We start from the raw sequence: 65,510 nt of genomic DNA on the forward strand, positions 1-65,510 counted from the left end.
ATTTTAAGCCAAACAGCTGCCAAATGGAAGACTAGGTAGTTAGGCTGAATGCTAGATGTTTATAGCATTCAGGCATTAGCCTTTTCTTTCTTGGCTCCAACCTGTTAGACTCAACCAATCACCTACACACCACTTCCTCACACCAACTTTTCATACAGTCTTTGGTCTGTTAGCATTTTACATTGCAGAAGTCTCTTTTCTGGGATACTTTTTACCTACAAATAAACCCTAACAAGAAAGTGTGGTTTCAGAAGATATTGTGGTTTCCTGTTCACAAGCTGCTTGTCTATCTTTCCCAGGAGCACTGAGTTTCTGTTGCTCAGAGCCATAATACTACTCAGTGCCCAAGCCAACATCCTGCCCGGGGTTAGCTAAAGACTCCTCAGGTCCACACTCTGTTCCGTAGTCTGCACTGACTGACATCTTCTGAGTTCTCTTTTATCTGAGAGTGACAGCTGTCCACTTCCTGATGAAGCTCTTTTCTTGAGCTTGCTGTCTCTTCTAGTCCTTCGTTAGTTGGATGAGTTAGATGAGTTAGCTGTCATCATATACTCAAATGTAAATGCGCCAACCTCGCAACACATTGGCCTGTTTCCAAGTCAACTCTTCTAGCTAACCTCCTGCCAGATCACGAGTCACCCAAGCATCTTAGCAGTCCTATTTCCTGACACTTACTAAGTATGCAGCTGCCCTGGTTTCCAGTCTCTTGCCACTCGCATCCTGGTATCAGAGTAGTGTGAGGGGCTGAGACCTTAACACACCTACTTTTTAAACTGCTACTTTTAAAGAGGGATTGTAAGAGTTTTCTGTCTTTATTGATGGTTTATTTTACTGCTGGTTCTACCTGTAAGGCCTGCACTAAAGCCAGCCTTCTGTTTTTCCCAGTATTTAGGCCATCCTCCTTAGCTATACCCTTATCTGTTCAGGCTTTAGGCCATCCACCCACCTAGGTGGTTCAGTAAGTCTAGTCAGTGTTTGGGATGGCTGCACCACCTGTCTGTTCTGCCACTGAGCTGACATATTGAATGATTACACATATCTGCCTTCCGTTTAGGCTACTTTTGCAAAGTTTCTTGTCCCCCAATTCTAAATCTGTGTAGTTATCTACCTGATTTTCATTAGTTCTCTTACTCCCGAGCCAATCAAGCCATTTGGCAGAGATGTCCTAGTTATGTTTTCTGTTCACTGACTGCAGTAATATAAATTGTAAGCCAACCAGGGACTTGGAAAGCCTTAAAATAATGTGTGCATTAGAAAAGAACATTAAGAAGGACAAGCAGGGCAGAGAAAGGAGGCAAGGGATGACTTTTCCATGGGTTCTCCAGTTCCACATTCCTGTAGTGCGAGGAGGGTAGTTCACATATTTTGCCTGCTCAGTCTAAATTTGTTTCTGTTTTAAATAGTTCTTAATTTTTCACAGTTTCCAATACAGTTAGCTGATCTATTCCAGATGGTTTAAGCATAAGGTGAGTGAGCAAGCAAGGCATATACATACTTATATGCGCACAAACAAAAATGTGCTTTTCTATACTCAAACTACATAAAAATATCTTTCTTCCACCCTGTCTCCTGATTTTCATTCAAAAAGATTTGCAGTGAATTCAAAGGGTCGCACACAAACAAGGGCAAAGATATGCGCTTCATGTCCAGTGTTTTTCTAAAATTCTGTGGGAATCATGGATTAACTTGTTAAGAAAAAAAAAAAACAATACAATAAAAATCACAAAATTGAAAAATGATCCCCTCTGAAAATGACTAAATTCTACTGCTGGCCCAATCACTGTCAAGACAAATGCAGACATGCCACATCTTGATCAATCACAGAAAACTTCTTGGCCTTGTTGCTGCATGGTTCAAAAACATTTTGTTTCAATATGACCTGGAACCACTGACTATTGGCGTGATCAACTCCAAAGTACATAGAAGAGAGGAGCTCATGAGTACTTAGTAACAAACACAAATCGTAATGTTCTGACACACATGCAAAAGTTTTTGATGATTTTCACTACTAATAAGGTCTACTATAATATTTTTCAAAATGAATACCACTTAATGGATTAGCGTGTTAAGTGTACACCATTATTCTTAAACTTGCCAGTCACATTTTGAAATTATGCCAAATATTTGAGACTGACTTCCCTGCTTCAAAGTTTTTGCAACTGCACAAATTAAAACCAGAGTTTGTTTAGAGGGTTGGAATGAATCAAATAATATTATTTATTGGCTAATTAGTTTAAACAAAAAATACAATGGAGTCTTGTTAATCTCCTTAGGGATATTTTCTAAATTCCAAGTTTGTACTCAGACATTTATTTAACCAGCAATCACTATGATAATCTCCCTCCTTTCAATAGAGCTCTCTCTCTCTCTGGCTTTCTCCCACAGTTCAAAAGGCATTCGTGTATGGGCAGAAATCTGTGCCATCAGAAACTGAATTTGAATAAGTTAAATTTGAATTTGAATTGCTCGGATTGAATCTGAATTGTAACTTGAATAAATGCTTTTAAAAACTGAATATGAATTAGCCTAGGGCTGTGCGATATGACCAAAATCTCATATCCCGATATAAGACATCTATCGTCCGATAACGATATAAATCACAAAAATTTTACATTTTCTGTAGTCGGGTGTTTTAACCGAAGCATGAAACTATACATTTTTAGATATAAGTTGTAACGGCCGCCGTTTTCCGCTATCTATTACACGGCGTGCTGCGGGGAAAAGCCTGTTCTAACGTTTGAGTCTAAGGTTTATTTTTTTAGCACCTGGCGGCTCTTTTTTGCTTCTCATCCGTAAGTACTCTGCATACTCTTTTACATGATTAAGTTTGTTTTGGAAAGTCTCAACAGGATCTTGAGCTTTATTGTGAAAGGTTTATGTGGAAGATAAACGAGGACACGCGATGGTTTTACCGTCATTGTTGCTAACGATAACGCATAAAAACTGTGGCTTGTCCGTCCATAGTGTGGTTAAATTAAATATAAGAGAAAGAGTGAACTTTAAGAAATTAATATAGCCACTACAGTGACCATCAAAACGATGAAAAAATATTGCCGTAAACAGTTTATTTTGCGACACCACGAAACAAACGATAGCGTAAAATGAAACGATAGACATTTTTATATCGTTATCCGATATATATCGTTATATCGAACAGCCCTAAATTAGCCTAATTTGAAATTCAATTTATTGGTTTGAAAATGATCATCACTAAATTGAAATTGAATTTCATAGTTTGAAAATGAATCCATTTGCTTTGAAACCGTATTTTATCCTTTAAAAATTTAGCTCTCGAATAATTGTAGATTCACTTCTCACCATTCAGTTTCAGTTCTACAATTCAATTTCAGTTCCAAAATTCAGTTTTTTGGGACTTACATCCGGTTCAAGAGTAATCGAGCGCAGATTAATAGAACTACGTTTTAGTAGTGGACCGAAAGTGTTACTGACGGGAATCTACAGCGTCTTGAGCTGATTTAAGCTACCACCACTTCCCCTGCCAGTGGCGGACTCCCTCAGACATCGGGGCGTTGGTGGTTCTTTGTGTCTGGGGGTGGGCGTCCAGGTACACACCGGCTCACTCCTTGGCGGCCGCTTATCGGGGCCTGGAGCCTGGGGCTTGCTCGGGCCACTTCGGAGGTAGGGTGCCCCCGGCCTCTCGGCCTGGGGCTCGGTCACTCAGGCACGGCTGGCTGCCGGCGGAGCTCACGGGCGCGTCACTGCAACTCCCCCTGGCTTCTGCTCCGCGGCTGCTGAGTGAGCCCTCATCTGGGACTCTCCTCAGCTCTTTCTGGGACAGTGGCGCGGCTGCCCCTCTGTTGGTCTTCCTTGGTCTCTTGTGTTCTGGGGGCCTCTGGATGTCTGGAGTTTTGATCTCCTCCATACCTGCTTCATGCCCTGGAGGACGGGGCTGTGGCCCCCCCACACCCTCTAGCAGATTATTACATGAAGGAACCTTTTAAAAAACAAACAAGTCCATGCTCACAGGTGTACACACGGGTGATCACACCCACAAACTACACCCTTTTTGGCTCCTACCTCAAAGGACACTGTGTTCTGTTGATCTTATGTGCTGCACAATAATGTTTAATATTTAGTATTTACTGTCATATTCCCATATATCATTGTGATGTTGTTTATTCTATTACTCTTGTTCTCTTCTGCTTGTTTTCTTTTTTCTTTCTCAGCAGGTGACCCAGGTGATTGATATATGCATTTTTTTTCTTTTTTTCTTCTTTTTTTTCTTTTTCTGCTCATTCTGTTGGTTTTTGCCCTTCTCCCCCGTCCCTCTTCTCAGCTGTTTCTCTTTCCCTCTTTCTTTCTCCCCTTCTTTCCCCCAGTCAAGTCTGTCCCGTATTCAGTAAGTGAAAATAAAATAAACAATAAAAGGTGAATCAAATGGACCATTATGGCAAGGCTGGGATGGTCAATTTGGTAAAGTAAATCCGTTGGGCATCTTTCTTTGCCTTTAGACAACAATTCTGATGGCAAAAGAGCCAAACGGGACAGGCAAAAGAAAAAAAAAAAAAAAAAAAAGACTTCAGAAGTCATTCGTCATGCCGAATGACCAGCAGATAAACTGTCAGGTTGGTAATAAATGTATTACATGTATAAGAACAAGCGTCATGTTAACAAATGATAGCCGTACAATAGCTTTTATGCTTATTGTAGCTGTTAGCTAAAAACGCTAATTTAGCGTAGTTTGTGTTGGAGTCAGCTTTGACAAACAAATATGATCGACTGTTTCTAGTAGAATTCCAAAGTTGTCATCTTGTACCCTCTCAGTGCCCTGTATGCTTGCAGAGACCCCTACAGTAGGGAAACATGCAAAACAGTGTCCAAAACTTTGTAGTTTAGCTTTATTTATGTCTTACACAGCATCCCAACTCTTTAGCTAACTTAATAACTTTAGCTAAAGTGAATACTTAGTGTAATTCATTAGTGCATTACTGGATCACCTCTGTTTGAAGTGATATGTGACTATCACTGTGTTTAACTACCATAATAATTCTTAGGGTACTGAGTGCATGCTTAATTAGTTTTTTGTTTTTTTTTAACATACTGCTCAATTGCTATGTTTGACAGGCTGAAGTTGTCGGGTCACCTCCTAAATCAACCATCTTTTACAGGTGTTTTGCGCCAGAAATGGAGTGTCCACTGAAGACTGAAGATACTGAATCTCTACGCCTTGCTATTGATCCTTCTTGAGCCTTCATCTAGACAAGAGACATTAACTTAACCACTCTCACATGCTACTGTAGGGGTCTGTGATAGACTGGTGGGCTGCGCACGGTATACCTTGTTTTTTTCCCCTCCTGTAACTGCTGGGCTAGACCTTGAATTGGATAAGCAGAAGAAAATGAATGGATAGAGAAGAATTTGTCTCATAAATGGCACATATAGGCCTGAGATATGCCAAGTGTCAAAATTGCATCCAAGATTAGAAGACCTGGAAGAGTCATCCAAGGAATCTCACATCCATTTACACCAGATTTAATGGTGCACAAATGAAGGAATGTTTTTGAAAGTAGCTGAGGCATGAAAGGGCCCATAAATAGGCTACCAGGCTCAGGACTTTGGAAGGGTTCAATGCAACACTATTCCAGTGCAAAACAACATAGCAGCAAGCAATGTCTTCATCTCCCCTCATCCTCCAGATGTACTGAGTGAGTGGAAAGGCAAATTGACCTGAGTTACACCAAAATACGCCACAATATTTATGGGACCCTGCACAGTGAGACAGTCTGGATGATGCTAAATCTTCTGTTTTTCTTTGCCAGGATAAAAACACCATTTGCATCCGTCAATTCATCAAAAAACGGGAGTCTGAGTCATGTAATAAATGGACATGAATCTTCAAACAGCAAAAACTAATTTTCCCAGTTCAGTGGACCCAGGGAGTAAAGTCAAATACAAAGACGAGTGTGGAGAAGGAAGAGGGTGGGCTACAGGGCATAAGGACTACATAGGAACAAATAATCCCTTTACAATGGTCTACGAGACTGGTTTCTGATCTGCACCAGAGAATCTCTCTGTGGTCTGGAACATTCCTACAGACTCAGGTTTAGTTCCTCCTGGAGACTTTTATTCTAACTCCCCTGTCAAAGCCAGTATTTCAGGTCTCATATAGTACATGGCAGGGGGCCGACTTATCATTTCAGAGCAATTTTTGACCGCTGTTATAAGGACTTCTGTATGAAAAGGTCAATTAAAATTCAAGAAAAGCTTTATCCCCATGTATGAGTTAAAATAAATCTACACACCAGGGTATAAAAAGTTGTGTTTGGCCTCGTGTCAGAGGGCATTGGCTGTATGTCATTGTTTTTGAATATTTATGGACAGCACTCTGAGCTCCAGCCATGAATGTCAAGATGTTGTTTATGATCTTTTAGATTGCATGTCAGCCATGGTTTATTCTCTTAAAAAACAGATGAGTTGTGGCATCTGACAATTATACCAAATAAAAAAGTTCAAAGAAGCCTGCAAATCTGATGCCACTTAACACTTATACACAAAATATCAAGGTTAGCAACATGTTACTAAAAACTTCCACCAATCTTTCTTTGGACTGTGTTCGTTCCTGGATATAGCCTTCAGTTTTCACACCCCTTTTCTATAGAACCAGCTCCCAGTTTGGATTTAGGAGACAGGCACCCTCTCTACTTTTAAGATTAGGCTTAAAACTTCCCTTTTTGATAAAGCTGTTAGGGCTGGATCAGGTGACCCTGAATCCTCCCTTAGTTATGCTGAAATAGGTCTAGGCTGCTGGGGCATTCCCACTGAGTGTTTCTTTTTCACAGACCTTATTCACTCACCATGTATTTATACTCAATTGCTGAGTATAAATGCATTTAATACCTACTACCTTGAGTACATGCACAATGTATACAGCTTAGAGAATGACACAGCATCTTTGTATCTTTTAGAATTTTTGTCTTGTTGAAATGTAGTCTTGGCTTGTAGTCAAGCTTGCCAGAAAGTGTATTTTATGAGAATACCTTTGCCAATGCTGGAGTGAAGATATATCCTTCTTAAATGAATCTTAATTATTTGATCAGCTGGAAGAAAAGAAGGGTCACTAGAGTGACATTTATGGAGAAAAGGAATTATGTTCCTTTTCTCCATAAATGGTATCCGGAGCCGACAGGTATCGACAGGCCAAGCAGAATGCAGCTCGGGCAGTGGCTGAAGCAAAAACTCGGGTGTGGGAGGAGTTTGGAGAGGCCATGGAAAAAGACTTTCGGACTGCCTCGAAGAGATTCTGGCAAACCGTCAGGCGTCTCAGGAGGGGAAAGCGGTGCTCTACCTGCAGTGTGTATAGTGCTGGCGGAGCGCTGCTGACGTTGACTGAGAAAATTGTCAGGCGGTGGAAGGAATACTTCGAGGACCTCCTTAATCCCACTGACACGTCTTCTGAGGAGGAAGCAGAGTCTGGGGATGAGGGGAATGACCCGCCAATTTCCGGGGGCGAGGTCACTGAGGCAGTTAAACAACTCCTTGGTGGCAGAGCCCCTGGTGTTGATGAGGTCCGCCCCAAGTTCCTGAAGGCTCTGGACGTTGTAGGGCTGTCCTGGTTGACACGCCTCTGCAATGTTGCATGGAGATCAGGAGCAGTACCTGTGGACTGGCAGACCGGGGTGGTGGTCCCCATCTTTAAGAAGGGGGACCGGAGGGTGTGTTCCAACTACAGGGGGATCACACTCCTCAGCCTCCCTGGGAAAGTCTATGCCAGGGTGCTGGAAAGGAGAGTTCGTCCGCTAGTCGAACCTCGGATACAGGAGGTTTTCGTCCTGGTCGCGGAACACTGGACCAGCTCTTTATCCTCTCGAGGATACTTGAGGGTGCATGGGAGTTTGCCCAACCAGTCTACATGTGTTTTGCGGACTTGGAGAAGGCATTCGACCGTGTCCCTCGGGGTGTCCTGTGGGAGGTGTTGCGGGAGTATGGGGTGTCTGGCCCATTGCTACGGGCCATTCGATCCCTATACAACCGTTGTAAGAGCTTAGTTCGCATTGCCGGCAATAAGTCGGACTCGTTCCCGGTGGGTGATGGGCTCCGCCAGGGCTGCCCTTTGTCTCCGGTTCTGTTCATAATTTTTATGGACAGGATTTCTAGGCGCAGCCAAGTGGCGGAGGGCTTTTGCTTTGGTGGCCTCAGAATCTCATCTCTGATTTTTGCGGATGATGTGGTTCTGTTGGCTTCATCGGGTGAGGGCCTCCAGCTCGCACTGGAACGGTTCGCAGCCGAGTGTGAAGCAGCGGGAATGAGGATCAGCACCTCCAAATCTGAGGCCATGGTTCTCAGCCGGAAAAGGGTGGAGTGCCCACTCCGGGTCGGGGATGAGTTCCTGCCCCAAGTGGAGGAGTTCAAGTATCTCGGGGTCTTGTTCGCGAGTGATGGGAGAAGGGAGCCGGAGATCGACAGACGGATTGGGGCTGCAGCTGCAGTAATGAAGACGCTGCACCAGTCCGTCGTGGTGAAGAGGGAGCTGAGTGTAAAAGCGAAGCTCTCAATTTACCGGTCGATCTACGTCCCTACCCTCACCTATGGCTACGAGCTGTGGGTAGTGACCGAAAGAACGAGATCGCGGATACAAGCGGCAGAAATGAGCTTCCTCCGAAGGGTGGCTGGCCTCTCCCTTAGAGATAGGGTGAGAAGTTCGGCCGTCCGGGAGGGGCTCAGAGTAGAGCCGCTGCTGCTCCACATCGAAAGGAGCCAGCTGAGGTGGTTCGGGCATCTGACAAGGATGCCCCCTGGGCGCCTCCTGGGTGAGGTGTTCCAGGCATGTCCCACCGGGAGGAGGCCCCGGGGCAGACCCAGGACACGCTGGAGAGATTATATCTCTCGGCTGGCCTGGGAACGCCTTGGTGTTCCCCCGGATAAGCTAGAGGAGGTGGCTGGGGAGAGGGAGGTCTGGGCCTCTTTGCTTAGGCTGCTGCCCCCGCGACCCGGCCTCGGATAAAGCGGATGAAGATGGATGGATGGATGGAAAAATTGTTCCAGGCCTGAAAAATGACCCTGTTTCAACAACAAAAAGCTACACAAGACCATGACACAGCTTTCCTAAACATGGTTTAGAGCTTTATAACATGATCGAAACCTTCCTGTTTTATTTGTTCTGTTTTGTTGATGCATTTGTGTTGGAGATGTAGAACGAAAACGTAACCTAGTTCCGTCTAGGCTGATTTCTTTTTTAAAGGTAGGATTTGAACCACAGAAACACTGCAAAGGTCATATTTTTTGTGAAACAATTCCATCTCACAAAAACAGACAACGCAGATTTTAAAAATGCACGGTATGGTAGAAACTTTCATTCACTTTATTTTTTCCAATGGTAACTCATGAGGATATTAAGCATTTACTTACCACTGCTGTTCCGCGATACAAACCTAGTTCAATATCTACTACAGCATAAATTGATGAACTTGCCACAAGTATTTTAGAGAATGTTTAGCACGAATGTCAAGCCACAATACAATGTAGCCCACATATTATTGTCAGTCATATGACCTTAATAGACAACACAAAATGTTGTGAACATGTAAAGACTCTGTATACCATTTTCATATGAACAAATACTGCTAGTATGAATGTAGTATTAGTATATTACGTGCTGAAGTTACATTTACTTGTGTGTGTTATAATTGCAATTTTTTTGAATGAATATGATTTTATATGCTCTTATTATGTTTTCCATTAATGTTAAATCTCATAAAATTCAAGTCATAAAATTCTTATTTTTTTAAACTTTTTATTTTAAATGTATATTCAGTTGCCATATGTTATGTAGTTATTTTATTTTATCTTAATAATTATATTATATATTTGCTAACCCACTGTTTGATATGCATTAGTTACCATGTACTTGTTTAACTAATACAATCTAATAGAATATCAATTCTAAGCCTGTTAAAACCAGTTAGGCCATAAACAAAAGCATACTTCTATCTGTAATTTGTCAATAGTTAGAAAACTGGACTTTAATTTAACACAAAAACCAGGTGAGACAAAGAACTTACTTCTTTGAAATGTTATATAACACAGCACTGAAGTACATACTGCTGGACTTCTAATGCCAACCAAAATCCTTGAGGTATCTTTATGTCAAAAATCAGCTTAGGATTTTGTGATTTTAATATCCATTGTGAAGATACTATGCTGTGGCAAAAGGATTTGAAATTAGTAAAATATCTCATAGTGAAGTAGTAAAGCATGACTTGGCCTGCTCAGTCTTTAATGTTTTCTTTGAAAATTTGTTGCACACATGGGTATTCACAGACGCGGACTAAAGCTTTCTTGGCTGCTGCCTCAAAGCACACTGTGCGCTGTCTATCTTGCGTGCTGCACAATATCGTTTATTATTTAGTAAATATTGATATCTATGACTAGCTAGTTTATTGTGATGGTGCTTTGTTTTCTCTATTATTATGTTGCTCTTTGTTGTTTGCTGTCTCCTCTGTTTGTTTTTTTTGTTTGTTTTTTTTTTTTCTCTCCATACAGGTGACCCAGGAGTTCTTTTTTTTCTCTCTCTCTTCCCCCCCCTTCTCACCGTCTCTTCTCCCCTTTGGTTTTCTTTCTTTCTCTCCCCCTCTTTCTCTCATTCATTCCCCCTGTCCTATTTATTAAAAAAAAAAAAAAAAAAAAAAAAAAATGACAAAGGATGAACTGAAGCTCTGCCATCACGTAATGTCGCATACTGCTGTTTCTGATGTCATTTAGAAAAAAAAAAAAGAAAATTTGTTGCCTTTGAAAGTTTGTTGCAGCTCAAAGACCAGCTGGACAACAGCTGTAGTCCCTCAAAGGTATCCTTGAACTTGGAAGAGTACTCTAAGGGACAAAGTAAGTGTGTAGCAGTCTAAATAACACAGCAGTAGCTTACACCCATAGTTATCTGACTCTTGTAAGACCAAAGGACAATCCTAATGTCCTCTGGTTTGTAACAGGCATTTGTTTGTGGGATGTACAATATTCTGTGAGTTCTTTGTGTGTGAAAGGATCTCACAGTGGATCCTTGAATGTGAAAAAAGTGGATCCTTGAATGTGAAGATAGTAAAATGTCATAACTATGTATTAGAGGTTTCAGCTGTGCACCAAATGAAAACTATGATGGCATCAAGACTCTAGCTAGAGTCAACTAGCAAGTGAATGGTAGAGTAAGGTGTTCTATAAACTATATATCAGGCTTAGAATATTATTCATAATTAAACCAATTTCTGTTAAAATAGCTTTTAACTCTCTAGAAATTCACAGAAAAATATAAAACATGTAATATACAAGAGCCCAGTATAGAACCACTACATAGAACCACTATATAGCACCTAAAGCAAACTAGAAGCCTTTCTAGATGGACTTCAAGACCTGTCACCAGGGTAAATATGAAATCTTATATAAGAAAGAAACACAAGAAATAACAAGTTATACTAAATACCAACGGTAAAACTGACTATAAGTAAAGTCACTGTATTTTTATTTTAATGAACTTGTTTTTGTTTTAAACTGTTACAGATCCGCCAGTGTTACTGTGTGTAACTTCTAGAAGATGTAGGTTCGGTCGTGTAATAAGTAAACAATTTCCTTTGGTGAGAATGTGAGAAATAATGTTACCAACACATAGCCTCTAATACTATTTACTATTCAACAAAATGAAAGGAAAGCCAGGTCTTTAAGATGTCTCACTAGCTCCATATCATGGCATTTTTGGCTAGCATGGCGCTAATGCAGCCCTTTTCTCTCCAAAACACCTTTCCAGAGGGCGGAGCTTCTGGAGAAAGCATAATGACTTTCTTTCAGTTCGACATGATTAACTCTAAAAGACTTAACATGCTTCAAGAATATGTGAAAAGCACAAGACTAAATTGTATTTAGATGAGTAATTTAAATGTTGCAACTGCCTGATTGCCTTTTTCTTTCTTTTAGTGTGGGATAAATATTTAATTTTTTCTTCTTTTCTTTTTAACTGGTTTGTAAAGAGTTTGTGCCATTTAGACCCACCCTACAACTCAGCACCAAATGTGTCTTGCAGGACACATGCATATGTTTGTCATGGGTAGAAAGAGGGGTAATGTGTTGGCCAAACCACATTACTGGCCCACAGATAGGAATTTAGGAGTTAATTGTTCCAGCATTTTACTTACTCTTGTTACATCCCTCTGTGATGTTCCATATTTCTTATTTTACAGAGAATTAAATGAACTTTAGGGAAACTGCAATATACAACAGTTAAGAAATGAAGACAGATTAAGAAACCACCATATATGTAATAGGTACAGAATTATTGCTGCATAACATATACTTTTTTTTTTAATTCAGTGAGTGCAGAGCATGGATATAACATATAACATTTAGCTATGCATTTTCTTTAAATTCCCAGTGGCCTTTCTATGCCTTTCTAACAGTTTCATTCAGCTTTCATGGTGAAGGAAGACTTACCACAATGCCAAGGCCAAAGAGATCAACTGCTTAATTGTGGTGGCCCACCTAATTTATTACTAGTCTACTTAGGTTGTGCAAGAGTAAGGCAGTGAATTAGTGAAGCAAGGATTTACATGCTGAGTTCTCCGATTTATCTTTGAACTGAGGCCTCTTTTCCCCAATCACTCATCTTCATAGATTTAAATGTGACACTGAAAGCTTAGAGAAAACACATTGGAAGTAAGGGAGGATCCTTACTCAAAGAGCCAGTGTTCTCACGAAGATCAGGATGGGAATGAGAGGCACAGTGCTTCTGCTCCTTTTCCCAGAGCGTCTCCTTCCCCTACAAACCAGGTCTACTGCCAAAAGAAGTTCAAGGTGGTCTGCAGCCTGCCTTTGATCTTCACCATCCAGGGTCCTTTGGACAGATCAGTCAGCGTAATCACTTGTGTTTCAAAGTGCTTAGGGGAAACAGTAGTGCTCCATTTTCCTTTCATAGCATGACCTCAGCAGTGGCAACCATATCCATGTGGTGACACAGACCTCAGTCCAAATAGCCTCCTCTGTTGTCCCTATCTAACTGAAAAGGCAGCAGATAAACGCAAGAGACAAGCTGCTGGGTAAACCACACACAAACAATCAGTGAAAAGAGAGAGGCTTGGTGGTGCCCACCTCCAGTGAACACTATTTCAATTCAAGTGGGGAAGACTGTTGGCAAGTAGCATTATGGCATAGGACCCATGCAAACCTTGCCAAGCAACATGTATTTTGAACTGACCCTTCAAGTTTATATCATAGAAAACCCCTGGTTTCACTGCTGAAACTGTGTAGTAAACGTAAAACCCGCGTTTGCATGAATAATCAAGTTTCTGCTAATCGGATGTAAAGTCTTAGTGCTTCATGACGGCTCTTCTTTGCTCTTTGGAGTGAGAAATTCATGTTTGACTTGGAAAAACTTGTGATGGATTTATAGCCAGCTTCTATGAACAAGTGCTGAGGCAACAACCAGAGAGATTTGGTTCATCAGGATTGCAGGACGGGAAGCATTCTTGCCTTTACTTAAGATTAGCGTTACATTTCTGAGAAACTCTCGACACAGTTTTTTCTTATCACAAGGTAACAATTTTATTGTTCCGTTAAACAGCATGGGATAACTTGCATTCTTAGCTTTTTTGGCACACTTTATGTGTCATGCAAGACTGTATTTAGCCACCAGGGAAGACAGATAGGCTTGATTTATCTTTTCTTTCTTAAGACTGTTTCAAGAGCTCCTCTCTAATCCTCAGTTTCCATGTAATATGTTAAGACACAATCCTGTCTCTGTTAGATCAGTCATGTGATATGGTTTACCCTTAGTTTTGTTCCATTAAAATCCTTTCAAATTGTGGTTATTTAGACCTCTTAGGCCATTTTCCCTGTAATAGTTGCCACATGTGTTGCAAGAGATATCAATCTCATAGGGCACAATGCTAACCAAAAGTGATTAAGTAGCAGTTTTAAATAACAAAATGACTTCTTGTAAAACTTCATTTTTCCATAAACCACATTCAGTTACTAACTTCACCTGGAGGCCTGGCAGTAAAGTAGTCAAGGTCTTTTTCCTTTTTCACAGGCATCAGAAATGATTCAGGGTTGAGTGTCAATGATGAAGTGATTATGTATGAACTGCCAGTTAAAACCTGTAAATGTTTTCTAATTATGTGGATTTTCTTCAACATAAAAAAACTAAACTTGTAGCAAACAAAAAAGAAAAATTTCCTTGTATTTATACTATAACTCAAACTGAAGGTCAGACTGACAGCGTACAGCCTGCGTGGAATACACTGAAAAAATGTATTCACCTTATTGTGGCTTATCTCTAGCAAAAATGGTAGTTTACATGCCACAGATTAGCACTCATAAACACTATTCATTAGAGGGCTCCACAAGAGACTCCCAAAGACTTTTGCCAACAGATTATGCGATGATTTATTTGGTGTGAAACAACTGTGAAAATGTGGCCATGACAAGCTGTTAACAAAATAAGTGGAAGATTTAGATTTGGTGCAAATAAACAGAGAGAGATTATTATGCATTAGTGAAGCATATTCTTTTATAAAGCAGCATATTCCATCACTTCATCACCAGCTGGGATTTTCCAACACTAGCTTTTCATTTGTCTTTTAATTCATGGTTCTCACGTTTCGTTTCTGATTGAAATCTTTTTAAACTGGCGACTTTGTAAGTCTTCAGTAGTATTATCTAAAAACAAAAGTAAATTGCTGATAAGAGTCAGAAATGGTTACCTGAATCTCAAAATTTCAAAATGTCTTATCTACCCTATTTTGATAGAGATTAATATTCGGGAAATTATTCTGGAATAACATCAACTAAATGGTCCTGTGTTCAATACACAAGCGAACTTTAGTAATAGATATGGTAGCTTTCTATACCAAACACTCTCAACGTCAAAACTATAAGAAGAAGAGCCCTTTAGGCCTTCCCTTTTCACTTTTTTGTTTAGTTAGGCCCACTAAAGTCTGTACTCTGTCATCTAACTGCTGTTCCAAATTTTGACTCAGAGCAGGGACTCAGAAAGTGAGCCAGGCTGAAATATTATCCACAAATGCACGCATTCACATGAACAGTTATGGAGCGCTTCAGTGCACTGCTGCTGATTTGTGAAACAGCATCTGTCACACTAACACTATTTTACTGATTCCTGTCTTACTGTGTAGATTTTTACTTTAAAAAAAGAGTAACCTGAGTGACTTTCTCCACTATGAATCTTGTACATCTGGTGTTTCTCAGCAAGTGGTGTGGGGATGCAAAGGGATTTAAAGGAAATTACCGCACATTACAGCCTCAGTGAGAAACACTGAAGAAATAATAGCTTAATTGTACTGTTTATGATAAAACAACCTGGTAGTTTTTGGGTGGCACTGATTTACGAGTACCTGTAAATTTGTTACTGTTGTGAGCTTGTTAGTTTTTCACAGTTTTCCAACAAAAACATCGCTTTAAAACAAAGTTTACTGCTTACTGAGGGGTGTTTTTTGCATTTTATTCTCTGCTCCCGATTCTTATGTAACTTTTTTCACTAGTATGCTTTTATTTAAACTGCACATGATCAACGCAACATATTTTTAGGAGTAATGTGTGTGCCCTCTTAATATGTGTGCCCTCTTAAGGAAGATCATTTGATAAATCAAAAAAGATTCAGGCAGCTGTTACTCAGGTCTATTCTCTGTTTTGGACTTAAATCATCTCCTCTTCTTTTGATGCTTTTTGCACAATTAATCACTTTGAAAGGATAGGTCATTTTTTTCAGTGGACATCTCATCATTTACTTTGATGAAAATATCAAATCTGTAAAACACATGCTGGGACTGAGATATCATTCTGTGCAAAGTTTGGTGCTAACCTTATTAAACACAGGTGCTCTAATGCTATCCGCTGATGCCCATCTCCCCACGACTCCATTGTTCTTGGTTATAAACTACAGAGATGGATGAGCTGATTAAATATCTGCCTTAAAGACAAATGCTGTTACTTTAACGGTTGGCTCTCAATATCTTTACAATGTAATAGGCAAACCGTCTCTGCCACGAAACACAGCAAGAAGATCAACAAGTTGCATCACATAAGAGAAATTTTCAAATTATGTGTCAAGTGTTCTCACTCCAGATACTCGCGTCATCATTTCAACATTTCTTATTTTTTATGGGTCTATAAAAATGTGTGTGTGCTGTAATATAAACATCTCTCTGAATCAGAATCCCTTAAGTAAAACGTTTAGAGCTACTTTTATGTATTTTGTGCCTGCATGAGAAAAGAACAAAGGAAGTAACTGTTAACGTAACAAACATGGGTGGTAAAGAAGTAATAAGTGGTTGATATAACGTTAATAAAATTACTGGATGTTCTACTTTCTGGTAAGCAATTTTTTTCTGTTTTAAGCTGCACATGTATCCTGTCAGGGGGTTTATTGGTTTAAAATTGCTTGTAAGCCTTCCAAGCCTGTGGATTTTCCTGCTGCTCATAAATTGTGGTCCATCTATCATATATGGTAAATGGATGATCAGTGCTTTTCTGGTTGAATGCAAAGTCTGAATAATGTTTTTCCAATCAATTCTTTGTGCTGGTTGTGTCTGACCAAAACTTTTCATGCAAATAACACAAAGAAGTTAGCAAGTTCAGCTTAGTTTAGCAGCAATAAAATGTAGCAATAAAGTTTTCAGCCACTGTAGACAAATGTGAGGACATACTGAATATATCCTACAGTCATTCTGAGGACAGAAAGACAGAATATATCCCACAATCATTGAAAAGGAGCACAAGGTGCAGAGAAAGGCAAAGAGACTGTTGCCATACATCCAGAAATGGTCTTATATTTTAACACAGTGCCTTTCAAGGCACAGCAAATGTTAATACCACTTTAATGCTTTGAAAGGTTTGCAAAATAAAAAGGTTATATTTAGTCAAAAGACCAAAATGTTTAAGACATCTGTAGTTACAGACAAAATATCTGTCTGTAACTGCAACAGCTGGAATTTAAATTAAATGAAGAGTTTAGCTATATCTGTTCTTCCCAGTTTGAAGAAACTATGTAAAACGGAGAAGATTATTTTGTCCTTCGATTTTTGGCTTAGATTTTAAACTTAAAGAAGAAAGAAAATTCCAATTTCCAAAAATCATTTATAGCATTCAGTCAGTTCCAATTTCATGTGTATGAAAATGAACAGAGAACATTCCTCAGTCTCCCGGCTGTATAAACTGAATACTGAATGGCGCCTCTCCAGACCAAAGTCTCTATGAAATACCCTACCTTGGAACTGAGCCACACTTGTGTAATGTACCATAAACACTGTGAAGGCACCATCATCACAACCACGTAAAACTTGCCCTTCATACATGCTAGTATCAAATAGTTCTTGCGAAAGCTGGCATCAGTTCTGTTTGCTGCTGGTAAAAAAAAGTCCAGCGTTGTGGGTTTTTTTTTTTCTTATGCACATTGCTTTCAGATCTATTTGAAATTGATATAGAACATTATTAAAATTTGTGTGGTGTGTGAGTGTGCATGTGTGTGTATTTGAAATCTGACTATATTTGCACTTAACAAGTAGGTCCACAGCCACCACTGAGATAAGTTTCTCTGGTCACAAAGTATGAAAACTTTAGCCTACTAGAATCGAATTTCTTGAAGTGTAAAGAAAGCTTTGAATCAACATTTTGATCTTTATGAAAAAAAATTCAGAAAATACCTGATTTCACGTTTAATTGAACTAATAAGATATGGATGTAATAAAAATTAAAAACAAAAAGACTTGTGTAAAGTTGGACCAGACTACTGATACATGGTTTGAGCTTTATTAGTCATTTTATGTTGCAGACAGTAGTCACTTAAAGGGCTAGTTGGCATGTGGCCATAGATAGGGCAGGTGACAATGTCCTAATGCAAATTGCATTGCACCCTCTTCTGGATTAAATCGGGTATAGCAACATAGCATTAACACGAATAGACATGAGGCATATAGTTTTCACTTCTTCATTACTTCATTACTATCCATGAATAATTTTAACAACAAATTTTATTTTTATTGTAATAGGTTTAGCACTTTCAAGCCACAAAAACTGCTAATGAAGTGTTTACATAACACCTCAGGAGGGATGCGAATTGATAAGGATTTAGCGATTTGGATGACATTATCAATGTGATTCCTTATCGATCATCTTATCGATTCTTATTTGGTTCTCATTGGTTCCATTTTGAGAGTCTTCACCAATGCTAACCAGCATATAAAAGACATCACATTCGTGCAAATTAATTATGTGTTGTGTGATCAAATGTTTGCACACGTTGGAGGTATTTCCCCTTTTTGTTGTGATTGGTGTTGGAGCCATTACTCAAAAAAGTAATTGTTACACATAGTACACTACTTGTTACATCACTTTCTCCATAAAATCTTGGATACAACTTTCGTTTTTTCAATAGGAAGAGGGCCATGTGACACATCAAACTTATTGGTAATGTCACAAGAAAAACAATGGTGTGCTTGGTTTCAACTAGAGCTGGGCGATATAAGATTTTTTCATATCACGATATGTTTTTTTCATTTCAGGCGATAACGATATCAATCACGATATGAGCCAAATAACTATATTTGTAAGATTTAAATGTGCCGTTGCTCACAAGTAAAATGTGAAATAATCAGCAGCTTGTTTTTATTTAAATATTTATTTCCCATAATAAGTTCAACAGGGTAGATGTACTTAAGGAACATGAGACTTTTTCAGATAAATTAAGGCAAATATTGCAAACTACACAAAAGGCAGCCGCTAAAGTGCAATTCACTTGTATTTTTATTTTTTATTCCTATTTATTCTATTTATCCCCTTTGTATATTTTATTTATATTTGTCTCTGTATTTATATATATATGTGTGTGTGTGTGTGTGTGTGTGTGTGTATATATATATATATATATATATATAACATTCTGTAACTGTAACTTCTGTCGGTGCTGTGCTTTTTTGGAAATCGAATTTCCCAGAGGACCCACCCGAGGGATTAATAAAGTTCTATCTTATCTCTTATCTTATCTTAAAGCATTTAAGTTTCAAAATAGAACAAACGAAACAAACTAAATTGTCAATTCCACTTAGAAACAAAATATTAATTCTAAAAATAAATCTTAGTTTGTTTTACAGAACAGACAAAACTGACTAACTTTTGTCAATATCAAATAAACTGAGAACTAAAAGGAAATTCTCAATCTCTCCTTGTTGTATAGCTGAGCTTTTCAAACAGTTTTAACAGTTACTTTAGTCTGACAAAAGCCGAATGACGAATTAGCGCTTCCAGTCAGAGACTGAGGCTACGTCCACACGTACACGGGTATTTTTGAAAACGGAGATTTTCCGTTTTCGTTTTTAAAAATAATCCCGTCCACACATAAAGGCAGCTACGCTGCTATGAACATGCCAAAGCAGCAGGTGGAGCTAGATTCCTAACCGTGCAGAAATGTTGGCCAATCAGAAGTCTAGAAGCCTCGGTGGGAAAAAGTAAACAAAGCTGAGGCATAGAAGCAGAACCGAGTCGTATGTGTGGAGGGACAGTAACTGTGTGTATATGTAAGCATTTAAACACTGCAGAGAGTAGAATTAACAGTAACAGTGTTGTAGACGTCAAAAAATGCGCACACCTTTGACGCTGCGTTTTCTCCATTGTTCTAGTCCACACGTAAATGCAAAAACTGAGTTTTTAAAAATCTTCGTTTTCAGTGACCAAAAACGCCGTTTACGTGTGGACAAAAGGTGCAAACGCATAGAAAGATCTGCGTTTTCAAAAATACCCGGGTACGTGTGGACGTAGCCTGAGCATGCACCAGTTTATTGTATTTCCAGACTTGCTTTCGGCACAATTTACAGTGCACGCTACTCTGTTTTTTGTCAGACTTGAAATAGCCGAAATACCTTCACACTACGGAACTTCTATGGCTCTTCCGTTCGACAATCTCTCCGGCATTGGAACCATCATCTGTTTTCTCTTCGGTAACCTTCGGTCACGCTCGGTTGATTTTTCTAGTCGGCACACTCATTTCCTCCATTACCCGAGCGGTACGGTGGCTGGCTGCTTCCCAAACGGCTTGGCACTTGTGCTGTACGTAACAAGTCACGTGACGTGACGCTGCGGCTGTGATTGGTTCGGCTCTTAATTTGGATTGGCTGGTTTTTTTTTTGTTTGTTTTTTTGTTTTTTAAGAGGACAAGAGCGGCGAGGTCTATCGCGATAGTTGAATTTTTCTATCGAGAAAAAGTTATATCGCGATACATATCGTTATCGTTCTATCGCCCAGCTCTAGTTTCAACGTAACTTTATTCTTTCATGAGTTATTTACAAGTTTCTCACCACTTATAAAATGTGTTCAATGTGCTGCCCATTGTGTTGGATTGTCAATGCAACCCTCTTCTCCCACTCTTCACACACTAATCGCAACACCGCAGGAGAAATGCCAGCACAGGCATCCAGTATCCGTAGTTTCAGGTGCTGCACATCTCGTATCTTCACACCATAGACAATTGCCTTCAGATGACCCCAAAGATAAAAGTCTAAGGGGGTCAGATCGGGAGACCTTGGGGGCCATTCAACTGGCCCACGATGACCAATCCACTTTCCAGGAAACTGTTCATCTAGGAATGCTCGGACCTGGCACCCATAATGTGGTGGCGCACCATCTTGCTGGAAAAACTCAGGGAACGTGCCAGCTTCAGTGCATAAAGAGGGAAACACATCATCATATAGCAATTTCAAATATCCAGTGGCCTTGAGGTTTCCATTGATGAAGAATGGACCCACTATGGTTGTACCCCATATACCACACCAAACCATCACTTTTGTTGTTCCAACAGTCTTGGAGGGATCCATCCAATGTGGGTTAGTGTCAGACCAATAGCGGTGGTTTTGTTTGTTAACTTCACCATTCACATAAAAGTTTGCCTCATCACTGAACAAAATCTTCTGCGTGAACTGAGGGTCCTGTTCCAGTTTTTGTTTTGCCCATTCTGCAAATTCTGTGTGCCGATCTGGGTCATCCTCGTTGAGATGCTGCAGTAGCTGGAGTTTGTATGGGTGCCATTTGTGAGTAGCTAATATCCGCTGAAGGCATGTTCGACTTAATGCCACTCTCCAGTGACATGAGGCGAGTGCTACGCTGTGGGCTCTTGCTGAATGAAGCTAGGACAGCCACTGATGTTTCTTCATTAGTGACAGTTTTCTTGCGTCCACATTTTGGCAAATCCAACACTGAACCAGTTTCACGAAACTTAGCAAGCAGTTTGCTAACTGTAGCATTGGAGATGGGTGGTCTCGTAGGGTGTCTTGCATTGAAATCTGCTGCAATGACCCGGTTACTGCGTTCACCAGAAATCAACACAATTTCGATCCGCTCCTCACGTGTTAACCTCTTCGACATGTCAATGGCTGTGAACAAAGAGAAACTTGTAAATAACTCATGAAAGAATAAAGTTACGTTGAAACCAAGCACACCATTGTTTTTCTTGTGACATTACCAATAAGTTTGATGTGTCACATGGCCCTCTTCCTATTGAAAAAACAAAAGTTGTATCCAAGATGGCCGACTTCTAAATGGCCACCATGGTCACCACCCATCTTGAGGAGTTTGCCCCCTCACATATACTAATGTGCCACAAACAGGACTTTAATATCACCAACCATTCCCATGTTATTACGCTGTATCCATATAAATGGCCCACCCTGTACTTCAACAGACGCCCTCTGCAGGTAGACAGTTAGTAGCTGTCCACGGACTGACAACGCGTTACCACCGCAGAACCATAATTTCCCTCCAGGCTTTACTTACAGCCAATGGCTGTGTCCCAATTCAGGGTCTGCACGCTTCAAGTACGCATTTTAAGTGTGATTACGTCACCGCCACGCGACGACGGCTGTCCCAATTCGAAGTGTACTTCAAATGCATACTCCAAATGCGCCGTCGATTTCCCCAAATATCAAGCGTGGTCCGTGCACGCTTCGTGGTCCCATATATCCCACAATTCACAGCGCGGCGGTGGGTGTGGATAATTTTGCCGCAAAATACGGCAGAAGGGAGCGGCCGAAGAGTGAACTGTAAGTACTCAATATGACGTCACTTATTTATGTGCGAATGTTTAATAATGAAGAACATTAAAACATTGCTGTTGGCCACATGTCGGCAAAGTTATGTGACATTAGTGATGTTTGTACTTTCAGCCTCTACACACACACACACACACACACATATATATATATATATATATATATATATATATATATATATATATATATATATATATATATATATATATATATATATATATATAAAACACCCAGCACGCCCCTGCGGGCGGTTTATCCTTCAAGCTCGGGTCCTCTACCAGAGGCCTGGGAGCTTGAGGGTCCTGCGCAGTATCTTAGCTGTTCCCAGGACTGCGCTCTTCTGGACAGAGATCTCCGATGTTATTCCCGGGATCTGCTGGAGCCACTCGCCTAGCTTATATATATATATATATATATATATATATATATATATATATATATATATATATATATATATATATATATATATTAAATATATATATATATATATCTGACAATACTATAATATTGGCCATATTATATTTACATTACCACAGTGAGATGACTTTAGTCTCATGAACAACAAAAGCTAATTGTTATTTACTAACTACTCTTGAACTGACTGTTCAGTACAGAAATGAAGCCCAACAATCATGTTTTACAGTCCCGTAGTCTCAGCCTCAGATACTCAACTAATCAAAGTTATGTCATGACAAAAATGAATGACCAAATGACCAACAAAACATTTTTCTCCTTCATTTATGTCATACTATCTCGCGTTTCTCGCGGTTAGTATCATGGTTGCTAGGCAACCTGAACAGCGCGACGAAGGCCAGACCGTCCCATTTCACAAGACTCTCACTTCCGCACTTCTCGTACTTATAGTACGCACCGTACGTAGTGCGCGTAGTGCGCGTACTTCAAGCGTGCAGACCCTGAATTGGGACACAGCCTAAGTACGCACGCAGGAGCTTTCTGATTGGTTCTCACCTCCGTCGCTCTATTGATGATGTCCTTCCTGTTCACCCTAAGAACACGTGTAGGGTGTACATTTTCGAGCTGAGGGGAATAACGGCAACAAAACATCGCCGTTCAGACACCTTCGTATTTTTTTTTCTGTGGAAGGCTTTACCGAGTAAGAGGGCAACATGGTGAAGACACGGTACAAGGGGAAAAGCTCAATAAACCCCTCAACATCCAGCAGCAACCCCGGTGAGCTAACTCTCCCATTAGCCAAACTGCTTGTTTACAGCTAATGCTAATTGTTGCTAGTCATTGTCAGAGAAAGTCATATTTGCGTTATTTTAGATAATAATAGCGTTGCGTATCAAAATAAGACTTCACAGCGGTGTGATGAATCTAAAACTTAACTTACACTGTTGCGTACTGTAGGAAGATATAGCCTTTTAAGTTTTGTCGTGTCAAACACCTGTTTTATGAAAGTTAAACATATTTACGGTAAAATCTGAGCTGCAATCTTGGGGTGGAAAATGATGCTCCTTTAAAAATGAACGTGTACGGTGTGTCTGGTTAGTAGTCATAACTAGCAATGCAGTATATCTTGATAGGAATTATAAAGTTACGTGTTTGTATAAGCTGTTAACAGCACTATACCGGCACCTTACACTGAAACCCAGTCATTTGTTCAGCACATTTAAAACTGTTTAAGGTAATAAAACATGAATGTTGTTGCACGGTCCTTAAAAAAAAATCAGAGGCCTTAGTTGATTATAAATATGGTATTTCCCTTGCAATAAATTGACTAACAAGTAAGTGCATTGTAATAACATGTGGGTTTCGTTAATGAGCCGTTAAAGTAAACATAAATTTATTCGACAGATCGAGCCAAAGGTGCTGGTGGAAACAACATGAGGGACCGAGCCACTATCAAGCGCCTGAATATGTACAGACAAAAACAAAGATGGTAAGCAAATATTTTTCTTTAATTTTTTATTGATATAGTTTACTGTTACAATGTAAGGTAAGTGATGTGTCAAGAATTAAAGAGATCTTTTGTCCACAGTGATAGCCGTGGAAAAGTCGTCAAACCTTTACAGTACCAGTCCACAGTAGCTCCGGGAACTGTTGCCAGAGTTGAACCTAACATCAAATGGTTTGGTGAGAAATGTCTTTACTGTTGTGTATGTTATAGTGTATACTGTAAATTAATTAAATTGGAGGTAATACCATTTGCTCATATGTTGCTCTTGTTTGAAATATTGTCAGTTGAATTTGTAAAAATAAAATGTTCACTACAATAATACCATATCATTTTTATTCTTATTATATGACTATCCCATATTTCTATACTCTGTATTTAAGCAAATACCCGTGTGATCAAGCAGTCATCCCTCCAGAAATTCCAGGAGGAGATGGAGGCAGTAAAGAAGGATCCATATCGTGTGGTGATGAGACAAAGCAAATTGCCTATGTCCCTTTTGCACGATAGAGTCAAAGCCCATGTGAGTATAAAGGCTTTAAAGCTTATTCTTGTAAGATTTTTATTATATATGTATGTATTGTTATGAACAGTCACCACCAACACACTGAAATTAAAATGAAGCAGTTGAGATGTGTTTGAATTGCAGAGGTGACATCTTAATTCAAGGAGTTTAACAAAAAATATTGAATTTGTTGTTTAGGAATTACATGTATTTTTATCCATAGTCTTCCATTTTCAGAGGCTCAGAAAAAATAAATAATAATAACTGGATGTGAAACGCTGTCAGGTATAGACCTAACTGTATAATTAAAATGCAAACCTTGGGATCTAAACATGATAACAAAATAATAGCAAAACAACAAATTGTGCCAACAAGGGTAAAAAACAAAAACAAGAGATTTAAAAGAGGACACACAGTTTGCTTGCCTGAGATGTCTAACCATGGCATTACTGGGCGTAGGGACCCAGACAACAAAGGCCAACTACTGCAGTAAGAAAACACAAGTAAGCCTTCCAGGATCTCTTAACAGCAGCACATGGGGAGTTAGGTGGTTCCAGCTGTGGTGTGGAGGCGAGTCTTTATCGGCTACCTCAGAATTTTAATAAAGGTCAGCAAGGATGGATGTAATATATCACTTTTCCAAGTATGTGTTAATAGCCTGGCAAAATAAAGTGCATTGCATTGATAACAGTATAATGGCAGCATTTATTAAGCTTGCTTTCTCAGAGTTTTACAGGCAACTTCTTAATTGCCTCTTGGGGGTGAATAAAGTCTTCTGATTCTGATTCTGAAACTGCAGATGCCAGGGAGTGTACTTCATCTGACACTGCTTTCTATTTCCGTGTGGATGGAGTGTACCTGAAAGTCGGCACAGAGCCTGTGACAAAATTAATGTTTAAAGAACAAGGCCGCAGAAGAAAGGAATAACTTAATATTAGATAGCTGTCTTTGCAAGTAAGGCTGTTTGGTCAGCTGAGAATGTAAGGAGTCTAAAAATAACTTAGACATTGCATTATTTCAAACATTAATAAGCAACGCACCCTCAATAAAAGAGAAACTAATAATGTGGTTCGTGCTGAGGCTAAAAGGATAAGTTTCCATGGATTTGAAGTAAATCAGCTGCAGGGTATTTTGGGGTATCCTATTTTTATTTCAGCGAAGCAGGCAGACATCAAAGGTAAAGGGCTACATGTGGGGGGGGGGAAATCAACCGAAACTGCTCTAGCAAACACACTTCTTCACGTTACTTTATAAGATGTTGTGGTCTGGTGTATCTTCTGATACAGTAGCTGACTGGGGCAGTCGTAGTGATGCATAGTAAAAACGGGATTTAACCCCCCCCCCCCCCCCCCCCCCCCCCCCCAAGAAGAAATAAATAAATAAAAATAAAATCAAAGATTATGTTATTAATAAATAAAGTATGTGATTTAAAGTGTTCTGTAAGCTTAAATATAAATAGCTCTTTGCACATGGGTCTAAACTTGCTTACGACAGTGGGATTAAGAGAGTGATTCTTTTAAAGGGGTTAACAAGTGGCATGTTTAAAATTTGAGTAGGAAATAACCAGTAAGTGGAATGCGTTTAATAATGACTAAAGTAAGTAATGCAGATAAAGATCATAGCTATTTTCGTCTGTGTGAGTAAACTCTTTCTTGAGGCTTCATGAGGTGAGACGAATAAGAGGACTCACTTTAATCCTCATACAATTTTTCCTCTGCCCTACTGTGAACCTGAATGTACTGGCTTACGCTAGGCATGAGAGAGCTGCCTTCATCCAGACTTGGATTTTTTTTTCCCTTCAACATAACCAACACAGTTCTAAATAAAATCCAGTTCTTGTTCTTGTGCCATGTGCTATAGTCCCTCATGAAGTTGAGGCATTTCTTAGAGTGTGAAAGAGTTCAAAATAATCTCTTAATTCATCACCGGGTTACCAGAAGATGACCTTTTATTATTTTTATTAATATTACAATTATGTAACTAAATGGCACAGAAGTGCTAGTAAAGTATGAAAGTGCTCTGTAATCTTAATGTATGATCACTGAATGACCAGTGGAATGATATTGCTCCAAAAGGCAGACAAATTAAGCAAGAGCCAGTGGTTCAGTCAGAAAAATGTGTTTTCAAACAACCAGAGTGCTTTGTAGGACCTCTTGGCAGATAGTTGAGGTGACCTGAGGCTGTAAACAGTGTTGTTTCTGACTAACCTGCTCCTCCACCCCTCATGGCAGTTTTGCAATAGAGGTATGGCGTGTGTTTTAAGATCGCTGGAACACTTAATCAGCACTGGCATAGTCTTTGCTGTTTCACTGGCTTTGTCGCATATTTGGGTGTTCTGTTTAATATATTCATTTATTGTGTGCTTCTGACTGAAACTGTTGGAGAGCTGTTTGTGACTGTATCACAAACTGTGTTTTAACATTGGAAAAAAAAGAGCTTTATGTTTCCTCTCTGCTTAAATACAGCATGATAATTTTAATTTAAATGGATTTTGCAGTCCAGCTTCAACATCTGGATCCTTTAAGTGTGTTGTTCATGCTGGAAAGAACAAAGTCCAAACTTTCCCCGGGCGCTGCACTGGTGGCTGCCCACTGCTTCACTGAGTGAATGGGTCAAATGCAGAGAAGAATTTCCCCACGGGGATCAATAAAAGTGTACATTATTACATTATTATTATTATTAATAAAACCACAGTCATAATTCTATCTGATTTTGTAAATAAATGATATAAGGTCCTGCTGTAAGTATATTGCTGGCAGAGCTATTCACTGTTAATATAAAAACTTTTTTTTTATCACAAAATGTTCTATCTTTCTATAATTGCAGAACTCTAAGGTTCACATTCTAGACACGGAGGGTTTTGAGAACACTTTTGGACCTAAGGCTCAAAGGAAGAGGCCCAGTCTTGTTGTGGGCGATGTCAAGGACCTTGTAGAGCAAGCTGAGGCCTCAGCCCTAAGTTATAATGCAGAAAATGACAAAGACCTGGTTACCGAGGACACAGGGGTCCGGTAAGAATTTTCTTTTTGTTTCTTCTTTCTTTGTTTTTTTTGTTTTTAAATGCATTTTTAAATGCATTTAAAGTGTCGTTAAATCCCTGCTACTTTTTTATTCACTAAAGGGCGGAAGCACGTGAGGAGATTTTCAAAAAGGGTCAGTCCAAGAGAATCTGGGGAGAACTTTACAAGGTATCGTCTCCACCTTGTGTAGTATGTTAGTGCAGTAAAGTGTTGTGTGGTCATTCTCGAGTCCTCTTTTATTTTTACAGGTGATTGACTCATCTGATGTCATCATCCAAGTGCTGGATGCCCGAGATCCTATGGGAACACGGTCTAAGAGCATTGAAACGTATCTAAAGAAAGAGAAATCCTGGAAACATCTGATCTTTGTTCTAAACAAGTGTGACCTTGTGCCCACCTGGGTCACGGTAAGATATTTACAGCACACCTCCCTGGTTTCCTGTATGACTGGTTGTAGTTGCTTTTCTTAGTATTAAACTTGGTCTCTGCTCATTGTTAAACCAGAAACGTTGGGTGGCTGTTCTGTCTCAAGAATATCCCACTTTGGCTTTCCACGCCAGCCTCACAAACTCATTTGGTAAGGGCTCTCTCATCCAGCTGCTCAGGCAGTTTGGCAAGGTAAGAAATGCTTTTTGTTCGAAATGCAAAAACTTTCACAAATAAAATATTTGAGTTGTTTTATTATATAGAGTTTTAAAAAATACATTTATCATCATGTTGTTGTGCAAGATAATAGATTTGTCAACTGGTAGTAATTTGTAACAACTTAATGTGTATATAGCTGTGAACACAATATCTGATGCTTAATTAGGTTAGCTGGGACACTGTAGGCATTTAATGAGCAGTATTTAATGTGTTAATGTTAGAATCACAAACATTGGAATAAACATATCTGTTTGATGACAAGCTACATTGGTTTGTCAATTGTGCATTATTATTGTTTTGCATCATATTTCCTTTCGATTTTTAAACACTTTACTAAACTGTAAAATATGCTTTTAGGTCTTTAAGTAGTTTACATTGACACAATATATTAATTTAGCTGCAGTAAACCACCACAGTGGAGTTTCAATCAAGCTGTAACTGAAGATTGACAGGCTGTCTGCTTTAAATCAAGGGGTTTACCAAAAGTATTGCATTAACTTTTTATAAATCACATCCATATACAGTCCCCCATTTTTAGAGGCTCAAATGTAATTGGCTAATTGACTGAAGGGTAGTTTCATGGTTAGGTGAGTCCCGTTCCTTTGTTATTCCATAACAAATTAAACAGATAACTTATTCGGATCATTTACAACAAGGTACAAACCACTGGTTACAAACATTAAAAGGGCAGGTTAGACCATATCAGAGGACATGTGAAAGAGTCTCCGCAGTTCTGGAAAACAAATCACTGAAAACCGAGATGAACTTTTATCAGAGTAATGGATAGAGAAAAGTATAGAGAAGGAGAGAAACAGCGCATGAGCTGATTAATCCCACATTATATTTCAAACATAGTAGAAGCAATGTCATAACATAGACATGTATGGCTGCCAGTGGACATGGACCACTTGTGTTTACTGATGATGTGACTGCTGATATAAGTAGCAAAATGAATTTGCACTTCACTGCGCAAATGGATAATGATCCAAAACATACTGCAAAAGAAACCCAAGAGATTCTCAAGGCAAATCAATGGAATATTCTTCACTGGCCAAGACAGTCACCTGATCTCAACCCAACATGAACATGCTTTTGAGTTACAGAAGACAAAACTGAAGCTGTTTTTCAAAAGAGGGCAGCAGCTGAAGACAGCTGCAGTAAAGGCCTGGTACACCATGTGAAAGAAGGACATGCAGCATCTGGTGATGTCCATTAGTTCTAGACTTCAGGCTGTCTTTCTGAGGTTACTTTTCAGCTTCTGAAAATGGGGAACTGTGTATAAAAATGGCAGTAATTCCTGAACATTTAACTCGGTGCATTTTTGTTAAACCACTTGAATTAAAGCTGAAATGAAGCACTTTTTTTTTATCCACTGTGGTGGTCTACAGAGGCTAAACTACAAAGAATGCTTCATTGTCCCAAAACTGTGCTGTGTTCCACACAGTTACAACCATAACATTAGATTATGTATTGCCCTGACTGCCCTGGCAGCATACTTGAGAAAAGCTTGAAAGAGACAACAGAGGAATTACATCCCTTCAAAGAGGACAGACAAAGACTTCCTGACTTTATTTTTCCCTCACGCAGCTCCACACAGACAAAAAACAAATAAGTGTGGGGTTCATCGGATATCCAAATGTTGGAAAAAGCTCGATCATCAACACTCTGAGGTCAAAGAAGGTTTGCAATGTTGCACCCCTCGCTGGAGAAACGAAGGTAAAATCAATGTATCGTATTAACTATACAGTAGTTAGGTTCACATGATTATATTTTGGGTTTAGTCAAAGTCCCGTTGCTGCTTAATGTTGATGGCTTCAATAACAGAAGCAGTCTACCCTCTGTTTTTAAAAATATAACTGAAAAACTAAGTGGAGAGTAAAAGAGCAAAAACAACCATTTTTTATCCTTCATTTCCTCTCTCTTCATCTGTTTATCCTTTTTGGAAACAAATGAAGGGTTGAAACCTTGGCGTACAAAGACCGGTCAAGGGGAAAGTCAGGGGAAAATGGCTTTACCTTTAGAGCCAAAATTGTAAGCTTGGACTGTAACTGAGCAGTTTTTCTGCACACCTATCCAGTGACTCTCATAGGCCTGTGGCCAGCAGTGCTTTATTTCCCACCTTGTGTTTTATTCTCAGCACATACTCAGCAATTACGAAAGCCAAACAAGGTTATGATCCGTAGCACTTTCATAGATCACGTACATTTTGCTTTCCCACTTATAATTCTTTCAGCAGTTTTTCCTTGTTTTAAGATTTTATATCAAATGATACCAACAAGGTGAAATGTGTTTCTCATCGTTTGTGAAACAGAATTTCATGGACCACACATACAGCGTTAATCTTTCTCTCTCTTTTGTTTAAGGTGTGGCAGTACATCACTTTGATGAGGCGCATCTTCCTCATTGACTGCCCTGGTGTTGTCTACCCCTCAGAAGACAGTGAATCTGATATTGTTTTGAAAGGAGTAGTAAGTCTGTTTTTTAAAGTTTATTCCAATTGATTTTTTTTTTTTTATTAATTAATTTGAGTTTTTTTAATGTCTGCCACTGCAGTATAATAAGAAGGGTGAATTTATTTGGACTTCCCATAAAACTAGGAAAAACAATAACATCTGAAAATCTAAGCACAGATCCGAGAAATGGTGTCCTGGTAACTTAGTATAATTCACCGAACTGTTAATGTTGTATTTTTAACAGTCTCGAGGATTCGGGGAATAACGAACTGAGACTTTAAAGTGGTTTGGGCTTCATAATACTAATACCCAACTGTTTTTAAAAATGTCTTTATCTGCTCTATTTCTGATCCTCGGGATCCTTGTGGGGCATCCGAGGTTCAGCATTTCACCCTTAAAGTCAGCGTAAGTGAAAGGTTGCACGTTCACGTCTTAAAGTACTCATCTTTTTCTTTCCCCTTTTTGCAAAGGTTCAAGTGGAAAAGATCAAGAACCCAGAGGAGCACATCGGTGCAGTACTGGAGCGGGCCAAACCAGAATACATTCAGAAGACCTACCGCATCCCTACTTGGAACTGTGCTGATGACTTTCTTGAGAAACTGGCGTTTCGCACAGGGAAACTTTTGAAGGTTCATTTTCTTATTTAGAGGCTATACTTGCAAACTGCTTTGTATATTTTTTCCAAACATTTGCTTTATAAGTTCTGATGATATAAAAAATATATAATTTTATAGCTACAATGGAGCATTTTAACTCATTGTATGTGTAAGAGGTAATGGTTAAGGTTTATTTTTCAGCTTGGGTATTTATTGTGCTGTTTTTCTAGAAACAAGTGTTTTAATGCCTCTGTGTAGTTTTGTGGGGAAGTTAATGACTGCTGACTTTGCTGCAAAAGCAGGTTTTACAAACATTTTTCCCCTTAAAGTTGTGTTCCTACCAACTTCATTGTTGCACATTTCTCCCATGTATTTGAATTTAGGACTCTCCTTGAGCCTTATTTCTCTCTAAAAATGCTGTACTGTCTTGACATTTTCTCTGAAATATGGCGTAGGCAGAAATCTAGAGAAGGCAGGACTGAAACAAAAACAGCCCTCCCCCCCTGAAGAGCTTGGGTCTTATGTATGTGCTGTGTATGCATTTAAAAAAGTTACATTCACTTCATTCTCCACATAGGACACGATGAGCTCTTATTTACCAGATGGAAACTCTCTGCTTAACTGATTGTACCGCCAAACTTTCTTTCTGCTTGGACTCTCTCCTTTCACTGCCAAATGTTTAAGTCTGAAAATAGAGTCCAGAAGAGCTGCAGGGCTACAGCTGCCTCTGAAACACTAGATATATATATATTTTTTAAATGTATTTATTTATTGCTGCCTACTTCAGCTTTAAATCACTAAGTCTTAAGATGTCTTAGTAATCTCTTCTTGTTTTTGTACAGGGCGGTGAGCCAGATCTCGCCACAGTCTCTAAAATGGTATTGAATGACTGGCAGAGAGGACGTATCCCCTTCTTTGTGAAACCCCCTGGACCTGAAGGAGATCAAGAGGTAAGATTACACTGAATTTCTCTCTAGGGCTTTTTAAGCGCACCAAACTGTGCCCTCAGTGTAAACCTGTTTTTATTGCTGTGTTTTCGCTAGGATGAGAAGCCACTGCCAGTTGCAGGACCGTCGGAGGTAGTAGAGCATGTGCAGAAGGAACAACCAGACAATCCGGACGCCATCTCAGAGGAACGTGAGGAAGAACAGCAGAGACAGAAGGAACAGGTCCAGAAGATTCTGGCTAATGTCAGACAAAACTTTGGCAAAATCAGTGTGGCTCCAGAGTTCAGCGAGGAAGACTTAGTTCCCATGGACATGCCTGATCTGGACATGTCAGATTTTTCTGGCTCTGATGGTGAGGAAGATGAGGGCACAGAGGAAAACGAAGGCAAAGAGGAAGATGTGACAAGCGTTGAACCAGCTGATGAAGTGACTGACATCTCTGAGCCCACAACCTCTCAGACTGAAAAGACAAACGGCAGCAAGAGTTCACGGGAGGTCATACGTGAGCTGGATGTGAAAATCGCCAAGTACAAGCAGTTTCTGGACAGAGCCAAATCCAATCGCTTCTCTGCAATCCGGTCAGTCTGCTCAAGCCCAAACCTCACTCGCATATTTTCTTTGTCTTGTGTACTGCCACCATTGTGTTTCGTCCAGTAACGTAATGTGAAGTTGTCAGACATAGAGATGCCACGCATTTTAGGTGGTCCGTGCTAACCAGCCTTGAAGCTGCTGATGACTAGCAGTGATCATTTTGATGCCATAACGTTTGTGTCTTTTGTGTTCTTTAATGCTTGTGTTGAATTTCAGCACACACTGAAGAACAAAGTCAAGTAACCGCTGTATAGTTAATCTGAGCCTAATTTAATTACTGTTCATTTCAGCTGACCCCAACAGGGATAAACTGTTTGCCTTGTTTTGTAATGATTTACTTTTTTCCATTTCTTTGGACAGGATACCTAAGGCGCTTTCTGACAAAGTGTTCACAGACATCAAGACTAAACAGTCAGCAGCGACTAAGCAAGCACAGAAGAAAGGTAGTCAGTCAGCTTGTTTGTTATGACTTTGTATGGTTCTGGATGTAAAAATAATTTGGGAAAGGCTTTATCAGATGTGGTTAAGGTCCAATAAACCTTCTGCAGTTCCAACAGAATAATCAATTACTGATATTTATCAACTTGATATTTTGCACAAACTTTAGATTTGAATGGGTACATCAAGTTAACATTCAGGCAGTGACATCAGATCTGTTCATCTTTCTTTGAATTCAGCTCCAAACCAGAGGGGTAAAAAGAGGAAAGCTGAGGAGGGTGAGGACCTGGCCCAGCCGAACAGACTCACGTCTAAACAGGTATGCGGTGTTTGTTCTCTCTGATGTCAAACAGGCCAGATTTCTCTGGTGAATGTTCTTCTTACTGATGTAACATTGGAAATGAAAAGCTCTGGTCTTTTTTAGAAGAAGATTTCACTTTTTTTCCTCTTCTGTTTCTCTTTTCTTTCTCTGCAGAGAAGAGCAATGGATCGTGCTCAGAGGACGAAGAAAGTTGGCGTACGTTATTATGAAACTCACAATGTGAAGAACAAGAACAAAAAAATCCCAGCATCAGGCACGGAAGGTCAAAATACCAAGAAATCGAAGCACTAGACTGGAGTTGAATAAAATAAAACACACATGTAAGAAATCTGTATCTAAATTAGCCTGAAGCTATTTTTATTGGGATAAAAAAAAGGTTGGCAGAAGGTGGAACACTAAGGTGGTCTTAATCAACTTGATGCCTTATCTTCATGACTGTTGTAACTTTGTCCCCTCAGTGCAGAACTGTATTTGAATGACATTTCATTCATCATATACAAGTGTACTGCTCTCTTGACGTTCAAGAGCAATGTGCAGTAGTTGTTTGAAGTGTACTTGTTATGCCAGAACAATAAAACATTTGTAAATTACACTAAGTTTTTACTTTAATGTATCATTAAGCAATAAGATGAATTACAAGTGAACACAATCTTGTACAGAGAAATGCCAGCTAAGTGTTTGTTTGTTTTTGTTTTTTTACTTCTTTGGTGCAATTATCTCTTCCAGTTGAGCCTGAAAAGAAAAAAGGGGTGGTTAAGAAATCTTTAGACAACACAATCTACAAGAATTATTCTCTGATATGTAATTGAAAAAGTCACCTTAAGCTGTTGGTTGGTTCTCTTTAGGAACTGGATCTCGTCATCGTGCCTCTTTTCCTCTAGCTGTCGCTTTTCAGCTTCTATCTTCTCAACTGTTTCACATTTAGCCTTCTCTTCATTCAGCGCCTTCTTCAGTTCTTGTTTCTCGTTCTCTAGCTCCAAAATCTGCCCGTATAACAACGCATACGTGTGAGTTTGTTATTGATGCAGGGTCAATCCTGTAAAAAGCACTGCAGCCACTGTCATTGTACAGTAACTGTAAAATAGAGAAATTGTGCTCTCTGCTGGACTCCTAGCTAAATGACAGCTGAACTACATGAGTGGCGAAGTAAGTTTCCCAGCATCTATAAATTGCTTAGTATTAAAAATATATATTGTGACCCTGTATTTGTAACTCATAAGGAACCTGATATCCTTACTCTGTTTTTCATATCAGCTTCGCCCTTCTTAGCCTGCAGTGCCTTTCTCATGCCGTAAGCTATGCTGCTTTCATACACGGTCTGGTAGGCAGCAATGGTCATCTGAATCTCATCTCTGACCAGCCACAATAGCATACCCCTCTCAGCGCAGTTGATGGTTACCTGTCTGAGTAATTCATCTCAAAAGAAAAAGAATGACAAAAAAACTTATGTGATTTATGTGTATTGATTCTACCTTCTATAATCAGCAACATCTCAGCTTCTTCCTTACCAAAACACTGGGAATAGAGCTCCCTGCGGACAGGGCAGATTCCTGTTTCTTTGGCCTGTCTTTGCTGCAGTTTTGTGTTTAGGAGTTCTTCTAGGTGCAACACATCTGCTCTCGTACAAGGTGTACTGGATACTTTCTGCACCCACAGTTGGTTTCCCTCCATCCACTCCCTGTAAGAGGAAAATTTGTAAAGTTCTGAACTTGCTGAAGAACACGCTATGGATAGAAAAAACTCTACCTGGGTGGGAGGATTGAATTGAGGAGCTCCTCATTTTCCTGCTTAGTAGCCTCAGTAGATGCTGATTTTGGTTTAGGAGGTGGTGGAACAGGTGTAGAGTCAATGGGCTGCTGAGGGCTTACTTTCAAAGGGCGTCCCTGTAGTGACAGATGTTTCATAAACTATCAGACAAACATATTATTACCCTGATTTGATTTTTTTAAATGACTGATACATTTTCGTAAATCTATTATAAAATACACCTTACAGAACCACCTTGTAACTGTGTATGCATGCAAATATATTAGTGGATGTAAGTATAATTGCATTAAGCTTTAATCAGACTCTCGGGATCTTGGATAGCATAACTTTTACATTAATCTCAAATCTATCCCTGAGACTTGTGCCATAAACACGGCTGGCTCGATAAACTCACCTTTGGTGATTTTCTGTCTGTGCTTTTGTTGACCAGAACTGGATTGTCGTATTTCAGCAGCGTGTCAGCTGGAGGAATCATTGTCGTTTACAATAGAGGAATAGAATAAACTTATACAGTAAAACCTGAAACTTCTTGGTCTAGCGTTTAGTTACATAAAGTTCACGCTCATTGTTTGGGTTGTCTTGGCAACAATGTCCGTTACGTTTTAATGTGTGCGAGCGGAATCAGCGCTTAGCTCCAGGAGTACAGGCTAGTGACACTTTTTTTTTCAAAAATTATTTTGAGATAAATGCATTTTTATCAGTATTTTAAAAAATCTATTTAAAAGAGCCAAGTGGGATGTTTGTTTGTTTTTTACTTTTACCACCTTGTGTATCTTTTACTTTTACTATGCCTTTTTTGTTTGTTTTGTGTTTACTGGCTGCATCAAGTAAAAGTAATGTGTGTTAAACGAATATGTAAATAATGAAAGAATGTGCCAGCTTTTTCAATACACTAAATATTTAGGCTGTACAGGAAATAAACTGGCCGGCATCTCATGTCGGAACCAACGTGAGACATGGACACTGGCGGAGCTTAATTCTCGGTGAACCTCGGGAAGCGGAAGTGCGTGATCTCGGCGTAACGGGCGAAGTTTGTTACATGCCGAGGCTTTTGTTTTTTTTGTACATACAGTGGTGTGGTTGAAAATGTATGCTTTTTAGGTTATACAACGGTCGATTTGAGAGAATTATTTTAAGCATGGCCAAAGAGAAGCGACACAGGAGAAGAGAAAGTCCGGAGCGTGAAGCCGAAGTAAAGATAAAGCAGGAGAAACTGAGCCCTGCTAGGCCACAGAGATCACGCCGCTCCAGGTCGAGATCCCCCGGCAACTCCAGTCCACAGAGAGGAGGAACGAGTCGGTGTGTGCACTAAAGTTATCATACCACCTTAATTTTGCCACATGTGTCATATTGATCAACTTGACAACCGTGACAGAGTCAGTTTTTTTGAGTATATCGCTGTAGTACTTACTTGGGCTAGCTACAGCCACTAGTTGCATCTCAACGGTGGGAAATGTCGTGTGAACGGTCGCTTAATACTCTCTTGTGTTCTTCATTTAGGTCACCTGCAAGGACGAGGGACCGTTCACCAGGTAGAAGGGGAACCTCTCCCGCCAGAAGAAGCAGCAGATCTCCGAGAAAAAGGAGAAGCCGTAGTCCTCACCACGGGGATGTCAGAGTAAAGCGGGTGATTAGTTTCAAATTATTGGGAAACATTTTGCAATTCAGCAGCACCACTGGAGTATAAAGTGATCTAGGTGGTATAAAGTACTCATCTGGAATTTACCACACAGAAGCTTGTGTAACCCAAGTGCTAGTCAGATAGTACTAACAGTCTGAGGCAGTCTGTTTTCTGTGTAGAGACCCAACATTGGTCTACAGTTGTCCCATTTTTAATGTTTTTCAGAGGCATCTGGCAGTAATGACAATATATGTCAAACAAACTAGAGCCCACTATTCCATACTGAAGGGTAATGCAGTACAACATAATTAACTACTCAAAAATGTAACTGTGTAAGTATTCTGTAAATATATGTCACAGGAACGGGATGAGCATAGAGCTAGCGGCGACGAGAGAAGAAGAAGAAATGAGCAACCAGAGGACAGACGGAGTAGGTGGGAATCTGATAGGCCACGGGAGAGAGAGCGCGGTGGGGAGAGGCATAGGGAGCGAAATGCTCTTGCCTCTCAACAAGCTGAACGACAGCAGCAAGATGAGAGACGCAGGGAAAATCGCCAGCGACGTGAAGAAAACCAAGAGCGAGACTTGGGGAGGTCAGAAGAAGAGGGTGATGAGGCAAGCGCTGCTCCTGCTGTGAAAGAGAAGCCAAACTTTGAACTTTCAGGGGCACTCACAGAAGACACAAACACATTTCGGGGAGTGGTGATCAAGTACAACGAGCCGCCTGAGGCTCGGATTCCGAAGCGCCGATGGCGACTGTACCCTTTCAAGAATGATGAGGCTCTTCCAGTCATGTACATTCACAGACAGAGTGCCTATTTGTTGGGGCGACAGAGAAGAATTGCTGATATCCCGATTGATCACCCATCCTGCTCCAAGCAACATGCAGTATTCCAGTACAGGTAGGAAGAACAGTCATCAGCACATTTTTATTTATTTTTTTACTCTAGTTTTCTTTTTGTTTGAAAAGCATGCTCGATCTGTGGTGATTACTATTTACTATTGTTGTTGTCCAATATGTTGAATGACTCTTTAGTCGTGATCCCCATTTGCAAATAGATCATGTCCACCATTCTGTCTTCATTTCTACAGACTGGTGGAGTTTACGCGGGCAGATGGCACCACGGGCCGGAGGGTAAAGCCTTACATTATTGACCTTGGCTCTGGCAATGGCACTTATCTGAACAACCAGCGTATCGAGCCCCAGCGGTACTATGAACTCAAAGAAAAAGATGTCATAAAATTTGGCTTCAGCAGCCGTGAATACGTGCTGCTTCACGAGTTCTCAGACACAACCGAGGTAGACGCCAAGCAGGAAGAGGAAGACGAGGGCCTTGATGAGTAAATTGTTCCAAAGTACTTGATTGCCGAAGTTCATTCAGGTTAGATAATATCATCATCAAAAACAACAACAGAAAAAGAACTGTTTCTGCAGGGAATGGAGCAATAAGTTTGAACTGGTAAATGCAGGAACTGATTTAAGTAATGGAACAGGATTTGTTGGTGTATATTGTGTAATTACTGATCTCTTGCTTGAACCTGCCACAGCTGTCTCAAAGAAGACTTTTTCTCAGGTTGTATAATGTCTATGTGATAAGTGACGGATCTTACATCTCACATTGCTCGCATTACATTAAGATGTGCTCAGTGACAGATAAAGATATCTCACCAATCTATAGTTATATATTCTATATTTTTTTTGCACCACAGCACTTAGTGCAAAGCATAGCTAATTGTCTATGTCCATGCTATATGTGTCAGTGTACATTACATTATTGGAATGTGAACTCTAGATTCATGTTTAAAAAGCATTTTTATTGTCAGAGTAAACATTGCAGTATAAGATGTAAGGATATTTCCTTTTCCTTTTTTTGTCTTTGCTTGTAGTGCAGGAAAAATTATTAACGCTGTTGTGTTCCCTCGCACTACTGGAATCTGTATGCACCATTCTTATTTTTGCCCATTCATAGAAGTTCATAGTAAATTTTCATTTTTGTACTGTAAATAAATTTTTGAAGAGTTTTATTGGAGCAAACTGGTGTCCGTTTGTTTCATAAAATGTCCCGTTTTAAGGAGGACAATAGGCACCATAATTATTTAACAAGTGGGTAATACAATTTGTTTATGATAATTTAAGCCTTTTAATTACAGTACTCTCTAATAGTCATCATCATTTATTTATATAGCACTTTTAAAACACACCTGGTAGACCAAAGTGTTGTACAATATAAATATAGTAATAGCAAAAACCAGAAATAGCAATAAAATTAATTTAAAAAAAATGTCAGTCACCCACAGACTTAAAAGCCAGGGAATAAAAATAGGCTTTTAATCTGGACTTAAAAACTGGCACTGATGTAGCTTCTCTAATATGGAGAGGAAGGCTATTCCAAAGCATTGGAGCTGCAACAGAGAACGCTTGGTCTCCTCTAAGCTTTAGCTGTGACTTTGGGACTGAAAGCAACAGTTGCTCAGCTGACCGAAGCAAACGAATAGGGACACGAGGCCTCAACAAATCAGACAAATAAACTTGTCCCTGTCCAACCCCTATTAAAAAAGAATTGCAATAATCCAAATGTGAAGTATCCCTTCATTTCTTTATATTGTGCTAGGAAAATGGGTGCAACAATTTACTGAAAGACATGCAAAAAAAAGTACAGTAAGACAAAAATAGTTTGTACAGTTCTGTACTATTAAAAGTCGATACTTGATAGAACCGCCTTTATTCCCCAGCACAGCAAAATCTCTTGACACGTCTTTAAGCAGTTTTCTAGGCTTCTTGAAAGACTTCCCTAAGTTTTTCTTTGTATGTTGCCTGCCTTTTGTTTGACAACATTGAGGATCTGGCTCTGGGGAGGCCGATCCATGAGTTTGGGGGGGGTGTCACAAGTATACTTGTGACATGTGCAATGACAATAAAGTTGAGTTCTATTCAATTCTATTCATTTTTTAAAAAGTACAGCGTACTTACAATGTAAGATGTCGAAATGTTGTTTATTTTTCCGCTAAATAACCAGGAAATTACACTGTACTGCTTGTGCTTGTGCTCTACATAGATTACAGTATTTTTTTTTTCCTTGTTTCCTGGAAAAATTACTCGTTGCTCCCTTATTCTGCTATACCTATCTTTAAATATTTATTTATAATTACTTTCTAATTTCAAATAAAACACGCTGAAATTCCATTTAATCACGGGGAAATTACGCCCTTGGTAGTGTGCCGTATTATAAAGTGCTACCAAAATGACTGTAGATTTCAGAAATCCTTCTAAAATAAATAAAAGAATCTCATGAATCACTTTGTTATGTTCTGTGCTTTTTTGTGCTAATAATACATAATATCTGTATAATAAAAAATACCACCTGAACTCACGTGCGCCATACAAATTGAAAGCTGCACACTCCGTCATCTGAAAAGTAAGTCCATGTGGTCTGTTGGTCAAACACCCACAACTGCGCCATCACCGGAGCGCCAAGGGTGCTCTGTTGACACTACATTGGGACTGCGAGAATTTTGTTTTACTTAGACGTCTCAGACTCGTGCTCCTCATAGAGGACAAGAAGGACTTGCTGGGTCCTACTGCAGAGGTCATGCGAGAGTATAGGTGAATATCCTCATAACACCAGCGGGCGGAGCAGGGCAGAGCCGACGTGGGCGGGTCAAATGGAGACGAGCTCTGGGAATGTATGTGGTAAGAGATCGGATCTACCTTGATCAGCGGCGCTGTTATGTTGCTATTGGAAGTCGTCCCTACTAAAGGGCACGCTTTGAGCTTTAGCTGCGGAACAAACGCGAAGTAAATAATGTACACGACAGAGCGCAGGCGAATGAGCCTGCGAGACTCAAAGAGGAAGGATCCAGTACGGGTGTCCGCTGGAAGTTTGTGGCAGGACTCTTTGGCGTTAGAGCTGAGCGCCAGCAACGGCTCGGGTAAACAGATCGTTTCTCCGCGGAGTCGAACCAGAGCAGTGTCAGTGGCATACATTGTCAACGAGGACGCGTCAGTGCCGCACACCGAAGAAAACTTATCACTAAAGTGTCTGAAGGAAGCCTGCGCGGACGCACACGCTCTTCTCAAAACGATTTCATTTGACAGAATTTCCCAAGGCACGACAGACATTCTGGATAGTTTCTACAATGCAGGCAAGTGACGGCATGCAGACTGTAGGGTAATGTAGCGGATATATGAGCACAGAATTATACCAAATTACGCAAGTTTACTTTTATAATCCCCCCTTACAGATGTTGCAGTGGTGGAAATGAGCGACTCCTTTTGCCAGCCTTCCCTTTTCTACCATCTTGGAGTGAGGGAAAGTTTCAGCATGACTAATAACATCATTCTGTATTGTTCTAAGCAAGATAGTGATCTGCAAGCTCATAAGGTAACACATGCTCCCATTTATTGTTACATATTGTTTATTGTATACAGTCTCATGTGCTGGAAATGGAAAATAGTTCAACAGGCTTTGCTTTATTACTGCAACTACGGTGGGATATTTTCCTGAAGGGCTAAAATATTGTTGTATCTACATTTGATTTAGAGATGGAGCTTATTTAACAGCAAAACACCAGTTAGGGTTAAAACTTTAATTTGTGCATTGTACTTAATGTGAGTGAGAGAGATGGAGCCAAAATTAAAAAGCTATAGCAATTGTTATGCAATGTAAAGCAAGCTATGGCTGCCATTAATTCATGTTTTCATTATTGAATAAGTGTACATATTACCTTGTTAAAATAATTTCAGTGCATTCATAACAAAGCTTTAGCCTTGAAGTCATTTGTGCAACACACTTGTGACTGCTTTGTCTAGTGTCAAATGATGCTGCGGTTCCATTGTGGTCATGCAAGCTGTCCCAGCATGATATTTGATGCATCTATTGTTGTCCTGCAGGAGCAGTGTGGAAGTGACACCTTCATCCCATATGTAGTGTCACCTCAGGGCAAAGTGTTTGCCTGTGACGTTGCCATGATGACTTGTATCAAAGACCTGATGCAACCTAGTTTCCAGCTGGAGCCGCTGCTCATCCCCCTGGTTGAGAAACTGGTGCACCTGCTGAACAATGTGCACATTCAGTCCAGGTCAGACATAAACTTTAGCAGGGTGTGGTTAAACATTATTACTTATTTAAACATTATTATACAGTGAATGCATGTTCTTGAGCTTCCCACGTATGCAATGTCACTTAGCGTGTTTACAAAGGATTGTGGAATGTAATACCAACACCGGACTATCTGCTGACAGTGAGTACTTCCGGGAGTCAATTAGGCATGAGATTCGCATGGCACGGGAGCGGTTCAGCGGCAGAGCCTTGAGCGAGGAGTTAAACCACATCCAGCAACGCCTGGATAGTGTAGATCTGCTTTCTCCAGATATTGTAATGAACCTATTGTTGTCCTACAGGGACGTTCAGGTATGCATTTCTAAATCTGTGTGTCTAAACTAGTGATTATTTATTAACACATTATTTTATGTTATTGAATTAAACAAAACAGCGTATTGTTGTCAGAACTCAAACAGTTTTAACATTATTATGATCATATGATTGCATATCTGTTTAGCCATATTTCATTATAAAAGAGCTACTGTTCAATCTGGGAGCCTTCACAAGTATTTGTATCAACAAAGAAGATCAGATTGTGTGTTTAGTGAACATATGAGCATTAACAAAAATAGCTATGGGGGGTGAAATTATTCACAATTGTTTGTAAATAGTAATATTTTTTATATAATAAACTTCAATGTAAATTATTAAAATTGTCAGGTGTGATTCAAGCATGATAATCATTATATTTCACTCTCTTCCACTTTTTCTCAGGATTACGATGCCATGATAAAACTGGTGGAGACTCTGGACAACCTGCCTATGTGTCAGGTGGCGAAGCATCAGAATATCAAGTTTCACTATATATTTGCTCTAAACAGGTACCAACTTGACTGCTATTGTATCTTGAGCTTGTCAGTATAGTTCTGTTGACATCTTTGGTTCACGCTAGGTGCTTTTGTGTCATTGTCAGTTTGCAGAGATCTTTTAGTAAATTCATATTCACCCAAGATATGAGGTTTTTTATCATCACAGTGGTCTGTTATGACATATACCCATCCTAGGAGGAATCAGCCCGGAGATCGTGAAAAGGCTTTGAAAGAAATTCTGCCAATTGTGGAGTCAGGGAACAAGGTGGCATCAGACGTCTACTGCCTGTGTGGACGCATCTACAAGGACATGTTCATGAGCTCAGCGTTCACTGATGAGTCCAGCAGAGACCAGGCCTGCTATTGGTACGCCAAGTTTGGCCATACAAAGTTTTCCACATTTGAGAAAAGTGGCATTTATGTCATGTTTTCCAGACTGTTTCTTTTATATAACTTGCCAGGTATGGGAAAGCCTTTGAGACAGAGCCAACTCTTCACTCAGGCATCAACAATGTGGTCCTCCTAATAGCAGCTGGCCATGAATTTGAGACGTCTATAGAGTTGCGCAAACTAGGTGCTTTCTGTTTTTTACCTTTCCATCAGAGAAAACTTAATGTCTGTGGATTTACTGGGGCGATCGTGGCTCAAGAGTTGGGAGTTTGCCTTGTAATCGGAAGGTTGCCGGTTTGAGCCCCGGCTTGGACAGTCTCGGTCGTTGTGTCCTTGGGCAAGACACTTCACCCGTTGCCTACTGGTGGTGGTCAGAGGGCCCGGTGGCGCCAGTGTCCGGCAGCCTCGCCTCTGTCAGTGCGCCCCAGGGTGGCTGTGGCTACAATGTAGCTTGCCATCACCAGTGTGTGAATGTGTGTGTGAATGGGTGGATGACTGGATATGTAAAGCGCTTTGGGGTCCTTAGGGACTAGTAAAGCGCTATATAAATACAGGCCATTTACCATTTACCATTTATTGTGTCATGCATTGAATTTGATCCTTGAAATTCATTTTTTTTGATGTTTTAAATGTCTGAGATGATGTGCAGTGCCAGAAAATATATTATTAGGATTCATCATAAGCTCAGTCAAAATTAGATTAATACTAAACAGTTATTAGTTGTGTTTTAAAACGTATTTCCTGTTACAAAAACTTTGAAAAGTAGACCATGTCATTAGTGCGATAAATGTTCAACTGAGCTACAGGATATGAGTCACGTAATTGTAATACTCATTAATCCCAGTCAGTGAACACTGCACCTTTATGAATGGGGAGATTGTCATCCTGGAAGAGAGGATAGAAATGTTTGCTTTTATTCTTGTCTCCAACTTGTCAAATATACCCCAAACTGTCCCAGTAAAATGCCACAGCTCACAGAGCCACCAGATCCTATCACTGCAGGGAGTAAAAATTAAGTTGTTTTTTCCCATAATTTCTCACCCATTTGTGAGAAAATGCATTTCATTATGCTGTACACATCATATCATGTTGTTTTCAGTTGTTGGCCAATCATGTTTTGACAGTGCATAGTATTATAAAGGCATATTACATTGTATTCAATTATTTATTTTGTTCTTAGTCCATAAATGAGATTGTAACTGTGGTCAGGGTCGTCCTCTGTTGATTTGTTAGTAACCTCTTTTGTTTTGTTTTATGATGTCAATGTCTAGGTGTGACTTTAAGCACCCTGCTGGGTAGAAAGGGTAGTCTGGAGAAGATGAAGGACTACTGGGATGTAGGTTTCTACCTTGGAGCAAACATTCTTGCAGGTGAATACAGGAAAGTCATTGAGGCCTCTGAGAAGCTCTACAGACTCAAGGCCCCTGTTTGGTGAGACTTAATCATCCATTGTTGATGAGCAGTATCAAGGTGTTTAATCAGTTACTAAGCCACATGTATTTTTATATGATTGTTTTTATTAAAAGTGTGAAAAGCAAATAACAAATAACTGCCGAGTTCAATTTCTGTTAGGTATGTGGCATCTATTATGGAGACATACATCCTGTACCGCCGGTTTGCCAAGTTACCTGAAGTGAGATCTCCTAAACAAGATACAGTGGACTTCTGGATGGAGCTGCTTTTGCAGACCTGTAAACCCACTGCCTCATCAAACTGTTGTCCAGTAAGACCAAACACCTTACTGTAGCTGTAAATAATAAACAGGACACTCATCTTCTCACGGAGTAACTATTGATCAGGATTCAGTTCTGCTCATTTGGATTGTAAAGTTAACATGTAACAAAGCAGGAGATTCCCTGCCATTAGAAATGCATTAAACAGCCACGTAGATATTTAAAATAGATAGTACTGGAACTGGTGTTTTTCAGGTGCTCATTCTGGAGCCCACTAAACTCTTCCAACCAGCTATTGTGTCTGTGAACGAGGAGGACCAAAGTCGCACTGTCCAGCTAAAACACGCCACACGCTTAAAGGTATGTAAACTGTCTGGGCCCCCACTCTTTGAGCCACTCTCTGATTGGAATACATTTGACTCTTTGAACAAGTCATACATACGTGTGTATGAATGTATATCATATTATGTAATAAACAAGTTTTCTGTCTGAGTGTACAGTCGGCTGGGTGAGTAGGCATGTTCTTTTAGAGCCACTGTGCATTTAAAACATCAATATTTGTTCCTTTTATTCTTGCATATGTATTTATTAGTATGTAAAAATGGTTTACTGTGTGTGACAAACTCTGTATTAGCTGTAAAACACTCTTTTAACCTGTGTCTAAATTTGTATTTAATTCTGCAGAAGGGCTTAAACCAGTGGACTTTCCAAGCATCTGAAATTCGGGGAGTGAGGTAAAATAGAGCAGAGCATGTGACCTTTTTGTTGATTCCTCTGTGTCTGCAGGTCAGTGTTACTGTGTACTTCAGCTGTGTCCCGTCTACCAGACAAATATTCCAGAAAAAGTCATCTGCTGGGTGACTTAACAATAAATCGTTTTATCAGGCTGTGGTATCATAGGGGGGATGATGAAAAACACATTTTCTATTAGAGCCTAGTGGGGCCTTGCTCTTTATCACTAATACTTAATACATTTGATTTACTTTTATTTACCTATAGCTCCCACTGAATTAGAAACAATAGCTATCTCCTTCAATAGAACAAATAAGGATTAAGAGATACAGCCATGATGTCGTCTGTGCCAGTTTTATGTTCAACATATTCAAACATAAAGGTTTGCCTGTTTGAATGATTAAAACCTGTTTACGTCTTTCTCATTGCAGTGCTTCAAAGATTGATGAGCGGAGCTGCTTTCTGTATGTCCACTACAACTCGGATGATTTCCAGCTCTGCTTCCCATCTGAGATTCACTGTAAGGGGTGAGTGATTAACACTTGTGTGAGATCATGTGAATGACATCCTCGCAGATCAACTGATTTGCTAGATAAGATCTAACAGGTTGCGTGTACAGGGTGCAGAAAAACAGTCGGCATGCAAATGAAAGTAGTCAATGACTGGATGTTATTACTTGGTATGAGTCATATTTCCTGTACTGTCCTTACTTGCTTTTCAGAAACCTCTTGACATAATTTAGAAAAAAAAAACCATCCCAGCTGAAGTAACATCTAGTACTGCACTACCACACAAGTTTCAGTTTTCTGTTTACTGCCATATTTTTATAGTTTTTGACAGAAGCTTATATTCAAGCATTTCACTACATATCATACTGTGTATGACTGTGTACGTGACAAATAAAATTTGAATTTGAATTTTTATTCACTCATGACTGGCATGAATGTCAAGTTAATTTAGAGTTTTTAATGGTTTCTTTCTCCTGTTCTTTTTCCAAGGGTGGAATGACTGTAGAACATGCATCTCTAATGACTTTTAAAAATCACAAATTGAATGAAGAAATTTGAATTTATGTTAGATATTCTGTAATTCACACAAGGTGGGAAATATACATATAGGCTCATATACACATTCACGCACTTAAATCTTTTATCAAGTTGTGCCGAAGGTCTTTTAAATTGACAAGAACAAGGTCTTAACTTCTTGTCAGTGATCATGATTGACTATAACTAGTAGTTTCTCTTTGGTAGTAAGAATTTATTTGACAGCATTCACTGGATTGACCAATACTCAGAACAACAGGAAAATCTTAGAAGCTCAGTGACGACCTAATAAGGAGAGTTTTAGATTTAACCTATTTGAGGAGGTCTTCTGGAGCCATTTCAAAAAAACTGCAGATTCAGACAATTGTATCTAAGTAAAGCTTATTTGCATAGGCTTATTTAGATGGTCCCGAAGAAGACTCAAGCTGTCACCCTCAAATGAGAGGAAATTATTTAGGCTGTTTAGGAACAGCTAAGGAACTACTAAACACTTTCCAAAATAAATGGAGTTTTACATCACCATGAACTCAGTGGGTTCCAACCAAGAAAAAGTCCCTTCCCCAGACTAAATACCTTCAAGATTTGCTGAAATTTGCAGCTGCAAACATGGACAAGCCAAATGCCTTCTGCAGAAGGATTTTTACACTTAGATGGCCACAATGACAAGAGGTATGTTTGTAGGAGTATAGGAGAGGGACACTGTACCAGCTCTCGTGGTACAGTGTCACGGTAGTGGTAGCATCATGCTCTAAGGCTGTTTTGCTACCAGTGGTACCAGTACATTGAAAAAAGTGGATGGAATCCTTCCTTAACTTCACCATATTTGGGTGTCCCAGCAAGACAATTATCCCAAACACACAAAGCTGGTTTTAGAAGGGATAAAGCAGGCTGACAAAACTTTTGAATGGCCTTCCCAAAGTACTGACTTTAACCGTAATGAAAAGTTATGGCTTAAAAGCCAGGTTCATACCAGGAAACCAACCAATTCAAATGAACTCTAGCACTCCTGCCAGGAAGAGTGGTCATATATCCAGCCAGAATTATGCCAGAAGCTTGTGCCAAAAGTGTCTGGTAAACCAAATATCAGTGGGGGGTGTACAGTATGTGTAGCCTGTATGTTTAATTTTCACTCTGTTTGGATGAGAAAAAATCCCAAATGAATTCAAAACTTCTGCACCTACTTATTGTTTTTTAAAGTTATGCATGCTGTGCAATCATTCCACCCTGGAAAACAGAATAGTTTAATGAAATCGATAAAAGCCCAATATGATCAAACATCCATGCCCATTATGAGTGTAAATGAATTTCTGACCACAGCTGCATATAATAGAGTTTGTTTGTTTTTTTCCTATTAACACACTGCCAAATATAACATCCTGCTTTTCCTGTTTTCACTGGCATGTTTTCTTTTAAACAAATTAAGTTAAAATGAAACAAACTGTGATAAATAGAACTAATGAGGGATTACTTGTAAGCAAAATATCCACATTTTCTAATTTCAGTCTCACATCAACCTTTTCTATCACTTGTTTTTTTTAATTACCAGAGACAATATCAGGCTTCTCATTCACATCTATTCAAATTTGATCAGCCATTGAAAATAAATATGAATTTTATTGTAGCTACTTGCAGTTGTGTATTTTGGTGTGTGTGAACCAGTGTGGCTAACAGCCAAAAACCTATCAATCTGTTTATAAGTAAATCCCTCAGCAGAAATCTACAGGGACCTCTTCACTTGAGCTGATGTTTACTGAAAGTATATTTAAATTTATGCTGCAGTGAGAAATATTTTTATGTATGTCTCTTCTCTACCTAGTTTCTGTGAGTTGGTAAACTCCCTTCTCCAGGAGGCTGAAAACCATGTTCAAGATATAGAACATACACTCGGAGAAATACTAGAGGTCAGTTACAGTTCCTTCTATATCCGGATGCAATATGTGTTCTATTTTAGGTCTGTGCTAAAAAAAGTGAATGCCATTTTAGTTAGAACTGAGCTACTCTTGCAGACGTGGTTTTAACGTGTGTTTCACTCTCATAAAACCATGTTTAAAGTTAAAATTTGAAAAGCCAGTGTTATTTATAAAGAATATATCAAATCTATGTCTGTCAGAACTGCCTTAACTCTACATGACAAAGCAAATATATTTGATATTTTGCTCCATATTGACATGATAGTGTCACTTGGCTAATCCACAATGCAAACATCCTATTTCACCACATCCCAAAGGTGCTCTAGTGCATTGAGATATGTTAAAAAAAAAAAATTAAATCACTTCCACCAGCTTGAATCACTGGTGCAAGGCAAGATGCATCCTTGCCTTTTGCATTCAAAAGAAACTCATATGTTTCTTGTAGTAAGTAGTACTAGTGAGAGAGTAACTGGGTAAACTAGAAAAACATTGGTGGGAAGAAATGCTCAAAATGCTGTTTTGATTCATTTAAGGTGGGGACCCCATGCAAAGTGTAGTCTAAGTTTCCGGTTCTTAGTTTCCTGTTTTAGTGAGTTTTTATTTGAGTTACTGTTGCTTTAGTATCAGCTCAGAACAGTGTGGACAGTCTCCTCTGACAACTGGCGTTAACAAGCCATTTCTGTCCAGAGAACTACTGCTCACTCAATATTTTCTCTTTTTTGGACCATTTTGTGCAAACTAGACATGGTTGTTCAGGAAAATCCCCATAGATCAGCAGTTTCTGAAATACTCAGACAAGGCTGGTCTAAATATGAATCATACTGACTTCAAAATCACTTATATGACATATATTCCCCAGTCTGATGCTTGGTTTGAATTTCAGCAGGTAGTCATTTCCATCTCTGCAAATCCCGCCATTCTCTGCTGAACTCTGGCATCAACAAGGCGTTTTATCCAGAGAACAGACACTCACTGGATATTTTCTTTTTTCAGATCCTTCTTTGTAAGCCTTAAAGAGGAAAATCTTAGTGCGTCACCAGTTTGTGGAAAACTCAGACCAGCCTTTCTGGCACCAACGCCCATGCTCTTTATAAAGTCACTTAAATTTCTCCACATTCTGGTGTTCATTTCCTACTACATCATGTCGTTTTCACCATGCTTGCGTAATAAAATGCAATGAGCTGCTGCCATGTTATTGACAGATGACATATTTGCATTAAATATTGATCAGGTATTTGTGAGTTCATGAGTATAGTAAAACCTTTAGCAGATGTCGCATTTTGCCTTATTTAAACCTCTGAATGAAGGTCTCCTTAAGTTCCTAAAATTCTGTTTCCATTCACTCTATACTGATTCTTACTGATTCTCATTCTACAGTATATCTATGAGACCAATGAGAATGGTGACAAGGTAATACTTGGTAAAGGAACTTATGGTGTAGTGTATGCTGGAAGGGACCTGAGCAACCAAGTACGCATCGCCATCAAAGAGATCCCCGAGAAGGACAGCACGTAAGAAAACACATATGTTACCCTTCTGATGTTGACACTTTCAGATTACGCTGTAGTCAACAAAATCTGCTCAGTTACAGTAATAATATGATAGCGTTTAGGTAGTGTTAACCACATGAAAAGAAAAATACACTGTCGACTCTAGACAGACGTGGAAAAAAACCTTCTATATGTAGCAAAATATTTATTGCTTTTGCAAACTTTTAAGGCAAAGGTTTAAGCGATTAAGTCCCTTTAAATAGTTTGTTTATACATCCAAAATCCAAACCTAGTTGTGGTATATTGTTTATAACTCCTTTTTAATGATGGAAATGAAAAGAGGCCTAAATTAGACAATGCAAATCACTTGTACAAACACAACAATCTCACAGCAGCACCTTTATTCTTTTGTGTTGATTAGGTATTCTCAGCCCCTGCATGAGGAGATTGCTCTGCACAAGAGGCTTAAACACAGGAATATTGTCCAGTACCTGGGCTCTGTCAGTCAGGATGGTTTCATCAAGATCTTCATGGAAGAAGTACCTGGGGGTAAAAAGATGACATTTGATCTTCTAACACTCCTAGCAATAAGAGTGCCTGTCATTACTAAATCGTTACTGTAATATAAATCAAAGCTTCAAAAAAGTTTTTGTTTGATTTTTTTAAATTTCACATCTGTTTGTGGAAAGAGCTGTTATCACAAATGTAAATGTGTAATTAATCAGTTTGCTCATATGTAATCAACAAGCAAATAATTATCCTCTTTTTTTTTTTCTTTTTTTTTGTGTCCCGTTTGGATCTTTAGCCATCAGAATTGTTGTCTTAAGGCCAAGAAAGATGCCAAGCGGATTTATTTTACCAAGTGGATCATCATGGCCTTGCCATATTGGTCCATTTGATTGACCTTTATTATAATTATGAATTTATTTTATTTTCAGTTGCTACAAACGGGACAGACATGACTGGGGGATAGGACAGGGAGAAAGAATGAAAGAAAGAGAGGGAGAGAAAGAAAACCAAAGGGGAGAAGAGACTGTGAGAAGGGGGAGAAGAAAGAAAAAACCAAACAAACAAACAAAAAAACAAAACACCTGGGTCACCTGTATGGAGAAAAAAAAACAGAAGAGAAAGCAAACAACAAAGAGCAACATAATAAAAAAATGGCACCATCACAATAAACTAGCTAGCAGTAGATATCAGTAGATACTAAATAATAAACGATATTGTGCAGCACGCAAGATAGACAGCGCACAATGTGCTTTGAGGCAGCAGCCAAGAAAGCTAATTATCCTCTGACGTAATGAAATTAGGTCACGGGGTGGAGCGATGTGGTTTGGGAAATCAGAGACATGGCGTCAAGCACAGGTTCCTGAGAAATTCTTAAACACACACAAGCCTTGATGTTCCCAATAAGTCTGTTTCCTTGCTTTCTGTGTGCTATTTGTCGTGGGCTTCAGGGAAATCATGTGACCAGAATTGTAATGCCTGTGTGATTATGTAACATCTACTGGAAGCCAGTTTTAAAGAAGTGGGTGGTTCTGAAGACATCCTGTTCAGTGGAGGAAAATGTTTACAGAAAATGGTGTGATTGTGTGAAAAACATCTTGAACCTCTGATTAGAAACGTGCACAGTCCTAATCCATTGCTTTGTTTGATTGTGCCAAATGTAATGGAGAAACAGTTATTTTAGTTGTGCATCTTTATTGCATCTTTTTTAAAACTAATAACCTTGTCAGGCGCTGGTTTAGTTCAGTGCGTGAGCGGGTGACCGTGTGGGACGTGGCTCGAAATCAGTGGCGTGGGTCACCTTGTGAAATTATGCATTTCCTCTTACAGGTAGCTTGTCTTCTCTTTTGCGCTCGAAATGGGGTCCTCTGAAAGACAACGAGCCCACCATCATTTTCTACACCAAGCAGATACTTGAGGGTCTAAAGTACCTTCATGAGAATCAGATAGTCCACAGAGACATCAAGGTGAGCAGATCACCTTTGGCTTCGTGGCAAATAGTTTTCTGGTCTACTGTGTCTTAAAGTTTAGCTTTGTGGTATTCACTGGTTTTGTTCCTTATGCAGGGTGACAATGTACTGATCAACACTTATAGTGGAGTTTTGAAGATATCTGATTTTGGAACCTCCAAACGGTTAGCAGGGATTAACCCCTGTACTGAAACATTTACTGGTAAGTTGACAGTTATGACATTATTAAAAGATTGTTATTATTAAAACATTTTTACACGTGAACTCCTCACAGTAGTCGAACTTTCACTTTTCTGGTGGATTTTCAATAGGAACTCTGCAGTACATGGCCCCTGAGATTATAGACCAAGGACTTCGGGGTTATGGGAAGCCGGCAGATATCTGGTCTCTAGGGTGCACTATCATAGAAATGGCAACAGGCAAAACACCCTTTCATGAGCTGGGAAGTCCCCAGGCAGCCATGTTCAAGGTAAAAAAAAAGGAGTTGTGTTTTCTACGTAAGTTAAAAATGCTCACAGTGGACTTTACACATAAGGAAATTTGGCAGATTGCGGCATTGTGGAATGCCTGGAATTATATTTCATGGAACATTCGGGAGACTTTTCCTTTGAAGACTTTTACATTTCATGATCATTGTTTATTTAGTTTTTACAAGTACCAGGTGGATATTAGATTGATTAGATATACAAAGTTTTAAATTCAGTTACACTTTAGGTGCATAATTATTTGCACAACACAATTCTGTGTAATTTTGCCTCTGTACAGCCTGACAGTGGTGCACATTTTTATATAGTCCCCCCACTATCAGACCAAGTGCTTACACAAAATAACATAAGTTAAGTATACAAACTCCTTTTTAACACTTGGATGAAAATCATTTGCAGTCAGTGACACACAATAACATGGTCCAGAAGCAGAATGACAAAAATTGTGTAATTTTCTCAAAACTCATCCTCCTAATACATATGAACCCAGACAAAGAGAGCTATCAGCATAGCGTAAGAGCTAGCACAGCACAAGAATCTCAAAGCAGAATGTTTCAATGAAACTTTAAAAATTCCCAACTAGGTTGGCATGTTTAAGATCCACCCCAAGGTTCCAGAGTGCATGTCAGATGAGGCCAAGGGTTTCATCATGAACTGTTTCGTGCCAAATCCAGATGAAAGAGCCACAGCAGCAGAACTGCTTAAGGACCATTTCCTAAAGTCGTCTACGAAGAAAAAAGCTAAAGCTGTTCAGGAATCCCTGTCTATAAGTGAGAAATACACTTAAAATACACACATTTCACCTCTTACCCATTTTTGCTTTCTATAGCAATGATGCAGAGTATCTAAACCCTATTTCTTACAGCTGACTATCAGCGCAGTATGTCTGTGCCTATCTCCATCCTTGTGGAGGATACTGATTCTTACTCTGACTTGATTGACCTGTCTTGTTCTCTGGACCTGACGAGGTCGCAGTCCTCTCTCAGAGCAGAAGAAATCTCAGAGAGCCCACCGAGCACCAACAGCTTCCTGTTGTGAGTAAGATTATTCCTCAAAAGAAACTCAAAACCTTTTCATTTGTGCGCAAACTATGATTGTATTGAATCTTACTTTACTGGTAAACCACACTGAGGTTCGTTCTTCACAGTCCTATAACTTGTGAAAAAAGGCTATAATGCAAAATTCCCCATGCCATTATTAAATAATACATCTGATGTGTTACTGATAGCCATATCTACATTTTTCTATCATACAATGGTTATTGCTGTCATGGTCCTGGGCCATGTGGGCCCAGTATTCTTAGTTTTCATGTATTTTTGTATTTTGTTCTTTATTTAGGCCATGCTTCCTGGGTTGATCTGTTACGTTGTTCCTTATGTGTTTTCCCTTCGTGACTCTCACCCCCTGTGTGCCCCTCTGTGTATTTATGAGCCCTCGTCTCTCTTTGTGTTTTATTCTATGTTTTCCCCAGCCCGTTATGTCTGCGTTCTCCCCGTGCTCTCTCCCCTCCTGTTTGAACCTCTGTGTACTTCCTGTTTTACTTTGCCCATCTCCCATCAGTGTTACGTTCACTCCTGCCGTGTCTTGTTATGATTATCAGTGTCACCTGTGTTCCCCGTGTGCATCCACTTCCCCTGATCATCCCTCATGTGTATTTAGTCTCTGTGTTTCATACAGTCTGTGTCGCGTCGTCTGTGTTACCACCTCTGTGTTCCGTATTCCAAGCCATAGCTTTTCCTTAGTTTATTTCCAGTTTAGGTTTTCGTTTGAACGGTTACTCTTATGCTGCCTTCACTCTGTTCTGTTCCTTTTCATCAGCCATAATAAACGGCTCGCTTTTGTTTTAATCCACTCCTGCATCCTCGCCTGTGTTCGCACCTGGGTCCACCACACACGTTTCCGCACGGTCTGCCTCCGCAGACCCTGACAATTGCAGCATGTTCGTGGCTTATCTGTGCCATTTATGTTTGTTTGCATTCAATTTTTCCAGAATACCAGATGACTCCACATCAGACATGAGCAGTACATCATCAACAGAGGAGAGTACTGGCCTTTTTATGCTGAGAAAGGACAGTGAGAGGAGAGCCACGCTGCACAAAGTTCTCACTGACTACATAAGCCATGTTGTGTCTAGTATACAACAGTCTGTGCCTCAGGTGGGTAAAGAAAAGTTACCGCACTGTCAAATTCTGTTATAGAATTGCTCTTCAATTGAGACTGAGATGGATTTTAGTTCTCTAATAATGAATAGCTCTTTATAATAGAGTATTTGAAAGCTTATCAATATCTGCATGTTTAAACTATTAGGTACACGTTGACAGTACGGGATTGTGGGACTCTGTGATACTAGTCCCCTCCGAAGGTGCTCTATTTGATTAATATCTGGCCGACACTGACACATTCTTTCATGTTGTTTCCATCAAACTCTGACCTTAAAATCCAAATATCAAAGCAGAAAAATTACTGTGAACTGCAGCCTCAGTTTCCTGTTCTTAGCTGACAGAAGTGGTACCTGTCTTTTGCTGTTGTGGCTATCTGGTCAATCTCTAATTTCTGGCATCACCAAAAAATTTCTGCCCAATTTCTGTCTCGTGTTACACATATTTTCTTTTTATCTGACCATTCTCTGGAAACCCTAGAAATGGTAGTGTAATGGTAGATCCCAGTAGATCAGCAGTTTCTGAAATACTCACACCAGCGTGTCTGGCAACAACATTTAAAAACATTCAAAGTCAATGAAATCACCTTTCTTCTCCATTCTGGTGCACGGTTTGAACTTCAGCAGGTCATCTTGATTATTTCTGTGTGCCTTAGTTCATTGAATTGGTGACATGTGTTTGGCTGATTAGATAGTTGAGTAAATGAGCAGTAGCAAACATATTTAGTAAAGTACCTGGTGAGTGTATAGGCCATACCAAATGAACCGATTCCTTTGTAATCTACTATTAACATATTGCCTTACACGTATTGCGCCACCGACATTGCAAACTAGAGAAATAGGAATGTAAAGCCAAAGAATGTACAAGCTAAGGTTACCTGTTTAGCTAAAACCTGTGGGAGTTTCCCTCATAAGGGTTTTGGTCCTTAAATGCTCTTATATTATTATCTTATGTTTGATAAGATGTTTCTTGAGGATAAATAAAGTTTCTGTTTCTTTTTCCCTTCTTTCCATCTACTTCTTTCCAGTTATGTACTGTTCCTCTATAAAAACCTTCAGATTTTTCTTTGCATCACAATTTTTAACCATACTTTTACAATAAGAGTTAATAAAAGATGTTAGTGTATCTCGTTTTATGCATTTAGGTTAGAATTTGTTTTGAGCAGAGCATTTTTTTTTCTTATAATCCTGAAATTTTTGTCATTACTAAAGGAGAAATGACCATTAATAGGAACATTGTTATCAATAACAGATCACAGTGAAAAAGACCATTACTCTCCAGCTGAAAAGAACTACAGAGAGATGAAGTAGATGGGTTTATATACTTTGAAAACGAGAACTGCAGAATGTATCCTGATTTTAAAGTCTGCCTTTCTCTGTTAAAAGTATGGTGATGGCTCCTCGATCACTCCAGACCACATCACCAAACTCGTTATTTGTTTGCGTGACAACATCCATTCCCCGGACAGGAAGCAGCTTACCAGCGGCTTGCTGGAGCTTCGAGCTACGCTCGTAGCTGCCTCAGTACCTCTGAACAGCCTACAGGTGGTGCTATTTAACTTCCAAGATGCAGTAAGTTACTTCGGAGCCCAAAGCCAGATTTTGCTGGTGATTGCACTTCACTTTCAAGATTTTTTTTTATTTAGCAATTACATCACAATTGAGAATAAGCCTCCTTATATTCATACAAAGCCTTCTGACCATAGGTGAAAAAAGTGTTGAAGCAACAAAAGGTTAAACCTCATTGGATGTTTGCTCTGGACAATCTGCTGAGACAGGCAGTACAGGATGCCATAACTGTATTACTGCCAGGTAAAGTAGGCATGTGCTTCATTCCATAATCTGTTTAACATTTTTTGTTGAGTAGAAAGAAACAACAACAGTGGTAAGAGTGTTTGCCAGAGGAACATTGTATTTCATTGTATTTTTATTTCATTTACATTTAAATTTATTTATTTTCTTGCCTGTTGATTTTTTTTAATTTATTCATTTATATTTCTTACTTATCTGTTTTTCTGATACTAATTTACCCTTTGCCTTTCAGAACTCAGACTCCATCTGCAGTCCTCATTCGAGAGTGAGGACAACACCTCTGAGGAGCTGTTTGCCGATCCAGACACTCCTGTAGCTCTAGTCCCTGACCAGCTGGTGGCACCAGCATACACACAGCAGCCAGATCCAGCAAATGTGCTGCCTAGAGCCAACCCTAAACCTGCAGACTTCAACCTTAACACCAACTGGCCACTCAGCGAGAACCTGAGAGATCTGCGACTGGAGACCAGAAGGTTTATTTCGCCTGTCACCTTTATCGTTCAGAGAATCTACAGGTTTATTAGATTCTCTGAACAAACTACATACATACATAAAATAAATTTTTATTTTTTGTTTTCTCAGCTTTCTTTTCATATCCCCCTCATATTTCCTGTAAAATAGAATAATCGTGACTAACATTCCTATTAGGTGTACACAGTGATTCATTTAATTTTGGGTTGCAGGGCTTTCTGCTGCATGTTAAGGCTATTTGTGTTGTGTTTCAGACTGCTGAATCATCTAAGCGAGAAGGAGACAGAGTATCAGGAGCTACTGAGGAACTCTCTCTGGAGAAAACAACAGCAAATAGACGCACTGAGGAAAGAATCAGTCAATGAGGGTAATGTTGTTTTAATGCCAAAACTTGTTACAATACTAGCACAGTAACTGCTGTGTTACAGTAAGCACTTCTTTCCCCACTCACCTCTTTTCACTCTTTTCTGCAAGATGAGTTGTGCAAAATAAAGGCAGCCTGCTTTATTTTCCTGATTTGAAATATTTACAAAAGGCTATATCACTGAAGTGTATTCTCCTGATTTGCTATATCCTGAACTAAATTAGACTTGAATCTGAACCATTCCTTTAGATGATGAAATTTTCTTGAATATTTGAATATTCTGTTTGTACACCACAATCAAACCTCTAACCCTAGAAAATTAATTCAAGTTTTGCAAAAAAAATTTTCTACTAGATATGAGACAGTAAACAAAGATGTTTAATAGTTATTTGAGGAGCACTGAAGTTATTCTCTCGCCTTTTATCAGACAAACATCAACACAAGCTGCGACATGAGCAGTATCATAGGAAGGGACCAAGCCTTCTTTGGATTATCAGTACACTCAGTGATTCTAATTACTATTTCTTAACATCTGCGCCAAGCAATCCCTACCACACCTTAGCTACAGGCTGATGGCAGATTTCTGCCTGGCTAGTTGCTGTCAGAGGTGTTGGCTGCCAGATCAGCTGCTAATGTGCTCAAACTTGACTTGTTAGTTTGTATAATGATTATACGGGCTGGCTGCCAAAGACGCTTTTGTTGTGTGTAACATTAACACCATTAAATACACCATGTGTTTATGAGTGTCTGAGAAAACCTAATGGTTGTAACTCTGTGCATTATAGATGTGGAGTTGGCTTCACAGAAAAGCTCCAGACCAGAGAAGAAAGCCTTAGCGCGCTGGCTAAAGACTGTCCCCGTAGATCAAGACACTATCAACAAGGTAAATTCAGCAAAAGCTCAACTTTGCCTTTTTTTTTTTTTTTTTTTTTTTTTACACCCCTAAGGCTACTTCGTGTTACTCATCCACCTGGTATTAATCCACACCTCTGTGATCCTGTTTTCCAGTTGCTCGCTCATGAGTTCACCTTGGACTGTCTCCTCCGTATGGCCGCCAAGGATGACTTGATGTACTGTGGAATAAGGTGAGCTGCCTCCACGCATCACCCCCTCAAAGCACGAAGTCTACACCGTTATTTTAAGTTTCATCATAAGTTTAAGCAAAGTGACATTGCACATGAATGTGAGTCCACTGTTGCTGTTGCAGAGGCGGCATGCTGTGTCGAATCTGGGCAGCTGTAACAGCTTACCGGAAGACCCAGCTCAGCACGCACAATGAGGACAGCGAGGACACCCTTCTTTAATGGCTGCTGATGTTACACATCAAAGGGCAGGTTCATAGACAGGCTGGCCCTGTGTGTGGTCTGGAGGAACAGAGGCATTTCAGGTTGCTGATGTAAAGCAGATTAAATTTTGAAAACATTTTTAAACTGTGAATGTACTATAAAGGAGCATCAGAAGCTTTTTACTGAAAAGCTAAGTCATGTCAAAATTTTATTTTGTTATATTATGTTTTTACATTTTATCTGGGTGTCAGAAGGTAGAGCTTTAATTGTATCTTCAGAAGATATTTCATCTAGTGACGCTGTTTTCCTGTTTCACAGAAAGCTAAGCAGGATTTGAAGTTATTAGAGACTATGTATAAGACTAACCTGTATTCCTGGTTTGGAAAACAAATGTTATTTGTACTATAAGCCCTTATAAATTAATTCAAATAATAAACAGGAAGCATTTTTTAACAGTCATTCAGACTGGCTTGTTATCTCCACACAGTCCTTTGTTTCTAACAGGGAGAAGGTTTTTTTCAGGGTGTGATGTAGCATGGAAGAAGTGATGTAGTGGTGAACAGTCTTTAAATTCCACACACGTTTCCTCATCTGTTTTCACTGTGTTGACGTCTCCTTAGAGACAGTGACGTGAACTTTGTGTGTGTTGGTCGATATGTGTGATGCATGTGTCTGAGAAGGTCTATTGTATGACTTTTTGCTGTTCTGGGTGGTTTCATGCTGTCTAGTACTTAGTTCTTCAGTTTATGAAAAAGAGTTAAATTTTAAGTCTAGACATGAGAAACTGGGCTCGAGTAAAATGACGAGACTTAAAAAATGAAGAAAAAGATCAGGAGTGTAACATTTCAGAATAAGTTAGGCAAACAATCTTTAGAGAAGAATGAGGAGATTCTGAGGATGTTCTTTATTTTAATAGGAGTGACAGAAAGGCAGTTTAATGTCATATGCTTGTTAACTCCATTCTCTTTCAGTAGGGATGTGACTTCAGTGGAAGCATTGGGCTGGCTCCTGCTAGCCATAGTACTCACTATTGTGAGTACTATTCGAATGATATGCAAAAATACATGTTGCCAAATAATAGCTAGTATTTGCTTTTAAGTCCAACCCTCTATAGCAAACATAAAAGCATTTTCCACAGAGTGATGTACATTAATATGCAATACACAACAAATGTGGTATTTGACCTACAATCTGCAAAGTCAGAATGGAAAGGCAGTCCTCTCTGGAGATCTGTGGATACCTCCTGCATAGAGTTTAAGAGAAAATCCCTTAATAAAGAATAAAAAGAAAATGCAAAAATGTGAATGGATGAATCCACTATCAGAACATCTAACTATAATTACAATTTTCTATGGTATACTTGCAATATTAAACACTACCGAGATACTAATTAAAATCCACTGTAGCTCATATATCACTCGTACTATAATTCAAAACTGGCATTTCCCTTTCTTGTGTTCACAGATTTATGATATGCTTCATTTATTCGTTGTCATAAGGTCTGAAAAGCTCTTCACAGACTTGGCCAAAATACTGATTACGTCTGTCTGGCAGTAAAGATCAAAAGCTCTGATTTACCTTTGGACTAATTTAATGGGCTCAGCAAATCGGAAGGTGTATCAGTAAATCAAGTAAGGCATCTTTCTCTTGTGTCCTTGGATGCTGCCTCAGAGAAAAGTAATCGCCCTGCTCGAGTATTATCAACCAGTTTTAACAGATTTGACCATCTCCTATCTCCAGATCCTTGCTACCTATTATTTGTTTATCAAAGCATGCAAGATACACAAAGAAGGATTCTCTTTATAGTTGATATTTAAAATATATGTATTTATAACTTCTGTATTCACCTCGACTTTTAAATAAATCTGTTTTTGAGATTTGAGTGTTCAAATGTATTTCTTTTAGGTAAAATGACAAAAGGTGGTTGCTGTTATGTCTGGCACACTAACACTCACATGAATTCTTAACAGTGAGTCACATTGCCTTAAAGAAACAACACAGGCAGCAGGGGCCATATTAGATTCATTTCCTGATACACATAATTGGATGTAATGTGAATGTATCCCCCTGAGTCTCGCTTGTTTGAATAAGCTTTAAATCACAGTAGCATTAGGATTGTACAGCTAATAGCATGCAAACTGTTGGCTTTAATCAGCCAGTACGCCGTGTGTGGAGAGAGTAAAGTCGAGGTTACATTATGTTTTTCATTATTCACACTGACAGTCATATAAATCTGAAATATACTATTTGTGTTGTTATTTCTGCACTGTCTGTTTATCTATTCTGTTAAGTATATTAAGAGCAATGAATAAAGCTCAATTCCTTGTATCTGTACACCCCTATTTGGCAAATCTAATTCTGTTTTTCTCAAATGAGTCTTATAAATTGCTGCATATCCTTTAGTCTGTGCTTCCTGCATTTCTAAAGGAATCATGTTTGTGCTGCCTTATCACTGTTCATTCTTCTCTTTTCTTAATCCCTTCATTTCTGTTCTGTCAGGAGGTGGAGCTAAACTACTGATATGCAAATAACAGGGACTGTTAGGGGGATTTTTGGCAGGCTCTTGGGGGGGGGGATTGAGGACGACACACTGGGAGGCCCAGAAGCTCCAGGGATTACTGAGCTCACCCTGTTTGCCATCCCCCAAAGGACAGGTAACACCCCCCCTCCCCACACACACACACACACTCACACACACACCCCCCGTCCTGAACAGCAGCATGCATGCGTGGTAAAGAGCTAAATTTGACCATTTCTTGTGAGATATGATTAAAAATGCAGCATGAGTCAGACATTTTGCGCTTGCACTGAAGAATAAATAATGTTTCTAAATGTAGCACCACTTCAAGCGGAGGTTAGTTAAAAATTCATCACTTTTTTTATGACATATTAACAACAGAGCTCGCTAACAAGCTGACTACTGTTATTTTCCCTGAAGTCTGTTTAAAGTGCGCACTCAACTGCTTACATGCCTGCAGGTGCGCGCACACTTATGTATACAGTACTAGATGCATGAAAGGATCACGTCTCCTCAACACACGTTCCCTTCAAAGAGCAGTAGATGTGTGCAATGTGATCACATGGACAGGTTATGAGCACATTCTTTGCATTTCTGTTACACTCATGATGACACTTTACTGTGTATTTTTTACCTGCACAAAAATAGCATGATTTACTTCATATTATCCTAGGGAGGTTTGATAATTGTCGATAATTAATTTGTTTATATAGAGTAAATGTGATTCATAGATATATATTTTTCATGTAAACTTGCAACTGTTGATTAGTATTTGTATTTCTCTGGATTTTTTTTTTCTTGAACCTCAGGAAGAGGAAATAATATTAGAAGCAATTTTACTGGAAGACAAAGTGTTGTTGCTTCAGGGGCCAGCCTGTAAGGCATTTAAAGCTATTATAGTATTTACAGAAAAGACATAACATGGACACAAAAGACAGACAGCTGTGATAGTTACAGCTGGACAGAAATGTTCTCTCATCAATATAGATTAATCCTGTCTAATCTAGAGACTTGCATTAAAAAAACTAATCCTGTGAGCATCAGCATGAGTAAGAACATGTGTGTAAATGTATGTGTCACAGAGCTCAGTTGGAGCTTGACCTGAAGAGCATATCACTCTTTGTTTGTGTCTGTTGTTTGGGGAGGGGGTCAGTGTGAAGGCAAATCATTCATGTGACTCTTAATATCATTTATTATTGTGATCATTGGGTATAATATGCAGTGGGAAAGAATGAAACTTTCAGTGTTCAGTTTAAGTTAACAGGCATGCCTAATGTGGTGGCTGATGAGTATATATCAGAGGTATCTTCAAAATTACTACATAATTCTGTGATGAATATAAAAATGATTTTAATTATGTGCTTTGGCCAGTGCAGCATAATTTTAGAATGTTCTATACTTTTGTTGACCTTTTCTCCCCTTTTGTTTATTCTGTTATTAAAAAAACGTTAATTAGCTTTCCTTTCCCTTCATTTATTTCCTTTCCTTTCCTTCCTGATTACTTTGCGGTGATGTTGCTGGTGTTCTCTTGGCTGGTCACTTTAACCTCACTGAAACTCAGGCTGTTGTAGTGATGGTCTCCCTCCCTTTAAATGGAACTAGAGGTCGAGGGAAGGCACTCCCACCCCTATAATTCAAGTTTTTCTTTTTCCTGCCTCTGTTATTTTCCTCTCTCTCCCTGTCCTCTGTGGGTTGTCATGGAAATGAAAGCTGGGGTGGGGGGGGGGGGGGGGGGCTTCTATTATTGAAGCAGTTGTGGGTTTGGTAGTGGGCAGGGAGTTGGGTATAGTGAAATGAAGCGATTCATGCACTTATAAACAGAGAGTGCGCTGGAGCAGAAGGGCGGTGGGGTGAGGGAGAGAGAGGCGAGGAAAAGGAGAATAGAGAGGGGCCCCGGGGGTGAGCGGAGAGACGAGCCAACTCCACGTGTTTTGGCCCTGTTTCTAACTGATTGCACGTTTTAGGCCATTACGTCATGGTCTGCGAGGCTCTGCTGTTTGAGACACACTGCTGCGGAATCTCATTCCTCATGGAAGATGGCAAAATGAACTCTTGGTAATGCCACCTGTTGTTGGGATAGTAGGAAGATACTGTTCAAAGAGTAGTGAGCATTGCTGATTTTCTCATATGTCATATAACAGATGAAAGTAATGTGACTGAACAACAGACTCGTGTAAAAAGATCTAAAGACTGACTCTGTCATTTATTGGCTGATCTTAGAAACAATGAATTCCTTAGACCCGGGGAATTCCTGGGAATTTCCTTCAGTCTACAAATTTTAGTCTAAATACTTACTAACTATTCTCCTTACATGTTGTCTGGTTGTCTGTTTCTCTGTGTTAGCCCTCCACCTGACTAGCAACCTAGACTCAAACCAAGGACAATGTTTATATGTTATCAACTGGGACATTTTTTTTTTGTTTTAAACCCTGAAATTAGGTTTATTTTAATCTTATTTTAATATAGATGTCTGCACACACTGTATCTTAAACATACATATTCCAAGATTCTTGGATATGTAACTTAATAATATATCAAGATCTCCCAAGGCAATTAAAACTCCAGCCCACAATAAGAGGCAGACTACATTCAGATGATTCAGACCAAACGGTGATCTTTCTTCCAGCGCCCCAGAGACACACACAAAGACAGAAGCAACTCTCCCACACTCTGTCTCGCCCTGTAACTCTGCAAGGGCTCACACACACATTTTCAATGTGACATGTAATGTAGGACATGATTAAATCACACTACATGAAACAAAAGACAACATAGTCGTAAATTATTTGAACCTACAGGCTCCCTGCAGGTGCCTTCGCCCTTTCACCCTGTTGAGTCTAGACAATGGTGCAGTAAAGCAACAGTGTTGCTTTCTGAAACCTGAAAGCAATCTGAAACAGCTACTCCAGCTTTAGTGACATCGCTACAGTGTTGTGCAAAAACAGTATATGTTCTTGCAAACAAACATTTTCCAGTAATAAATCATATCTACCCTTTCCTTATTCTACCTGCCCTTGCTGCTTAAAATGCATCCTTTTCTTAAAATAGAGATGGGTCAGTGCTCTCTGGGGACATTCTGAACATTCCTGCTATTGTTATTTCATTACTAGGATGAGGGTTGCCCTTGCCATTCATAGCAGCTGACCTCTAGACTTTGCGTCAGTCCCCATTTCTTAGAATCAAAAATATGAGATTGGAGTTCTTCCATTTGCAAAGGTGATTGATGGACAGCTGTTTAGATGATTCAGTTCTCATGCATCTCTTTCACTTTCACATTTTACTTGCTTTTTACTCTATGTAAGAAACGGTTACTATTTATTGGTCAACTACGTGTAGCAATCTCAATATAAAAATGCTAGGATGCTTATTTTACAAAGAACTACTAGACCTTTGCATATATATAAATATATATACATATATATATATATATATATATATATATATACACACACACATGTATAGCGTGCCTGAGAGGGATATAGCCATTATACAAAGGAACAAAAAAAGCAAGCATTAGAGATCAGCTTCACCAGGATGTTGCGGTCATGCCTGAACAGTTTGGGTTTACATTAGTCTTTTGATCATTTTTTTGAACAACCTTGTCCCTTTCAAGAGCAGGGGTCCTGTTGGGTCATGTTCAAACAACCCAAATTCAAACTGGTACAAAGGGTTAGGGTTATTCTGCACATCTAAGTGCAGACTACTGTTTCCACAGAAACCCCTCAGCAGCCCTGTTTTCTCCAGCACTATCTGTTGTTCCTTGAATGTTAAGGCTCTCAACCATATCTTTAAATTACTTTGAGCTTTTGTTCTTCTGCTTTTCTGGAGTGTGTTTACTAATGCAATTATGCCCTTTAATCTCATATTCTCACTCTTCTGCCTATTTTCAGTGCACAAACTGCTTACAGTGATCAGGGTTAGTTTTAATGAGATATGCATTTAGCTTATATACAGCTTCACGGGTTACTGAAACAGTGGTACGAATTCACAACAGAAACGGAATAAAGGATCTAAGAGCCATTAATTGCTGAACCTCCTGAATTTGTGCAACATTTCAGCACATGTAATACAAATTTAACGGTGGCCAAATGTGATGTTTTTTAGTTTCTGATTTGCATCCATGTCACTTTGAATGGCTCATTACTTAGAATGCTTGATAAATGGACACATGGCTCCTGATACTGAGGTATGCTTTAATTTCCCTATCAGACTGCTTGCCTTCAATACTAGGTCTTTTGTGCAGTGTGTTGTGTGTAGGGTTTAGCTCTACTGTACCTTGTTTTTGTTGCGGTATAAAAGTAAAAAAAATATCATTCAGTATTTTTGTTTATTGCATAGATTGTATATAAAATACATTATTACACTCTTATTTCTTATGTCTTTCCTGCAAAAACAGGTAATGACCTCAATGACATTCGCATG

The 65,510-nt window shown here is 39.4% G+C and overlaps 4 protein-coding genes across 6 annotated transcripts; 3 read left to right on the plus strand and 1 right to left on the minus strand.

Moving 5' to 3' along the window:
- The first annotated feature begins 23,007 nt into the window (after positions 1-23,007).
- gnl2 (G protein nucleolar 2) lies at positions 23,008-34,071 on the plus strand. Its single transcript, XM_085291452.1, has 16 exons — positions 23,008-23,237; positions 23,865-23,949; positions 24,049-24,143; positions 24,348-24,487; positions 27,296-27,480; positions 27,591-27,657; positions 27,738-27,896; positions 27,994-28,107; positions 29,722-29,850; positions 30,498-30,602; positions 31,058-31,216; positions 32,026-32,133; positions 32,227-32,708; positions 33,082-33,164; positions 33,399-33,478; positions 33,635-34,071. Exons 1-16 carry the CDS (start codon positions 23,174-23,176, stop codon positions 33,770-33,772), a joined length of 2,193 nt encoding a protein of 730 aa, XP_085147578.1. The 5' UTR covers positions 23,008-23,173; the 3' UTR covers positions 33,773-34,071.
- Positions 34,072-34,158: 87 nt separating this feature from the next.
- dnali1 (dynein, axonemal, light intermediate chain 1) lies at positions 34,159-35,853 on the minus strand. Its single transcript, XM_085291463.1, has 6 exons — positions 35,643-35,853; positions 35,228-35,364; positions 34,990-35,159; positions 34,719-34,897; positions 34,300-34,464; positions 34,159-34,213 (listed from the first exon to the last, which is right to left on the minus strand). The coding sequence occupies exons 1-6, from the start codon at positions 35,721-35,723 to the stop codon at positions 34,178-34,180; spliced, it is 768 nt and encodes a 255-aa protein (XP_085147589.1). The 5' UTR covers positions 35,724-35,853; the 3' UTR covers positions 34,159-34,177.
- Positions 35,835-38,899, plus strand: snip1 (Smad nuclear interacting protein). Of its 2 annotated transcripts, XM_085291461.1 has the most exons (5): positions 35,835-35,894; positions 36,350-36,547; positions 36,749-36,875; positions 37,230-37,771; positions 37,962-38,899. In XM_085291461.1, the coding sequence occupies exons 2-5, from the start codon at positions 36,387-36,389 to the stop codon at positions 38,212-38,214; spliced, it is 1,083 nt and encodes a 360-aa protein (XP_085147587.1). In that variant the 5' UTR covers positions 35,835-35,894; positions 36,350-36,386; the 3' UTR covers positions 38,215-38,899. The 2 variants fall into 2 exon arrangements, with proteins under 2 accessions (XP_085147587.1, XP_085147586.1); XM_085291460.1 differs by lacking the exon at positions 35,835-35,894 and having other exon boundaries at positions 35,920-36,547.
- A 1,466-nt stretch (positions 38,900-40,365) lies between these two features.
- LOC146564017 (mitogen-activated protein kinase kinase kinase 5) lies at positions 40,366-60,447 on the plus strand. Of its 2 annotated transcripts, none has more exons than XM_085291439.1 (28): positions 40,366-41,012; positions 41,112-41,251; positions 41,761-41,948; positions 42,112-42,280; positions 42,686-42,792; positions 42,976-43,146; positions 43,242-43,354; positions 44,442-44,601; positions 44,743-44,893; positions 45,099-45,203; positions 45,528-45,577; positions 46,007-46,102; positions 48,435-48,519; positions 49,906-50,039; positions 50,440-50,567; positions 51,855-51,991; positions 52,091-52,196; positions 52,306-52,463; positions 53,063-53,249; positions 53,345-53,513; positions 54,470-54,635; positions 56,024-56,245; positions 56,344-56,449; positions 56,682-56,922; positions 57,175-57,287; positions 58,070-58,167; positions 58,293-58,369; positions 58,492-60,447. In XM_085291439.1, exons 1-28 carry the CDS (start codon positions 40,673-40,675, stop codon positions 58,586-58,588), a joined length of 4,014 nt encoding a protein of 1,337 aa, XP_085147565.1. In that variant the 5' UTR covers positions 40,366-40,672; the 3' UTR covers positions 58,589-60,447. The 2 variants fall into 2 exon arrangements, with proteins under 2 accessions (XP_085147565.1, XP_085147566.1); XM_085291440.1 differs by having other exon boundaries at positions 40,367-41,012; positions 56,024-56,209.
- The last annotated feature ends 5,063 nt before the right edge of the window (positions 60,448-65,510 follow it).

The sequence above is a fragment of the Mchenga conophoros genome, linkage group LG11, assembly GCF_057382185.1.
Source record: "Mchenga conophoros isolate Kocher_MC1m ecotype Shallow Benthic linkage group LG11, M_conophoros_male_GT1.1, whole genome shotgun sequence".
NCBI lineage: Eukaryota > Metazoa > Chordata > Actinopteri > Cichliformes > Cichlidae > Mchenga > Mchenga conophoros.

What these genes read in the sequence shown, in the direction of transcription:
- gnl2 (XM_085291452.1), top strand. Translation starts at nt 23,174, where the DNA reads ATGGTGAAGACACGGTACAAGGGGAAAAGCTCAATAAACCCCTCAACA. An exon ending in ACCGAGGACACAGGGGTCCG is followed by an intron (nt 27,481 to 27,590) that starts GTAAGAATTTTC and finishes TATTCACTAAAG; the next exon opens with GGCGGAAGCACGTGAGGAGA. An exon ending in GCACAGGGAAACTTTTGAAG is followed by an intron (nt 31,217 to 32,025) that starts GTTCATTTTCTT and finishes GTTTTTGTACAG; the next exon opens with GGCGGTGAGCCAGATCTCGC.
- dnali1 (XM_085291463.1), bottom strand. Translation starts at nt 35,723, where the DNA reads ATGATTCCTCCAGCTGACACGCTGCTGAAATACGACAATCCAGTTCTG. An exon ending in GCTCTATTCCCAGTGTTTTG is followed by an intron (nt 34,898 to 34,989) that starts GTAAGGAAGAAG and finishes TTTTCTTTTGAG; the next exon opens with ATGAATTACTCAGACAGGTA. An exon ending in AAGCTGATATGAAAAACAGA is followed by an intron (nt 34,465 to 34,718) that starts GTAAGGATATCA and finishes TTATACGGGCAG; the next exon opens with ATTTTGGAGCTAGAGAACGA.
- snip1 (XM_085291460.1), top strand. Translation starts at nt 36,339, where the DNA reads ATGCTTTTTAGGTTATACAACGGTCGATTTGAGAGAATTATTTTAAGC. An exon ending in GGGATGTCAGAGTAAAGCGG is followed by an intron (nt 36,876 to 37,229) that starts GTGATTAGTTTC and finishes TATATGTCACAG; the next exon opens with GAACGGGATGAGCATAGAGC. An exon ending in CATGCAGTATTCCAGTACAG is followed by an intron (nt 37,772 to 37,961) that starts GTAGGAAGAACA and finishes TCATTTCTACAG; the next exon opens with ACTGGTGGAGTTTACGCGGG.
- LOC146564017 (XM_085291439.1), top strand. Translation starts at nt 40,673, where the DNA reads ATGTACACGACAGAGCGCAGGCGAATGAGCCTGCGAGACTCAAAGAGG. An exon ending in TCTGAAATTCGGGGAGTGAG is followed by an intron (nt 45,578 to 46,006) that starts GTAAAATAGAGC and finishes TTCTCATTGCAG; the next exon opens with TGCTTCAAAGATTGATGAGC. An exon ending in CCCAGGCAGCCATGTTCAAG is followed by an intron (nt 52,464 to 53,062) that starts GTAAAAAAAAAG and finishes ATTCCCAACTAG; the next exon opens with GTTGGCATGTTTAAGATCCA.